General features: G+C 43.3%; 3 protein-coding genes across 10 annotated transcripts in view; 2 read left to right on the forward strand and 1 right to left on the reverse strand.

The window, feature by feature from the left end:
• The window catches only part of LOC124045500 (myelin transcription factor 1-like), a 167,327-nt gene extending 160,847 nt beyond the window's left edge, over positions 1-6,480 (forward strand). For all 4 annotated transcript variants that reach the window (XM_046364831.1, XM_046364832.1, XM_046364833.1 and 1 more), the window contains 5 exons: positions 1-58; positions 297-388; positions 841-944; positions 1,628-1,771; positions 2,133-6,480. The exon at positions 1-58 is cut by the window's left edge and continues 164 nt beyond it. In XM_046364831.1, the coding sequence (XP_046220787.1) occupies positions 1-58; positions 297-388; positions 841-944; positions 1,628-1,771; positions 2,133-2,276 (542 nt within the window). In that variant the 3' untranslated portion in view covers positions 2,277-6,480. The remainder of the gene's footprint in view (positions 59-296; positions 389-840; positions 945-1,627; positions 1,772-2,132) is intronic.
• Positions 6,481-12,685: 6,205 nt separating this feature from the next.
• Positions 12,686-17,876, forward strand: LOC124045510 (protein-L-isoaspartate O-methyltransferase domain-containing protein 2-like). 4 transcript variants are annotated; one of them, XM_046364847.1, is made up of 6 exons: positions 12,686-12,936; positions 13,858-14,205; positions 15,486-15,588; positions 15,752-15,887; positions 16,665-16,788; positions 16,948-17,875. In XM_046364847.1, exons 2-6 carry the CDS (start codon positions 13,899-13,901, stop codon positions 17,403-17,405), a joined length of 1,128 nt encoding a protein of 375 aa, XP_046220803.1. In that variant the 5' UTR covers positions 12,686-12,936; positions 13,858-13,898; the 3' UTR covers positions 17,406-17,875. The 4 variants fall into 4 exon arrangements, with proteins under 4 accessions (XP_046220803.1, XP_046220804.1, XP_046220805.1 ...); XM_046364848.1 differs by having other exon boundaries at positions 13,894-14,205; XM_046364849.1 differs by lacking the exon at positions 12,686-12,936 and adding an exon at positions 12,977-13,229 and having other exon boundaries at positions 15,752-15,926; positions 16,948-17,876.
• Positions 17,877-21,105: 3,229 nt separating this feature from the next.
• LOC124045502 (kinesin-like protein KIF3B) lies at positions 21,106-36,620 on the reverse strand. Of its 2 annotated transcripts, none has more exons than XM_046364836.1 (9): positions 36,519-36,620; positions 33,247-34,759; positions 32,603-32,704; positions 32,248-32,370; positions 31,923-32,041; positions 31,477-31,593; positions 31,200-31,305; positions 30,148-30,347; positions 21,106-23,066 (listed from the first exon to the last, which is right to left on the reverse strand). In XM_046364836.1, the coding sequence occupies exons 2-9, from the start codon at positions 34,660-34,662 to the stop codon at positions 22,946-22,948; spliced, it is 2,304 nt and encodes a 767-aa protein (XP_046220792.1). In that variant the 5' UTR covers positions 34,663-34,759; positions 36,519-36,620; the 3' UTR covers positions 21,106-22,945. The 2 variants fall into 2 exon arrangements, with proteins under 2 accessions (XP_046220792.1, XP_046220793.1); XM_046364837.1 differs by lacking the exon at positions 21,106-23,066 and adding an exon at positions 25,269-25,406.
• Positions 36,621-72,089: the final 35,469 nt, after the last annotated feature.

Below are 72,089 nucleotides of genomic sequence, written 5' to 3' on the forward strand. Positions count from 1 at the left end.
CCACCCCCGACTGCGATGGATCAGGACATGCCAACGGCAGCTTTCTCACACACCGCAGGTAAGGACCAATCACAACACAGAACACAGGCCAGCTTCCTCACATATCGCAGGTAAAGGCCAATCACAGGCCAGCTTCCTCACACACTGCAGGTAAAGACCAATGACAACACAGAACACAGGGCAGATTATTACCCCTGGTTGCATCATCAATCTAACTGTATCATTTTGTGTTTCATTCATGGTTTCAAATACTCAACTTGATGAAATGGCCCATTTTTATTCCTCCTGTTTTGTAGTCTCTCTGGCTGTCCCAGAGCCTCCTTTGCCAAGAAGAAAGCCAAGTTCCCTGGAGAGGAGTACCTGAGCACCAAGTTCAGGGCCAGTGGCGGTAAGAGAACAACGGAATAGGGAACACCTTTATGTGGCAGTCAATGTCTAGTCAATACAGTATTTCAAACTAGAATGTTTGTTCATTACCTCTGTGTCTTTTCTTTTTCTTTTCAAGCTTTTAATAGTTGGTTTAATAAAATAATTTGTTTTTTAATGGCGAGAGAGCATTGCATCGTTTTGTTTTTCAAACTATGATGTTGCCCCAGTTTTCCTGTTCTCTCTTATTTAATTTACTAGGCAAGTCAGTTAAGACACAATTTCTTATTTTCAATGACGGCCTAGCAACAATGGGTTAACTGCCTGTTCAGGGGCAGAACAACAGATTTGTACCTTGTCAGCTCGGGGGTTTGAACTTGCAACCTCCCAGTTACTAGTCCAACGCTCTAACCACTAGGCTACCCTGCCGCCCTAAATGATGACATCATGTGTCTCTCCCTTTCCATCCTGTAGTTCTGGATAATGACGAGGACATGAAGCAACTCAACAAGGAGATCAATGAGCTCAACGAGACCAACAACGAGATGGAGACAGACATGGTGAACCTGCAGACACAGGTGTGTGTGTGTGTGTGTGTGTGTGTGTGTGTGTGTGTGTGTGTGTGTGTGTGTGTGTGTGTGTGTGTGTGTGTGTGTGTGTGTGTGTGTGTGTGTGTGTGTGTGTGTGTGTGTGTGTGTGTGTGTGTGTGTGTGTGTGTGTGTGTGTGTGTTTAGAACCACCAAGACTTAGCTGGCCGCCTGGCCAAACTGAGCAATCGGGGGTGAAGGGCCTTGGTCAGGGAGGTGACCAAGGACCCGATGGTCACTCTGACAGAGCTCTAGAGTTCCTCTGTGGAGATGGGACAACCTTCCAGAAGGACAACCATCTCTTCAGCACTTCACCATTCAGGCCTTTACGTTAGAGTGGCCAGAGGGAAGCCACTCCTCAGTGAAAGACTCATGACAGTGTGTGTGTGTGTGTGTGTGTGTGTGTGTGTGTGTGTGTGTGTGTGTGTGTGTGTGTGTGTGTGTGTGTGTGTGTGTGTGTGTGTGTGTGTGTGTGTGTGTGTGTGTGTGTGTGTGTGTGCGTGTGCGTGTGCGTGTGTGCGTGCGTGCGTGCGTGTGTGTGTGTGTGTGTTTGCGTACGTGTCGCATTATTGAGCCAATATCTAACAGTTTAACATTGTGGTTTATTGCAAAATGACTGAGCTCAAGTAAATGCCTATACAGAATGTGTAAATAACTGTTGGGCTGTGGTGCAGATCTCATCCATGGAGAAGAACCTGAAGAACATTGAGGATGAGAACAAGCTGATTGAGGAGCAGAATGAGGCTCTCTTCGTGGAGCTATCTGGCCTCAGCCACGCCCTGATCCGCAGCCTGGCCAACATACGTCTCCCACACATGGTGAGTTAAATACATTTACATACAGTACAGAAACAGTTGTGGCCGAGGCTTGAACATGCAGACACAAACTAACACAAACTACTACACACACTAACACAAACTAATACACACACTAACACAAACTAATACACACACTAACACAAACTAATACACACACTAACACAAACTAATACACACACTAACACAAACTAATACACACACTAACACAAACTAATACACACACTAACACAAACTAATACACACACTAACACAAACTAATACACACACTAACACAAACTAATACACACATGGACAGAAACACACTAAACAGAAACTGTATAGTGTACAAACAAACGGAAATTCCTTGTTTTTCACATCACAGCAGGAGCCAATCACTGAGCAGAATTTCAACAGCTACTTGAGCACCCTGACTGACATGTACACCAACAAGGAGTGCTTCCAGAACCCGGAGAACAAGGCTCTGCTGGAGAGCATCAACAAGGCTGTGAAGAGCATCAAGGTGTGAAAACCTTGAAAAAAAAAGTGAAAACATGTAAAAGGAGAGATGGAGTCAAGAGACCACAGTATATTTACCGAGAATACAAATACAAAAAGGGCATTCAGGTTTTATAAACGACAACTTAAATTAAACCCAGGGAGCATTCTGAAAAGAAGAAAAACTTAACTAGGACCAAAATCCAAACCTGCTGCTTGCTGGGATCGGAAGGAGGAAGTGGAACGGAACCAAACCTTCAGTTTGAATTGATGAAAAAAAAATCTATATCTGGGGATTTTTTGTTTGTTATATGTTATCTTTGTCGTTTTCATGTCTGTCCTGTTTTGGAGGTGTCTCATTGACTGTCCCAATGTATACTGTAATTCAAGCTTTAGTTCAGCAACAATTTGGAGAAGAACGAAAGAAAGAAAGATGGGAAGTAGTGGGTCTGACCTGCCTACATGAGGTGAAGAAAACCGTTGAGGAAATATCAAAAACCAAGCCGATGAAACGCCAACGTTGTGTTCTAGGGAAGACACTAAGGCTTCATTCAGAAAGGTTGCTCTGGGGCAGGATAAGGAGGGTTGCTCTGGGGCAGGATAAGGAGGGTTGCTCTGGGGCAGGATAAGGAGGGTTGCTCTGGGGCAGGATAAGGAGGGTTGCTCTGGGGCAGGATAAGGAGGGTTGCTCTGGGGCAGGATAAGGAGGGTTGCTCTGGGGCAGGATAAGGAGGGTTGCTCTGGGGCAGGATAAGGAGGGTTGCTCTGGGGCAGGATAAGGAGAGCGTGCTTGTGAGCGGTGCAGCAACCCCTATTGAGGAGAAGCAAATGGAGAATCACTGAACTCTGAGGTCTTCTTGAGCAATGGTTCATGTACTTATTGTTGTTACTACTGCAGCAAGATGTCAACACGGCTCTATGTCTCAAATCAGCGGAACAACTCTTCAAATGAAGATTAAGTCACAAATCACGGGGGAGTTTTTCTCTTCTGAAAATCAACAGTACAGCCTGTACTATATTTTTAATGGAACAACTGGTGTGTGAGAGCAGCAAATTCAGCCTTTTTTCTTTGAACTGAATGATGATAGTAATGGTCAATTCCAGTTAGTTTTATGAACATAGAAATTGCACTTCATTTCAATTAATAGTTTGTGGTACAATAATTCTTGTTATATAAATTATAAAACATTTGTGAATGCACAAAATTGTAATTTATTGCCATTTTATGTTAAACTACTTGTATTTATTTAATGTTATCTATTTATTCACTTTATTTTTTTGTTTTGTGAAACGCAAAATGCAACCCTGCTGGTCTAATCATGGCCATAAAGATTTAAAACAGGGAGTCTTCGACATCAATATTTAAAAATCTATATAGATAACTGTTCACACTTAATTATTTTATATATCTTATTTTATTTTAAATCTTTTTTTTAAACATTTTTAAGTGCAGATATTTTATAACTGACAAAGTTTTGATAATTTTATAAAACTGTTTTCATTTCTGTTATTTCTGTTATGATAAAGTATCTTCAGAAAATCCACAGCTTAAAAAGAAAGTATGTATTTATTATTTATTTAATATTGAGGAAATTGACTGTCATATGGTTGTATATTTATTTAGTAATTTCTGTGTGTGCTGTGATGGCTGAGTCTTAGTAGTCTTAAAATCCATTGCTAATATTTAAATAAAGAAAAAAACATGGCCCGAAAGAAAATCATAGAATATTGTTTGATTTGCTTTCATAGATATACCAGCAGTTATTCCTAAGCAGAATAACCAACAAAGCAGTCACTGTTCTGTTGGTATCAGATTGTCTTTGTGTCAGCAAGGAGTTGTTTGCGTTTTGTCAGGAAAAATAAGACCAAGAAAATAGAAGGATAATATGTTTCTTCCCCGAGCGCTTTGTAGTGGCCAACACTGGCTAACCCAAAACATCTTTAATGTACCAGAGATGTTTTAATGCCTTTTGATCAAATATTTTTTCTCTGTTTATTCTTTTCTCTAAATGTCTTGGGCAGAAACTCCATAGAGCTCTGTTCCAGTGTGTTCTAGAGCTCTGTTCAAGTGTGTTCTAGAGCTCTGTTTCAGTGTGTTCTAGAGCTCTGTTCCAGTGTGTTCTAGAGCTCTGTTGAAGTGTGTTCTAGAGCTCTGTTCCAGTGTATTCTAGAGCTCTGTTCAAGTGTGTTCTAGAGCTCTGTTCCAGTGTGTTCTAGAGCTCTGTTCCAGTGTGTTATAGACTAGATGTCTGTGTCTAAAACACTTTAAGGAAAAACTAAACCATCAAGGAGAATGACAACTAATATCAGATCCACTACGCCCATGTAGCCTTATTTTAGATTTCATTTGTTGATGCATAAAGTGCCACAAACCCCTCACTTTCTTTCCTGATTCTTTGCATTCTGCAATGTACAATGTCTAGTCACGTGACATGACCAGGGCGTCAGACCGAGAGTTGGGATTGTTTCAGATGCCTTTGTTTCTTTGCCAAGATGGCCATAAGTACACTGTATATACATTCTGTATAAATAGACATTTAAAAGCTATATGAATAGAAACATGCATATATTTTTCCAGTGTAATTGTTGCCTCTTTTCCTCTTCTGTTAGCTTATCAGAGGAACTACACCTGTCTGAGATTTGTGACGAATAGAGGCGGATATGACTGTGGCTTTTTAGGTTTCCTTTTCTATGGATTTCTCTCTATCTTTGATCCAGACATGGTGAAAATGCTAACGCATGTTGTAGTGAATCTGAAATGCTAACGCATGTTGTAGTGAATCTGAAATGCTAATGTATGTTGTAGTGAATCTGAAATGTCTGTAATCTTAACTAAATGGTTGGCTCTTCGTTCAAGTGTCCTGTGAGTGAGTTCATGCATAGAGGCCTCTTTGGTCACATTGGCGTTATATTGTGCAGTACTGTGTCGTTGTGATAAGATTATGATAAGGTCAGTTCTCAAACACAGATCACAACGTTAAAAAGCCAATAGGGAAAGTGTAGTACTTGCTCTTAGTGATCTGTTGCAACTAGTAGGAGACCCTGTGAAAATATGATGAGGTAGCCTAGTGGGAGACCCTGTGATAATATAATGAGGTAGCCTAGTGGGAAACCCTGTGATAATATAATGAGGTAGCCTAGTGGGAGACCCTGTGGTAATATAATGAGGTAACCTAGTGGGAGACCCTGTGGTAATATAATGAGGTAACCTAGTGGGAGACCCTGTGAAAATATGATGAGGTAACCTAGTGGGAGACCCTGTGGTAATATAATGAGGTAGCCTAGTGGGAGACCCTGTGAAAATATGATGAGGTAACCTAGTGGGAGACCCTGTGGTAATATAATGAGGTAGCCTAGTGGGAAACCCTGTGATAATATAATGAGGTAGCCTAGTGGGAGACCCTGTGATAATATGATGAGGTAACCTAGTGGGAGACCCTGTGGTAATATAATGAGGTAGCCTAGTGGGAGACCCTGTGATAATATGATGAGGTAGCCTAGTGGGAGACCCTGTGGTAATATAATGAGGTAGCCTAGTGGGAGACCCTGTGGTAATATAATGAGGTAGCCTAGTGGGAAACCCTGTGATAATATAATGAGGTAGCCTAGTGGGAGACCCTGTGATAATATGATGAGGTAACCTAGTGGGAGACCCTGTGATAATATAATGAGGTAGCCTAATGGGAGACCCTGTGATAATATGATGAGGTAGCCTAGTGGGAGACCCTGTGATAATATAATGAGGTAGCTTAATGGGAGACCCTGTGATAATGGGTAGTGTAATTAGCTTTCAGAAAGTGTAATGAAACTCTCTTGTGTATTTTTTTTTAAACCATTGAAAGTGCCAGCATTTGAGTATGGACTTCTAATAGCACACTGGGTTATGGCCACTAGGAATGTACTGGTACTCACCCCAGCAGAGAGAGAAAAAGAGAAACAAAGACCTGCATATTCACCCTGTTTGTGTTTTAATGTACAGTACCAGTCAAAAGTTTAGACACACCTACTCATTCAAAGTTTTTCTTTATTTTGACTATTTTCTACATTGTAGAATAATAGTGAAGGCATCAACACTTTGATATAACTCATATGGAATCATGTAGTAACCAAAAAAAGTGTTAAACAAATCTAATTATATTTTAGATTGCAGAATCTTCTAAGTAGACACCCTTTGCCTTGATGACAACTTTGCCCACTCTTAGCATTCTCTCAACCAGCTTCACCTGGAATGCTTTACCAACAGTCTTGAAAGAGTTCCCAGATATGCTGAGCACTTGTTGGCTGCTTTTCCTTCACTATGCATTCCAACTCATCCCAAACCATCTCAATTGGTTTGAGGTCGGTGACTGTAGAGGCCAGGTCACCTGATGCAGCACTCCATCACTCTCCTTGGTCAAATAGCCCTTACACAGCCTGGAGGTGTGTTTTGAGTCATTGTCCTGTTGAAAAATAAATGATAGTCCCACTAAGCGCAAACCAGATGGGAGTATCGCTGCAGAATGCTGTGGTAGCCATGCCGATTAAGTGTGCCTTGAATTCTAAATAAATCACAGACAGTGTCACCAGCAAAGCACACCCACACCATCATACCATCACACCTCCTCCATGCTTCACGGTGGGAACCACACATGCAGAGGTCATCCGTTCACATACTCTGCATCTCACAAAGACACGGCAGTTGGAACCAAAAATCTCACATTTGGACTCATCAGACCAAAGGACAGATTTCCACCAGGTGTGTCCATTGCTCATATTTCTTGGTCCAAGCAATTCTCTTCTTATTGGTGTCCTTTAGTAGTGGTTTATTTGCACCAATTTGTCCATGAAGGCCTGATTCAAGCAGTCTCCTGATGTTGAGATGTGTCTTTTACTTGAACTCTGTGAAGCATTTATTTGGGCTGCAATCAGAGGTGAAGTTAACTCTAATGAACTTATTCTCTGCAGCAGAGGTAACTCTGGGTCTTCCTTTCAAATCAAATCAAAGTTTATTTGTTACGTGCACCGAATACATCAGGTATTACAGTTGAAATGCTTACTTACAGGCTCTAACCAATGGTGAGATGTTTTGGGATGAATTGGAATGCAGAGTGAAGGAAAAGAAGCTAACAATTGCTCAGCATATGTGGGAACTCTTTCAAGACTGTTGGAAATGCATTCCAGGTGAAGCAGGTTGAGAGAATGCTGGTTCCTGTGGTGGTCCTCATGAGAGCCAGTTTCATCATAGCACTTGATGGTTTTTGCAACTGCACTTGAAGAAACTTTCAAAGTTATTGAAATGTTCCGTATTGACTGACATTCATGTTTATAAGTAATGATGGACTATCATTTCTCTTTGCTTATTTGAGCTGTTCTTGCCATAATATGGACTTAGTCTTTTACCAAATAGGGCTATCTTCTGTATACCACCCCTACCTTGTCACAACAGAACTGATTGGCTTAAACGCATTAAGAAGGCAAGAAATTCCTTCCAAACTTTTTACAAGGCACATCTGTTAATTGAAATGCATTCCAGGTGACTACCTCATGAAGCTGGTTGAGAGAATGCCAAGAGTGTGCAAAGCTGTCATCAAGGCAAAGTGCCTACTTTGAAAAATCTCAAATATACAATATATTTTGAGTTGTTTTAACACTTTTTTTGGTTACTACATGATTCCATATGTGTTATATCAAAGTGTTGATGTCTTCACTATTATTCTACAATGTAGAAAATAGTAAAAAAACAAGAGAAAACCACTTGAATGAGTAGCTGCGTCCAAACTTCTGACTGATAATGTAAATCCAAACACCGTTTGAGATGTATAATTCCCTTTGCATCAGTGTCCGGGGTGTTTGATTCAATTAATGCTATCGCGTGTTTACACATGGCAGTAATACTTTTCAGAACAAAATCTTTTGACCATCCCCTCTGCCGGGGCGGCAGGGTAGCCTAGTGGTTAGAGCGTTGGACTAGCAAGTTCAAACCCCTGAGCTGACAAGGTACAAATCTGTCGTTCTGCCCCTGAACAGGCAGTTAACCCACTGTTCCTAGGCCATCATTGAAAATAAGAATTTGTTCTTAACTAAGTTGCCTAGTTAAATAAAGGTAAAATAAATAGAGGGGATGCAGGGTTTGTGCTCGCAGGTTACTGGAAAGAACTGACTAAATCTACAAAATAAATACGATACTAAGACACTAGCCAAAGCATGCAGCGATAGCAGGGATTGACTCAAAGCCCTCCAAGTGAAGAGAGAGGAACGTGTGGGAGTGGAGATTGATTTGCAGCGTGAGAGGTCTCCCTCTTGGTTTGAGAGAGAGAGAGAAGAACGTGTGGGAGTGGAGATTGATTTGCAGCACTAGAGGTCTCCCTCTTGGTTTGAGAGAGAGAGGAACGTGTGGGAGATTGATTTGCAGCTCTAGAGGTCTCCCTCTTGGTTTGAGAGAGAGAGAGAGAGAGAGAGAGAGAGGAACGTGTGGGAGTGGAGATTGATTTGCAGCGCTAGAGGTCTCCCTCTTGGTTTGAGAGAGAGAGAGAGAGACGAACGTGTGGGAGTGGAGATTGATTTGCAGCGCGAGAGGTCTCCCTCTTGGTTTGAGAGAGAGAGAGAGAGAGAGAGAGAGAGAGAGAGAGAGAGAGAGAGAGAGAGAGAGAGAGAGAGAGAGAGAGAGAGAGAGAGAGAGAGGCGTTTGTTTCATAAATATGTGTCCATCACTCAGAATGTCAAAACCTTTAAAGGCTTTTGTCTTGTGTGACTTTTCCTCAGGAAGGAGTTCTTGATACATTTGATTAAGAAAGTAGCTTATTCTTCCACCTCCCTTTAATGCACATACTACAATACAAGAGTATACAGATTACAATTATTCTCATATCTTATTCGATATGGCATGACCCCTTTTAAACTGCTTGAACTGCACTGAGATGTAAGATTAAATGGCTAAATGGCAGTCCAACACATTTATAAAGCTAGGTACAACACGTAATATAAACAAGTGTTAACAACAACAGCTTGTTCATTTGATAATGAGTGATGAACATATTCTTCCTATAAAGAGTTTCTGTCTTCTGTATTTGTAATGTTTTAGTATTTTCCTAAATGGCCAATTGTCATGGGATAGAAGCACTGAAAATTTGGACTGTGTCAAATTGGCACAGAGTAGAGTGTGTAAATACATGGTCATGTTACGCCAGCCAATGTAACTCTGTGTTGACAGTTTTTATTTATTTTTATAAACTGTCTCTGTTCACTCTGATCAAAAGTGATCACACTGAATAATGCAGAATATAAAACCAATGATCTAATATCTCAGTTTGTGGTAGGCCAGGGTATACAACATTTCTTAGTGTCCTCTCTTTAATGACCTTTGCCCTTCCTTCACCAGTTAAAGTGAGGACAGACAGAGTAGAGTACCCTGTAAACATGAGAAAAGATAGCCCAAAGCACCCTATTCTGAGATTGGTACTGTACACATCTGAAGGCCCCTCTGAGAATGGTCCCCTGATTCTGTTCTGTCCAGCAAAGGAGGTAGCCAATCATTAGGTGCCTATACTTCAAACATTATCATCCAATTTAAAAACACAAAACATAACAAATCAAAGTAGATCACATACATACCACACTAACATTCCCAGGAGAATCATATCTGGTAGAATGGTAAAAAGGTGTCATTTAGCTAATCAAACCAAAACCTCTGTAGGTACTGTAGCTTGAAGCTGTGTGCTTTTATCATGTGTGCCTTTCTCTCTCCACTCATTGCAGGCAAAGGTATGTTTACATTTGAAGAAGCTGGCTCAAATCCTGCTCAGGGGGGTTGGCAGGGGTGAAGACAAAATTTTCAGGGGGTCAGGGAGGATTGGGGGGGGGGGGCTATTTTAAAAAAAAGAAGAAAGAATATTAAATGTGTCTTTGACAGGCAGGAGAAGATACTATTGCTGTTGCCGTGGTGACACATTCATGTTGTTACAGAGACACAAAACATCAATACGATATAATGGTAAAGAAACTGTGATCTAATTACGATGATTCAGGTATCCAACTGCATGGGCGATTTCTGTGAAGGAAATATCCAAATGAGCATAACCTTTATTATAGATAATGAATTTGTGTTTAGGGCATTATTTTGAAGATTTTTTTTATTTTTTTTTAAGTCTCTGTACATATTTGTATTTAAGGAACAATGTTATTGTTGTTGTATTAACAAAAATTTGAGAGAAAAAAAAAAGTTTGTGACTAAATGCACAGCCAAGGGTTGTCCTGCTAGCCCATTTTTACAGAGATGAGCTATTTTTACTGGGGATTTTCTAGGCATTCATATTATTAATACCCTTTTGAAAATTACAAACTTCCAAAATTACAAGCACTTCCACAATGATAGATAGTAAGGATTTTTGTTACTTTTGTAGAGGTGATTGTTCTTTTGCTACTATTTTGTAAAGCAGGACAGGCCTTGGCTGCACGGCCTCTGGGTCTCCTGTTTTCTTTTGGAGGTTAACTCTGTAGTTGGGCTGAAATTGTGACTCTGTGTTTGTGTACTTGTGTACATGTTCCCATGTTCCTGTGTCAGTATTATAAACAAGATAAGAGATGTCAGTTATTGTGGGGGTATCAACCATGTTATCTATGAAAAACATTAATAAAGAATTATAGACAAGTGCATCGGTCGCTTGCGTTAATTGGTGTGTGTGTGTGTGTGTGTGTGTGTGTGTGTGTGTGTGTGTGTGTGTGTGTGTGTGTGTGTGTGTGTGTGTGTGTGTGTGTGTGTGTGTGTGTGTGTGTGTGTGTGTGTGTGTGTGTGTGTGTGTGTGTGTATGCCATACACTGTAGGCTATGGGTTGCCAGAGAAGAAAATAAAAGAAAAAACGTCTCTCTTGTGTTGTCGGTTTGTCAAAATGGAGGACAGTGTTTGATGACAGGCTGCACGTCACATGACATGGTTGACCATTGCCATCTGCTGGGCTATAGTGTGCCACAGTCACATGACATGGTTGACCATTGCCATCTGCTGGGCTATAGTGTGCCACAGTCACATGACATGGTTGACCACTGCCATCTGCTGGGCTATAGTGTGCCACAGTCACATGACATGTTTGAGCCAGGTCGTTATTGTAAATCATAATTTGTTCTTAATTAATTGACCTGTCTAGTGAAATAAAAGTAAAATACATTTTAGTCAGTGAAATCTCCTCAGACTCCAGTAGCCTATTTTCTATAACGTGAACAAGCATGAACTACTATAACCTTTTAAAAGGCATGTTGCTGTCTGTGTACACATATAAATATAAATTACAATATGCTATTTATTTTAGACTACTATAATAGAACAGACAGCATACATAATTCAGCTCTGATAAAATATGATTTGCGTCATTTAGCTTCATGTCCACATCCTAGTTCAATCCTAACCTTAACCCAAACCCTAGCTTTATGTCCACATCCCGGTTCAACCCTAACCCTAACCTCAACCGTAACCTTAACCCTAACCTCAACCATAACCCTAGCTTCATGTCCACGTCCCGGTTCAACCCTAACCCTAACCTTAACCCTAACCTCAACCCTAACCTCAACCATAATCCTAACCTCAACCATAACCCTAGCTTCATATCCACATCCCGGCTCAACCCTAACCCTAACCTCAACCATAACCCGAGCTTCATGTCCACATCCCGGTTCAACCCTAACCTCAACCATAACCCTAGCTTCATGTCCACATCCCAGTTCAACCCTAACCTCAACACTAACCCTAACCTCAACCATAACCCTAACCTTAACCCTAGCTTCATGTCAACATTCCAGCTCCAGCCTAATCCTAAAGATAAATATAAAGCTTGCATTCAACAGATTGATGTGCTATATTAATCAAGATTCTACTTTTTTTTTTTTATCATAAGTTTTTCTATTCTATTCTGTAAATATATTTTATCTAGCAGCCTGCACCACATTCACATTGGTGCACATTTACAGTTGGGCTTGTTCAAGTACTACATTGTATGTTTAGGCCCATGATTTATTTTATTGTATCAATCAATAGCCAATCAAAATGATAATCAGATCTACATGGCTTTTTCTTGCGTATGACGTAAGCGCGTCGACTGGTTGAACGTTTACATCTCAAATCAAAAGGTGTTTGTCATCTGCTCCGAATACAGCAGGCAACCCATTAATAAGCCAACAATGCAGTTAAGAAAATATAGTTAAGAAAAATATTTAATGAATTAACTTAAGTAAAAAAGTAACACAATAAAAATAACAAGACTATCGGTACAGGTTTAGTTGAGGTCATTTGTACGTCGGTAGGGGTAAAGTGACTGCATAGATAATAATCAGCGAGTAGCAGCAGTGTACAAAAATCAACAATGTTTTTTTTTTAACTGAAAGGGGGGGGTTCAATGCAAATAGTCTGGGTAGCCATTTGATTGTTCAGCAGTTTTATGGCTTGGGGGTAGAAGCTGTACCGTTTTGGGGGTAGAAGCTGTAACGTTTTGGGGGTAGAAGCTGTACCGTTTTGGGGGTAGAAGCTGTACCGTTTTGGGGGTAGAAGCTGTACCGTTTTGGGGGTAGAAGCTGTACCGTTTTGGGGGTAGAAGCTGTAACGTTAGTTCACAGTTAGTGCAAGCTAGGCGCTATCTGAGCGCTTCCGAACAAAATCCTTAAAACAAGCTGATTTGTAGCGGCCATCGATATTTTTAACACGGAACATTTTGAATATCAAGTTCTAGGTAATTATATTTTCCAATTCACGTTATGTTGGCGTGTGTCTGTCGACCTTAACGTTAGTCCCGAATCGTTGTTCTGCCTGCGTGGAAGACTCAGATTACGATTGGCTTTTTTCCTTCTTCAGATGTCCAATGTGTCAACCACTTAACCATTTAGATGCTAACTAAACTACTTAATTGACATGATCTGACACGTTTGCATATATGTTGTGGATATTTTGGACTCAAAATCGGATTAATTTGCGCACAAATAGTAACCGCAACGTGTCTCGCGAAGGTCATCGGATGCATGTGGGGTAACGTTATTGTAATTTTGACATTTCTTGCTAAATGATATGCTGTTTTTAGCATGGTGTGGTTGTTTTTCAAGGTTTGTGTTAGAAAACGCAGCGTTCTTTTACAGGAAATCGTGTACTTTTCTTTTAACACAAGGCAAAGGTCCAAGCCCCACAGCGCCATCTTTTGGTCGTGTATTTGTAATCGCTGTTGAAAAATAAATTCATAATGTTATTCAGAAATATTCACTACCATCGAGGATTTTCTCAAATCATTTATTGTGCATAAATTAGTCATTTGGCAATCAAACACAATGGATGTTTTAGCCATCAAAGGAACCAAGCATCAAAGTGGCCAGGCTCCTTTGTTTTCTATTGCTTTATGACACAGCAGGCCAACTCAACATTTGGCTTGTCATCTCCCCATTGGCATTGTTCACAGGGGCAGGCCACAGGAACAGCACTCACACCTAATGTGCTGAGGAAGTCTTTTCACGGAGCACTTTCATTATGTCATTCGAAGGCAAAAAATGGGGATTGTTTACTCTGAAATGTACAACATGTGAAGTGGAGGATGATGTTTTGTTAGTGGTGGCAATGCAACAAACTCTTTCAATTCAATTGCACACAACCTGTTTCTGTTCTTCAGATAAAGGCTCAGAAGTTTCCCCTTCTCTCTCGCCAGTCAAGATGGGAGGAGCTGTGAGCGCTGGCGAGGATAATGACGAGTTGATTGACAACCTGAAGGAGGCACACTACATCCATTCAGACCTGGTGGAGCGGGCCTTCAGGGCCATCGACCGGGCCGACTACTACCTGGAGGAGTACCGTGACAGCGCCTACAAGGACCTGGCCTGGAGGCACGGCAACATCCACCTATCAGCTCCCTGTATCTACTCTGAGGTGATGGAGGCCCTGGACCTGCACCCTGGCCTGTCCTTCCTCAACCTGGGCAGTGGGACAGGGTACCTCAGCACTATGGTGGGACTCATACTGGGTGAGTTGTTGTAACTGGTTTAGCCAGCAGCATACCACCCTGCATCCCACTGCCCGCTTGGTTCTGAAGCTAAGCAGGGTTGGTCCTGGTTGGTCCCTAGATGGGAGACAAGATGCTGCTGGAAGTGGTGTTGGAGGCACTCTTTCCTCGAGTCAAAAATATATATATATCCCAATACCCCAGGGCAGTGATTGGGGACATTGCCCTCTGTAGGGTGCTGTCTTTCTGATGGGACGTTAAACGTGTGTCCTGACTCTTCTGGTCACTAAAGATCCCATGGCACTCATCGTAAGCGTAGGGGTGTTAACTCCGGTGTCCTGGCTAAATTCCCAAGCTGTCCCTCATACCGTCACCTAATCACCTGGGGCGGCAGGGTAGCCTAGTGGTTAGAGCATTGGACTAGTAACCGAAAGGTTGCAAGTTCGAATCCCTGAGCTGACAAGGTACAAATCTGTCGTTCTGCCCTGAACAGGCAGTTGACCCAAGTCTTAACTGACTTTCCTCGTAAAAAAGGTTTTTAAAAATAAATTTAAAAAAATCTTTCCCAGCTTACAATTCATCTCATTCATCCCCCCTCCTCTCCCCTGTATTCCCCAGGTTGTTGCTGTAAATGAGAATGTGTTCTCAGTCAACTTACCTGGTCAAATAAACACTCTGGGCCTGGGTGAGTTACTGTAGCAGACAGCACAACCACTCTGGGCCTGGGTGAGTTACTGTAGCAGACAGTACAACCACTCTGGGCCTGGGTGAGTTACTGTAGCAGACAGTACAACCACTCTGGGCCTGGGTGAGTTACTGTAGCAGACAGTACAACCACTCTGGGCCTGGGTGAGTTACTGTAGCAGACAGTACAACCACTCTGGGCCTGGGTGAGTTACTGTAGCAGACAGTACAACCACTCTGGGCCTGGGTGAGTTACTGTAGCAGACAGTACAACCACTCTGGGCCTGGGTGAGTTACTGTAGCAGACAGCACAACCACTCTGGGCCTGGGTGAGTTACTGTAGCAGTACAACCACTCTGGGCCTGGGTGAGTTACTGTAGCAGACAGTACAACCACAGTAGTTACAGACAGTACAACCACTCTGGGCCTGGGTGAGTTACTGTAGCAGACAGTACAACCACTCTGGGCCTGGGTGAGTTACTGTAGCAGACAGTACAACCACTCTGGGCCTTGTTGGAGTTGGAAAGGGAGAAATCAGCAGGCCAACTGATTGGAAAAGTTGATTGAAATGCATTGTGGGTGTTTGTTATTTTTTTCTGTTGTAATCCTGGTTCCAGGTCCATTTGGTGTGAACCATGGGGTGGAGTTATATGCTGATGTGATTGAGTATGCCTACCAGAAGCTAGACTACTTCATCAAAACCAGCGAAAGCTTTGACAAGTGAGACTCTTTACCTCTGATTGCCTTTCCAGTCTACATCAGCCTTGAAGTTCTCTCTTGTCAGTAGACATCGTGGCTAGTTGAATATCAGGTGGGAGTGTGTAGCCTTTAAAATCAATTGTTTTTGTCTTTTTGTTTATACTGTATTTGTGTTTTTTTTTAGGTTTGAGTTCTGCGAACCTTCGTTTGTGGCGGGGAACTGCCTGGAGATCCCCCCTGAGAGCAGGCAGTATGACAGGGTGTACTGCGGGGCGGGAGTGCAGAGAGACCACAAGGAATACATGAAGAACCTGCTGAAGGTGGGGGGTATTCTGGTACTGCCCTGGAGGAGAAGGTGTGTATACTCACACTAACTAGGTTTCCATCCAACCTTTTTACGTGAGTAAAGTACTTGTCGGATAGAAAATGTCAATTTGTCGGTAAACTCAGCAAAATGTTGACAAAATAAAATACGCTTGAGGTAGTGTGATCTTTTCGTCTGTAAAATGTATTATGCGATAAATGGTGGTGAAAGTGCCTAATATTGATATGATAACCATCGAATTGAAGTACATTTGGAGTCACACAATGATATGCTGTGTGGTCTTCCCACTGCGACTCAGGCATGCGGTTTATTAGGCTACAGATGAAATAAGTGATGAGGAACTTAACAGCGTGGTCAAAGTGCACGGTGATGAGCTTAAAGATAATAATAATAATGTATGCCATTTAGCAGACGCTTTTATCCAAAGCGACTTACAGTCATGTGTGCATACATTCTACGTATGGGTGGTCCCGGGGATCGAACCCACTACCCTGGCGTTACAAGCGCCATGCTCTACCAACTGAGCTACAGAAGGACATTGAACGGCAAAAGTTTTTTTTGTGCTCTAATGCGGGGCTTCCCAAACTCGGTCCTGCCCCCCCCCTAACACTACACAGCTGACTCAAATAACCATCTCATCATCCAGCTTTGATCATTTGTATCAAATTTGTAGTGTTAGGGCAAAAACAAAACATGCACCTGGGGGGGGGGGGGTAGGACCGAGTTTGAGGAAACCCTGCCCTAATGTACCCTCTTCTTGTACTCTTCCTAGCTGACCAGGATCAGGCGTACAGGCCAGAGCAGCTGGGAGACCAAAAAGATCATTGCTGTGTCCTTCGCTCCACTGGCACTGCCCCAACATAACACCAATGGCGAACCCAAGACAGTCCCACTACGTGAGTACCTTGTCAGTTTGGGATTTTCTAACATAAAAGTCAGAAGAGATGAGTGAAAACGATAGAAAAAAAAAACCCAGACGTTTTGATCACCATCCAAAGCATACTAACGTTCTCTTCATTTTTCTCCTTTCTGATCTCTGGTGACCCACGGAGCAGCCACATTTGAGGTGCGGACGCTGCAAGAGCTGGCTCGTATAGCCATCCGCCACACCCTGAGAGTGACCACGGACAACGGGGGGGGTCAGCCAAGGGGTCAGGGCTCTTTTGGAGGAGGCAGGGGCCTGGGGGTCAGTAGGCTCCACAAGTTCGGCCCGCGTTTTAAACGCCGGCGAGTTCACCACCGTCGCCACTGCACCTCTGTAGTACTGGCACACAAGCATGTGGTGAGCAATGCTGACCCCACCCCTGCTCCCCTGGACAACAACAACAATAACCACGGGGGGCAGGAGGATGGGCAGCGAAGGGCAGCCCGGGAGGAGGAGGAGGAAGCAGAAAAGGAGACAGGGGAGCAACTCCCAGCAGAGCCACCTATAAACATCCTGAGAGAAAGGATTCTCGTTTTGCCCCTCCCGGAGCCTCTGAAGATGTACCTGCTGTACTGCCGGGAGAAATGACTTCTCCACAGATACAGCACCCAGCAGAAACCAACAACCCCTGACTGGGTCTCTGTTACTGACTGGGTCTCTGTTACTGACTGGGTCTCTGTTACTGACTGGGTCTCTGTTACTGACTGGGTCTCTGTTACTGACTGGGTCTCTGTTACTGACTGGGTCTCTGTTACTGACTGGGTCTCTGTTACTGACTGGGTCTCTGTTACTGACTGGGTCTCTGTTACTGACTGGGTCTCTGTTACTGACTGGGTCTCTGTTACTGACTGGGTCTCTGTTTCTGACCCCTGACTGGGTCTCTGTTTCTGACCCCTGACTGGGTCTCTGTTTCTGACCCCTGACTGGGTCTCTGTTTCTGACCCCTGACTGGGTCTCTGTTACTGACCCCTGACTGGGTCTCTGTTACTGACCCCTGACTGGGTCTCTGTTTCTGACCCCTGACTGGGTCTCTGTTACTGACCCCTGACTGGGTCTCTGTTACTGACCCCTGACTGGGTCTCTGTTACTGACCCCTGACTGGGTCTCTGTGACCCCTGACTGGGTCTCTGTTACTGACCCCTGACTGGGTCTCTGTTACTGTGACTGGGTCTCTGTTACTGACCCCTGACTGGGTCTCTGTTTCTGACCCCTGACTGGGTCTCTGTTACTGACCCCTGACTGGGTCTCTGTTACTGACCCCTGACTGGGTCTGTTTCTGACCCCTGACTGGGTCTCTGTTACTGACTGGGTCTCTGTTACTGTTTCTTACTCAATTCCTTTCCTGTCACTGTAAGGAGGAGACATATTTGACCAGTATGGGAAGGGTTTCACCTTGGATAGAAAGGTGTCTCTAGGCTGTCTGGTACTCAGTAACTTAGCTTTCTCAATGGTGTAGATGTTTAGACAGCCAAACAGATCAATTATGTGAATGGATCTGTTTTGTTTCAGTAGTTGGGAAGGGAGGATCTTTGTGATTGAACTTTTTCACTCAACCCAACAGAAGTTGTTTCCCTCTTAAGCTGTGTGTGAGAATGGGATCCATATATTCTGTGCTGAGTGAGCCCTTTACCTATGGAGGTGTCTGTTATCTGGTTGGAAGACCAAACTCTACTTATTGGACATCACCTGCAGCCACATGTCCCAGAGCACGTTGGTCCACATCTACTGTACTATGAGAGACTGGAAGAACCATCTGAGATTGCTATCGAGCCTTGTGCTTCATAAATGGAAGGAGAAGATGGGATAGTGTCAGAGTGGAGGAGAAAGTTTGTCATTTCAGTAGTGTCCAGAAGCCAGAGAGATGTTTGACCTCTGAAGAGAGGTGGTGTAGAGGTTGTCTGTTGATGAGGTGGTGTGGAGCTGGTAGAGGTTGTCTGTTGATGAGGTGGTGTGGAGCTGGTAGAGGTTGTCTTGATGAGATGTGTTGTGACATTGATGACCCATGATGCCTGTGGTTTAGAGACACTTATTATTGTTTGACTCTATTTTGTTAGCAGACTGGCAGTGGATATTAGGTGTTGTTTTGAGTTAACTTTCCTGAGAATAAATGCAGGAGACACTATGATGCCATGATCATGTCCAGCAGACGTTTCAGTTTGAACATGACAGACTCGGGTTGACCATGCTTCTTCCATTGTTATGATGGATTCTGCTCAAATTCTCTTATATTTGTAAATGTTTACTTTTCCCTCTAAAACATTTTTAATTCAGTCAATTCTGGAAAATAATTTACATTTGATTCATAAGTAGATTAAAAAAAAGCATTTTTTTTCACGAGTTTAATTTCATTACCTTCTGAATTAATTTAAGATCAAATTAATGCCAAACCTGACATGTACATTTATCCAAAGCTGGTCTTTTGGTTTACTCTGTAATCAATAGTGAAACAAAGTTAGTTTACAGAGGATCATGTTTTTTTTCTTCTACATAAACTATATATACAAAAGTATGTGGACAACCCTTCAAATTTGTGGATTCAGCTATTTCAGCCACACCTGTTGCTGACAGGTGTATAAAGTCAAGCACAAGGCCATGGAATCTCCATAGACAAACAGTCAGTAGAATGGCTTTACTGAAGTGCTGACGTTTGTGCCACCGTCATAGGATGCCACCTTTCCAACAAGTCAGTTCGTCAAATTTCTGCCCTGCTAGAGCTGCACCGGTCAACTGTAAGTGCTGTTATTGTGAAGTGGAAATGTCTGGAGCAACAACGGCTCAGCCGCGTAGTGGTAGGCCACACAAACTCACAGAACGGGACTGATGAGTGCTGAAGCGTGTAAAAGTTGTCTGTTCCCGGGTGTAACACTCACTAACAAGTTCCAAACTGCCTCTGGAAGGAACGTCAGCACAAGAACTGTTCATCGGGAGCTTCATGAAGTGGGTTTCCATGGCTATGCAGCCGCACACAAGCCTAAGATCACAATGCACAATGCCAAGCATTGGCTGGAGTGGTGTAAAGCTCGCCACCATTGGACTCTGGAGCAGTGGAAACGTGTTCTCTGGAGGGATGAATCACCCTTCACCATCTGGCAGTCCGGTGGACAAATCTGGGTTTGGAGCTAGGCCCCTTAGTTCTAGTGAAGGGAAATCTTAACGCTACAGCATACAATGATATTCTAGATGATTTTGTGGCAGCAGTTTGGGGAAGGCCCTTTCCTGTTACATGACAATGCCCCTGTGCACAAAGCCAGGTTCATACAGAAATGGTTTGTCGAGATCGGTGTGGAAGCACTTGACTGGCCAGCACAGAGCCCTGACCTCAACCCCATCGAAAACCTTTGGGTTGAATTGGAATGCTGACTGCGAGGCCAGGCCTAATCGCCCAACATCAGTGCTCCATCTCACTAATGCTTGTGGCTGAACGGAAACAAGTCCTCACAGTAATGTTCCAACATCTAGTGGAAAGCCTTCCCAGAAGATTGGAGGCTGTTATCGCAGCAAGGGGGGGGACCATCTCCATATTAATGACCATGATTTTGGAATGAGATGTTTGACGAGCGGGTGTCCGCATACTTTTGGCCATGTAGTGTCTCATGCCACTGCTGTAAACCTGTGAGAAGACAGGAAGACAGGACAGGAAATGCATGTAGCTACTGTGTGCTGTCAAAACAGCAGAGAGAAGAAACCTGTCATTTTGATGACGTGTGAACATTAAATCTTTTTTGCTTGTCTGGTTATACATTGTGTGGTGGTCATCTGCATATAAATAGAATTTTATAGATATATTATTTAGCTCATACTTGCTACCGATACCCTAGTTACAGACTGGATGTTAACCTCGATTCAACCTTCAGATAAGTTAACTTCGTCAGCCTCCAGTGTCACATCTACAGTATGTCGCATGAAATTGGCATTTTAGTCAAAACTATTCAGATGTCCATTTTAATATAACGCTTTCACATTGATTTCTAATGTTAAGTGATAAATCTTTACTCCCTTGGCAGATTGTTTTGTTCATCTGACTCACTTTTATTTTATTTCAATACGGTGGTAGAATGAGCAATAAAAGGTCTTTCCCAGTTTGCTTGTATACTGTAGAACCATTCCTTAAGTGCTGACAAATGTGTGTTGTACTTTCAGTGTTTTACGGATGTTATTTTGGAATTTGAGCTGTGCTTTTGACTGCAGTTAATAAAAGTCCATTTTATGCAAAAGTTTAATGTTTGGGATGTGATATCATACACTAACTCCACCACACATCAGTTTCACTCATTTAAATTCAAATAGATCCATGTGTAATTAGGTCATCTTTATTTAAACTTTTTTTTTTTTTTTTTACAAAAAGAATTTGACTTCTTGCGTTGCCAGTCACACCGATAGTAGTGCATCTGCATAATTTTAACATTTGGCGAAAACAATATCTGCGTGAATGTCAGAATCTTATACATACAGTTTAGATACAGTGACATGACAACGGGATAAATGTAGGGATTCATTTTAGATGCCAAATTCTATGTCTTGGTGACGTAAGAATTTTCTAAAATCATGCTGAATGAACCTTATGGTCAGAAGTAAAAAAAAAATATATTTAAAAAAAGGGCTAACCATTGTATAAAGATTACCATCTCATGCCAAATGCATACAAGTCTCAACACAGAATCTGAGTGAACATCACATTTTAGGAGAAAACGCATCCTTCCCATATAAAAACATTGCGCAACAGTTGATCCGACCTTAAAACAGACTTAAACACTAAAGCCATTTGAAATGCACATACCGTGTCAGAAAATTAAAGTGCACTTTAAATTATAAAAATCCAAAAATACTCTTTCAAAGAAAACATTTTTTAAAATTGTTATCTAAAAAGAAATAAAGTGAACCTTTTTCAGTATTACATTTTTTACAACTGCAAAAGGTGATATAGGACTTTCTATATCATAGTATACACATATACTGTCACAGGGTAGTATAACCCTGCAGAGGGACTGGGGGCAACGCTCAGATGCAAGGGTATAAACAGTGAATTAAGACTACATATTTATCCAAAACATACAAGGAAAGCAACCTTCATTTTTTCAGACCAAGTCCATTTTGATTGAGACCTCTTGAAAAACTTTCTACCTAAGGTACAACAAATCAGTTGATTCCAAGGAACACTCGGAGCCAGATCGGAGGTCGGTAAAGATGAGGTTGAGGCAACACACAGCTCCCTGCACCTCCTTTAGCCAGCTGCTGTAGGTCCGTAGAGTCTGGAGAATCTAAGGCACCTCAGAACCCTGATAGATGATTTGGCTTGTGTTGACCTCTAGTTCCCCTCTTCCATATCACCATATGTGCTCCAGGAAGAACAGCATGTTGTGATTCCAGCAGCGACCGGCCACATCGCGTGACAGACGTGTTGCAGCGTGCTTCACCCTCCGGCCTGTACAGTTAGTTCACCAAGTAGTACAAACAACACACTCCCCCACTTATTGAGAACAGAGACTTAAAGCTCAACTGTGTACAGACAGACCTGGACAACAGAGACTTAAAGCTCAACTGTGTATAGACAGACCTGGATAACAGCTTGTAAACCTAAAGTAGGGACATTGACAACCACTTCTGGACAGAGACAAACCCCCCCACAGCAAAGCATTTAGATCTGTCCTTTCCGATGCCAGCCCCCATGTCCACGTCTCCTCCCATCACACTGTAGACCTAGGAGGGGCCCAGGAGGACACATGCATAGTAGTGAACTAGAGCTCAAAAAAGAATTGGTCTAGAGGACACCGTCCTTATCTGTTAACATTAAGAACATGTGTGGGCCCCATAAGGAAAGGTAGTATTCAACCGCTTGTCGTCTCTGGAACATCACGCACAGATGGCATAGTATTGTACTGCAGTAACCATGTGGGTTGGAAAGGTAGATACAAATCTCTTTAAAAAATAAAAATGATAAGAGCTATGGTCTCAGGTAAAAGAAAAATATATTTTTAAAAATAATTTTTAAAAAAGTGCTTGAATCAGTCTGGAGTCTCCGTCACTTTCTCTTGCAGACTGCAAAATCAGTCTGCAAGACTCAGTAGAAAAACAAAACAAAAAGCATTCTTCTCAATTTTGGGTCCAAAAACAGGAAATGTGTGGAGTTATCACTTGGGCACTAGCCCGCGGGATTGTGGGTATAAAGGATGTCCTGGGCTGGAGGGGCTGTATGGAGAGTTGGGGGTGCGAGAGGTAGGGGTACCAGTCTTCTTACCCGTCTTAGGTCGGCTGGTTGGAAGAGAAGATAACATTTTTTTGTGTGTATGGTGGTGGTGGGGGGGGGGGGGACATCGATGTGGAAACATCATTGGATGGCTTCTAAATTTGCTTATGATTATTGCTTTATAAACCCTGTGGTATCGAGTAGACCTGTGATACTAAACAGGCAGAAACCTTCCCTACTGAAATAACTAAGGACAAAACCCAGAATGGCACTGGAGGGAAGTGACCATTTTATAGCTCTGACCAATTGTGTTTTTTTTTTGCGCTGATCGTAACTTTTCTTTGTACATAAAGAGAAAAGAGCTTCTGGACATCAGAACAGCGATCACTAACCTCGATTAAGAACAAAGATTTCTACCTCAATGAATCGGAGGTGAAAGACATTGATTATATTTAAACCACATAAAATATGCATCCGGCCCAAATTGAACTCTTTTTCAGAAACATTGAGTCGTTTTCACAGCTTTCTATTTCCATACAAACAGTCAAACTGATGTCGTTTGGACATTTCTATTTGTTTCCATTATTGTCTTTTATCCCCGGTCCCTAAAACGTCTTTGCTCCACAAATGGAGATGACAGAAACTTTATAGATGTCAACTAGATTGAAGCATTCATTCTATAAAATGTATGACATTCTGTTGAGTAATGGTTTATTTAGTCTTCTTGGTCAACATATGATGTCAGAAGAGAAGCTGCGTGGATCTAATGATAGTCAACTTGTCTAACAAATAGCCGACAGAAATGTTGGAAATTACAAGCAGAAACAGATCTAAAAAAAATGTAATTAAATAAAAAAATACATTTTAAAAATCTGGGAAATTAAAAAAAAATATTCGTTCCACAGAGTGCATTTTCTATATATATTTTCTATATTCTATATTTCTATATCTATATTAGGATAGGGTTTGGTGTGGGCCTTTTTCACATGTAGTCAGGCGGTTGCCAATGGGTTATTAGCAATTGTGGGTGGGTGCCGCTAAATAAACAGCTGACCCACGCACCACATTATTTACAGAGAGAGAGTTTCTTAATTTTTTTTGTAGCTGTCCATTTACCACCACTAAGACCACACTCAAAGAGCGGTATAGGGCCATAAGAAAATGCTCACCCAGAGGTGGCGCTCCTAGTGGCCAGTGACTAATGCAGGGAAAATGAAAACCATTGACCTAATTTCTACCAGCATGTCACCTGTGCAACTAGAGGTGGGGGACGGACGCCAGAAGCCATGGATTACCGGCAACATCCGCACTGAGCTAAAGGCTAGAGCTCCCCCTTTCAAAGAGCAGGACACTAATCCGGACGCTTATAAGAAATTATTCTACGCCCTCCAACGAACCATCAAACTGGCAAAACGTAAATATAGGACCAAGATCAAAACCTATTAAACCGGCTCGGACGCTCAGAGGTGGCAGGGCTTGCAAACTATCATGGATTACAAAGGGAAACCCAGCCGCGAGCTGTCCAGTGACGAGAGTCTACCAGACGAGCTAAATACCTTGCATTGAGGCAAACAACACTGTGGCAAGCAACACAGCACCAGCTGTTCCGGACAACTGCGTGATCACGATCTCCGTAGCCGATGTGAGGAAGACCTTTAAACACGTTAAACATTCACAAGGCTGCAGGGCCAGCTGGATTACCAGAACTCAAAATGCACTGACCAGCTGGCAAGTGTCTTCACTGACATTTTCAACATCTCCCTGACTCAGTCTGTAAAACTTACATCTTTCAAGCAGACCACCAAAGTCTCTGTGCCCAAGAACGCCAAGGTAACATGTCTAAATGACTATCGCCGTGTAGCACTCACATTTCTAGCCATGAAAAGCTTTGAAAGGCTGGTCATGGTTCACAGCCTGGACCCACTCCAAATCACATTCCGCCCCAACAGATCCATAGATGATACAATCTCGATTGCACTCCACACTTCCATTTCCCTTCTGGACAAAAAGGAACACGTTGGAATGCTTAGCACTAGCTAAGGACCCTGGGATTAAAACACCTAATTACTAAGGAATTATCATGGTCCACACACATGAACAGTTGTCAGGAGGCTGAAAAGATTTGGCATGGGCCCTCTGCAGCTGGGCCTTCCGAGTGGCGCAGCAGTGCTGGAGGCTTCACTACAGCCCCGGGTTCGATCCCAGGCTGTGTCACAGTCAGCCATCACCAGGAGACCCATGAGACGGCGCACAATTTGCCCAGCATCGTCCGGGTTATGGGAGGGTTTGGCCGGCCGGGATTTTCTTGTATCATCGCACTCTAGCGACTCCTTGTGGCGGGGCTGTGCGCCTGCAAGCTGACTTCGGTCGCCAGCTGTACACTGTTTCCTCTGACATTGGTGCGGCTGAAGAAATCAAAGCTGAAATAAATCAATCATTCTCTCTACTATTATTCTAACATTTCACATTCTTAAAATAAAGTGGTGAGCCTAACTGACCTAAAACAGGACATTTTTACTAGGATTAAATGTCAGGAATTGTGAAAAACTGAGTTTAAATGTAGTTGGCTAAGGTGTATGTAAACTTCCGACTTCAACTGTACATCAGAATGCTGTTCATTAACTATAGCTCAGCCTTCAACAACATAGTACCCTCAAAGCTCATCATTAAGGTCGAGGCCCTGGGTCTGAACCCCACCCTGTGCAACTTGGTCCTGGACTTCCTGACGGGCCGCCCCCAGGTGGTGAAAGTAGGAAACACCACTTTGCTGATCCTCAACACAGGGGCCCCATAAGGGTGCATGCTCCACCCCCTCCTGTACTCCCTGTTCACCCATGACTGCATGGCCACGCCTCCAACTCAATCATCAACTTTGAAGAAAACAGTAGTAGGCCTGATTACCAATAATGACGAGACAGCCTATAGGGAGGAGGTGAGGGCCCTGGCCCTGTGGTGCCAGGAAAATAACCTCTCCTTCAATGTCAACAAAATGAAGGAGCCGATCGTTGACTTCAGAAAAAAGTGGAGGGAGCACGCCCCGATCCACATCAACAGGACTTGGCCCCTAAGACCCTCAGAAACTTTTACAGATGCACACTTGAGAGCATCATGTCAGGCTGTATCAACGCCTGGTACGGCAACTGCTCCGCCCACAACCGTAAGGCTCTCCAGAGGATAGTGAGGTCAGCACAACGCATCACCGGGGTCAAACTACCTGCCCTCCAGGACACCTACACCACCTGATGTCACAGGAAAGCATAAAAGATCATCAAGGACAACAACCTCCCGAGCCGCTGCCGGTTCACCCCCGCTATCATCCAGACGGCGAGGTCAGTACAGGTGAATCAATGCTGGGACAGAGAGCCTGAAAAACAGCTTCTATCTCAAGGCCATCAGACTTAAATAGCCATCACTAGCCGGCTACCACTCAGTTACTCAACCCTGCACCTTAGAGGCTGCTGCCCTATATACATAGACATGGAATCAAAGGCCACTTCCCTAATGGAACACTAGTCACTTTAATAATGTTTACATACTGCTCTAATAATTGTGTTTGTATATACTGTATTTTAGTCAATGCCCTCTGACATTACTCATCCTAATATGTATATATTTCTTTATTCTATTTTACATTTGTGTATTGTTAAGATACTACTGCACTGTTGGAGCTAGGAACACAAGCATTTCACTACACCCACAATAACACTTGCTATGTTATGTTATGTTATGTTATGTTATGTTATGTTATGTTATGTTATGTTATGTTATGTTATGTTATGTTATGTTATGTTATGTTATGTTATGTTATGTTATGTTATGTTATGTTATGTTATGTTATGTTATGTTATGTTATGTTATGTTATGTTATGTTATGTTATGTTATGTTATGTTATGTTATGTTATGTTATGTTATGTTATGTTATGTTATGTTATGTTATGTTATGTTATGTTATGTTATGTTATGTTATGTTATGTTATGTTATGTATGCATGTATCCAATAAAGTTTGATTTGAATAGTTAGTCCGGGTAGTTATTTGGTTATCTGCATTAACCCTTTTTGCACCAAATCTTTTGACTCATCACATACGATGTCGTTACTGTTTATTATCTCTCCTGCTGCCTAGTCACTTTATTCACTACATTAGTAAAAGTATGTAGACACCTGCTCGTCAAACATCTCAGTCCAAAACCATTCATATGAAGTTGCTGCGGGGACTTCCTTCCATTCAGGCACAAGAGCATTACTGTGGTCGGGCGATGATGTTGGGCGATTAAGACTGGCTCGCAGTAAGCGTTCCTATTCATCCCAAAAGGTGTCCGATGGGGTGGAGGTCAGCGCTGTGCAGACCAATCAAGATCGACCATTGATTTCTGTATGGACCTCGCTTTGTGCACAGTCATGCTGAAACAGGAAAGGGCCTTCCCCAAACCGTTGCCACAATGTTGGAAGCACAGAATTAATTTTGAATGCCATTGTAGGCTGTAGCATGAAGATTTCCCTTCACTGGAACTAAGTGGCCCAGCCCAAACCATGAAAAACAGCCCCAGACCATTATTCCTCTTCCACCAAACTTTACAGTTGGAACTATGCATTGGGGCAGGTAGCGTTCTCCTGGCATTAGCCAAACCCACATTTGTCAGTGGGACTGCCATCACTCCAGAGAACGCGTTTCCACTGCTCCAGAGTCCAACGGGTGGTGAGCTTTACACCACTCCAGTCGACGCTTGGCTGCTCGGCCATTGAAAACAATTTCATAAAGCTCCCGATGAACAGTTCTTGTGCAGATGTTGCTTCCAGAGGCAGTTTGGAACTCAGTAGTGAGTGTTGCACTCGGCGGTCCCGTTCTTTGAGCTTGCGTTGCCTACCACTTTGCGGCAGAGCCGTTGTCGTTCCTAGACCTTTCTACTTCACAACACTTAGTTCACGTGGGCAGTCTAGCAGAAATTTGACAAACTGACTTGTTGGAAAGGTGGCATCCTATGACGGTGCCACGTTGAAAGTCACAGATCTTCAGTAAGGCCATTATAATGCCAGTGTTAGTCTGTGGAGATTGCATGGCTATGTGCTCGATTTTATGCACCTGTCAGCAACGGTTGTGGCTGAAATAGCCAAATACACTAATTTGAAGGGGTGTCCACATACTTTTGTGTATATATATATATACCCACAGTGCCTTGCGAAAGTATTCGGCCCCCTTGAGCTTTGCGACCTTTAGCCACATTTCAGGCTTCAAACATAAAGATATAAAACTGTATTTTTTTGTGAAGAATCAACAACAAGTGGGACACAATCATGAAGTGGAACGACATTTATTGGATATTTCAAACTTTAACAAATCAAAAACTGAAAAATTGGGCGTGCAAAATTATTCAGCCCCTTTACTTTCAGTACAGAAAACTCTCTCCAGAAGTTCAGTGAGGATCTCTGAATGATCCAATGTTGACATAAATGACTAATGATGATAAATACAATCCACCTGTGTGTAATCAAGTCTCTGTATAAATGCACCTGCACTGTGATAGTCTCAGAGGTCCGTTAAAAGCGCAGAGAGCATCATGAAGAACAAGGAACACACCAGGCAGGTCCGAGATACTGTTGTGAAGAAGTTTAAAGCCGGATTTGGATACAAAAATATTTCCCAAGCTTTAAACATCCCAAGGAGCACTGTGCAAGCGATAATATTGAAATGGAAGGAGTATCAGACCACTGCAAATCTACCAAGACCTGGTCGTCCCTCTAAACTTTCAGCTCATACAAGGAGAAGACTGATCAGAGATGCAGCCAAGAGGCCCATGATCACTCTGGATGAACTGCAGAGATCTACAGCTGAGGTGGGAGACTCTGTCCATAGGACAACAATCAGTCGTATATTGCACAAATCTGGCCTTTATGGAAGTGTGGCAAGAAGAAAGCCATTTCTTAAAGATATCCATAAAAAGTGTCGTTTAAAGTTTGCCACAAGCCACCTGGGAGACACACCAAACATGTGAAAGAAGGTGCTCTGGTCAGATGAAACCAAAATTGAACTTTTTGGCAACAATGCAAAACGTTATGTTTGGCGTAAAAGCAACACAGCCCATCACCCTGAACACACCATCCCCACTGTCAAACATGGTGGTGGCAGCATCATGGTTTGGGCCTGCTTTTCTTCAGCAGGGACAGGGAAGATGGTTAAAATTGATGGGAAGATGGATGGAGCCAAATACAGGACCATTCTGGAAGAAAACCTGATGGAGTCTGCAAAAGACCCGAGACTGGGACGGAGATTTGTCTTCCAACAAGACAATGATCCAAAACATAAAGCAAAATCTACAATGGAATGGTTCAAAAATAAACATATCCAGGTGTTAGAATGGCCAAGTCAAAGTCCAGACCTGAATCCAATCGAGAATCTGTGGAAAGAATTGAAAACTGCTGTTCACAAATGCTCTCCATCCAACCTCACTGAACTCGAGCTGTTTTGCAAGGAGGAATGGGAAAAAAAATTCAGTCTCTCGATGTGCAAAACTGATAGAGACATACTCCAAGCGACTTACAGCTGTGATTGCAGCAAAAGGTGGCGCTACAAAGTATTAAGGGGGCTGAATAATTTTGCACGCCCAATTTTTCCGTTTTTGATTTGTTAAAAAAGTTTGAAATATCCAATAAATGTCGTTCCACTTCATGATTGTGTCCCACTTGTTGTTGATTCTTCACAAAAAAATACAGTTTAATATCGTTTTGTTGGAAGCCTGAAATGTGGCAAAAGGTCGCAAAGTTCAAGGGGGCCGAATACTTTCGCAAGGCACTGTATGTATGTATGTATGTATGTATGTATGTATGTATGTATGTATGTATGTATGTATGTATGTATGTATGTATGTATGTATGTATGTATGTATGTATGTATGTATGTATGTATGTATGTATGTATGTATGTATGTATACCTCAATTATCTTTTACACCCATTCAGGACTAGTACCCTGTGTATATAGCCAAGTGATCATTACTCATTGTGTATTTATTCCTTGTGTTACTTTTTTCTACTATTTCTCTATTTACATTTTTATTCCCCCCCCTGTAAGCATTTCACTTTTAGTCTACAATTGTTGTTTACAAAGCCTGTGACAAATACAATTTGTACAGAATGGGACAGAGCCTTACCCAGACTTTGGTTTCTTGACTGCCCCAGTGCTGGTGGGTTCGAGGCTGCTGTGGAACCTGGAGGCGTCCACCTGGATCGCATCCTCTTCCCGCAGAGCATCCTCCAACGCTGCTGCTACCGTGGGCGCTATGACTGGCCCCTCGTACTCCTTAGTGGTCCGAGCGGGAAGGTCCATCTCCAGCATCAGGATATTCTCAGACTGGGGAAACAGACAGAGAGGAGGGGGGACTGCTACCACTCAGAGGACAAGGTGTGAGTCAGTCACCAGGGACAGAGGGGAGGGGGACTGCTACCACTCAGAGGACAAGGCGTGAGTCACAGTCACCAGGGACAGAGAGCAGAGAGGACTGCTACCACTCAGAGGACAAGGTGAGTCACAGTCACCAGGGACAGAGGGGAGGGGGACTGCTACCACTCAGAGGACAAGGCGTGAGTCACAGTCACCAGGGACAGAGAGCAGAGAGGACTGCTACCACTCAGAGGACAAGGTGAGTCACAGTCACCAGGGACAGAGAGCAGAGAGGAGGGGGGACTGCTACCACTCAGAGGACAAGGCGTGAGTCACAGTCACCAGGGACAGAGAGCAGAGAGGAGGGGGGACTGCTACCACTCAGAGGACAAGGCGTGAGTCACAGTCACCAGGGACAGAGAGCAGAGAGGAGGGGGGACTGCTACCACTCAGAGGACAAGGCGTGAGTCACAGTCACCAGGGACAGAGAGGAGGGGGGACTGCTACCACTCAGAGGACAAGACGTGAGTCACAGTCCCCAGGAACAGAGGGACAGAGAGGAGGGGGGACTGCTACCACTCAGAGGACAAGGCGTGAGTCACAGTCCCCAGGAACAGAGGGACAGAGAGGAGGAGGGACTGCTACCACTCAGAGGACAAGGCGTGAGTCACAGTCCCCAGGAACAGAGGGACAGAGAGGAGGGGGGGACTGCTACCACTCAGAGGACAAGGTGTGAGTCACAGTCACCAGGGACAGAGGGACGGGAGGGAGAGGAGAAGACAGAGGGGCGGGAGAAGACAGAGGGAATAAAGAAGATCATACCTTGTATCTGACGTCAGCCATCATCACCATGGACGTGCGGGCGTGCTGACTCAGGGGTCTTCTGTAGCCCACCGCTGACACTGGCCTGGTCATCATCTGCTGGTCACTGAGAGTTATCAAAAAGACAACCATACAATTTGTATGTGTTCATTCCTACACGAGGGATTTGCCAACCATTTGGGCCAAACCCTGTGCATGTATGCATTACTGCAGCGTGTTTTGTACACATATTTGACCATGTGTATGTCAAACTACTACATAATTCATGTGCACATACTCCTCTATGCGTGTGATGGGACGCATCTTCCAGTGGTCGTCCTCCTCGTCGAACAACGCCCTGTTCACAATCTTATTCTTCTCCTCCATGGGGATGAAATTCTCAATGATGAGATGCCTGGCAGACAGAATAACAAGGTCAGGGGGACCTCATAACAGCCTGAGGATGCTATTATTGATAATAGGAGGAAGCCTAGGCAGTCGTGGGGTGAGGGGGAACCAACCACAGTACAAAACCTAATCTAGAACAACTCTCCTTGTTACTTCCTGATATTCAAGGAAAAATCCAGGTCAAAGCTAATCACTCATGTTTATTCCAGGAATGTACTCATTGTCAGAGGGGAACAACTAAAATAGACTACATTGATTTTTTAATTTTTTTATTCTTTTTATAGTGTGTGTGAAATGAGAAACGTGTGCTGGTTGGTGGCCTGACAGGGTCCATACTTGAGTTTGAGATCCCTGGTCAACTCGTTCTGGGTCTGTTCCAGCTCCTGCCTCTCCTTGATGTGCAACTCCTGGACCTCATAGATCTCTGTTTTCACTGCCTGCAGCTTCGCAAACAGCTGGAGAAAAATCAGAGGGATAATGAGACCGAGCACAACAGGAGACGAAAACACCATTCGTTTCAGTGTAAACAAACAAACGTGCCAAGGAAAACTGAACACATTGTCCATGCCACAATTTCATTTGAACTCTAGTGAACTGACAACATAAAAGGACAGTTTTCTATGGAATCAAATGTACTATTTTGCTACAGTTCCTGATCGACCTTTTTCAGCTTCTTGGTCTTGATGTCTACTTCCTGTTGTAGAGAGCTGTACGTCTCCTTCAACTCCAGGGTCTCCTCGTCACGATTCTCCACCTGCTGTTTCATCTCCCTCTCTCTGCGTTTCTACACACACACACACACACACACACACACACACACACACACACACACACACACACACACACACACACACACACACACACAGTAAGGGCAAGGATGTGTAATCCCACAAAGAACACTACTCACATAAATCATTTAACTCTTACGATCAGATGGCAAATTAATACTATTAAGATCGTCTATTGAGTGTTCAATTGTCTCCATCAATAAAAGTCCATCCATACACACATATCACCTGTTCAGCAATTTCCTGTCTCTTCTGTTCCAGGATCCTTTGTTGTTCGTTGGTGTGGTCCACAATGTTCTTCCCTCCCATCAGAAGCTTACTCTCCATTGCCTGGGTGAGGACACAATCATGAGGTGGGAAACACACAAAATAACAGTGAAAAGTTTGGACACACCTACTCTTTCAAGGGTTTTTGTTATTTTAACCATTTTCTACATCATAGAATAATAGTGAAGACAAACTATGAATTAACACATGGTTTCAAGTAGTAAACAAAACAAACAAAAAAGTGTTACACATTCTTCAAAGTAGCCACCCTTTGCCTTGAAAATCAGCCAACAAGTGCTCAGCATATGTGGGGGGAAAGCATTCCAGGTGAAGCTGGTTGAGAGAACGCCAAGAGTGTGCAAAGCTGTAATAAAGGCAAAGGGTGGCTACTTTGAATATCATTTTTATTTAATTTGTTTAACACTTTGTTGGTTACTACATGATTCCATAGTTGTGAGGTCTCCACTATTATTCTACAACGTAGAAAATAGTACAAATAAAGAAAAACCCTTGAATGAGTAGATGTGTCCAAACGTTTGCCGGGTACTGTATAGAATAAAAAAGAGAATGTTGGGGTGAAAAGGACCAGAATGTAGTCTCCTCACCTTCACTTTGGCAGTAAGCATCTCGCCTGCTTCCTGCTCCTTTTTCAGGGCGTCCATCTTCCTCTCCTTCTCCTTTAGCAGCCTCTGTTTCTCCTCCGCCACCAGACTGTGATCCTCCATGATGGCCTTCCTCTCCCTCTCCAACTTCTCCTGCTGTACACGCCAATAATCTGCACCCACTTTATCAGATGGTTCTACACCATCATCATCATCATCCTCCTCCTCCGTCTCTCCATCCTCTATGTCCTCTTGTAGTTCATCGCCAGCTTCTCCAAACCCCCTTCTCTTCTTCTTTTTCCCTGAGCGTTTCCCCAACTGTTCTTTGAGTCGAGCAATCTCTTCCTGGAACTCTCGGAGCAGAGCATCTTTAGGGTCCTCGTTGACGCGGGGCTTGTTCTTAATGTTCTTGGCCCGGTTTGAGTAGCGTAACGTGGTCAGTGTCTCCTCCACGTTGTAAGATGCTGGTCCGATGTTAGCCACCATGACTGTGCGGGCATTGCCCCCCAGGGAGTCCTGTAGCAGACGGGTGAGCTTGGAGTCGCGGTAGGGGATGTGGGTGCTCCTGCCATCCACCAGGGCAGAGATGACATTCCCCAAGGCTGACAGGGACAGGTTAATCTTGGTGGCTTCCTTCAGGCGCTCTCCTTGGGCTCCTGTCTTGGTCTGCCTCTCACTGCCAGCCAGATCCACCAGGTTCAGTTTGCCCACTCGAATGTGGTTCTCTCCGTCGACGCCCAGCTCGCTGCACTCGATGGTAATGACGAAAATGGCATGTGACCGGGAACTGTGCTCATTCATATTGGTGGAGCCCACTGAGCGGTTCTGGTTCCCCACGTTCATGACATGCTCTATTTCTCGTACACTCTTAGTGACGAAGGAGGAGAGGTCCTTGACATATACACCTGTGTCTGGCCTCTCTTTCAGCTCCAGCCGGCCGGACTGGTCCTTGGACAGCAGGTCCCTGATCTCCTCCTGGTAGATCTCCAGGTACGAGGCCCTCACCAGGTACTGCTGGTTCTGGGAGCGGGAGATGTGTGTGAAGACGTGCTCAAAGGAATTGGGGATTACACCCCTTCTCTCTGGGTCATTGCGCACCCCCTCCATAGTGTAAGTCTTTCCTGTACCCGTCTGGCCGTACGCAAATATGGTCCCATTGAAACCAAGTAAGACAGAGTCCACCAGGGGCCTGAAGGTTTCATCATAGAGATCCACCTGTTTGGAGTTCCAGTCGTACACAGAGTCAAATGTAAAGACCTTGGGGTGTTCGTGGGCTGCAGCCCCCCGGGGGTTTCGTACAGCCACCTGGCCCAGCTTCACATCCACCTGCACCACCCTCTCAAAGTTAGCTGCTCGCTCCTTCTCATTCATGGGTCGACAGCGAACCACCACCTTCACCGACTCTCTGGTCTTAGACATTGTGACTGGTCCCCAGACAAACTGGCCTTGAGTTTCTTTCCGTCAAGTATTGTACAGAGTCAAGAGTTCACAATATCAGAGATGCCAACATCAGAATCTGTAAGAAAATATATATTTTTGAACACATGATTATTTTCAAATAGCTATTGCCAACACGATTAGTTCATGTTTTCTTTTGTGATTATGAAGAACTTTCTGCACTGTGCATCAAACTTGCTTCCTGGCTACAACGTTTTCAGACAGATAGCTAGCAGCTACAAAACATGGCTAAGAGTACGTGGACACCTGCTTGTCGAACTTCCCATTCCAAAATCATAGTAATTAATAGGGAGTTGGCCTCCACTCTTCTGGGAAGGCTTTCCCCAGATGTTGGAACATTGCCACGAGGATGTGCTTCCATTCAGCCACAAAACCATTTGTGAGGTCAGGTACTGATTGGTTGGGGGATTAGGCCTGGCTTGCAGTCAGCGTTCCAATTAATTCCAAAGGTGTTCGGTGGGGTTGAGGTCAGGTCTCTGCAGGCCAGTCAAGTTCTTCCACACCGATCTCGACAAACAAGGACCTTGCATTGTCTACAGAGGTATTGTTCTTGTGCAGATTTAGCTTCCAGAGGCATTTTAGAACTTGGTAGTGAGTGTTGCAACTGAGGACAGAATTGTTTTGCTTGTGTGAGCTTGTGTGGCCTACCACTTTGAGGCTGAGCCGTTGTTGCTCCTAAACATTTCCACTTCACAATAATAACACTGACAGTTGACAGAAATTTGACAGTGACTTGTTGGATAGGCATCCTATGAAGGTGACACATTGAAAGTCACTGAGCTCTTCAGTAAAGCCAGTCTACTGCCAACAATTGTCTGCTCGATTTTATACACTAGCCAGCAAAGTCAGTTAAGAAAAAGGTCATAATTTACAATGACGGCCTACCCCGGCTAAACCATAACGACACTGGGCAAATTGTGCACTGCCCTATGGGACTCCCAATCACAGCCGGTTGTGATACAGCCTGGAATCAAACCAGGGACGCCTCTAGCACTGAGATGCAGTGCCTTAGACCGCTGCGCCCCTCGGGAGCTGAAATATCCGAATCCACTTATTTGAAAGGGTGTCCACATACTTTTGTCAATGTAGTGTAGTTAGCAAGCTGACAAAACAACACAGCTTGGCCGGCGACGTTTAGTTAACTACCAGCTTGACCTTTCAGTGACACTGTTAGCTAGCTGGTTAATAAAACTAACTAGGCAAGAACACAACATAATTAGGTGAGCTAAACTAGCTACTGTAGTTGAGTAATTTCGCTAGCAAAACTTTTTTTTTTTAAAGCGTTAGTTATTGGCACACACAGTCACGTTAGCTTGGCAAGCTAACTTGATAGTTATCGGTCAGTGCTCCCTAGTGAAAGCGTCGGAATATAATCAACTCTTCCTATGCTAGCTAGCTAACGTTAGTTGATTGACGGTAACAAGCTAGCTAGCCAGTTCATCGCTGTGCACAGGCTAAAATAACAAAAATAGTCAATGCTTTACGGTTATGCTAATTATGGCAATTGTAGCAACAATAAGATATCTAGCTAACAAAATTGGAGAACATGTTCACATCATCCGGAAACAAATGAGAAAATGTGATTTTTGCTAGCCAACTCGTTTACAAAAGAATCGGGACAGCACCCCTAACAACCCTCGATCGGACGGCCTAGCAACGGAAAACGAACACATCCTTTCTCAGGAAAGGACAGTTTGATGATGGGAGGCATCTCCATGTACGAGAACAAGCACACAATTAAGGTGAAACTCAGTGACATTGTTCACTAGCTATAATGCAAAATTCACGACAACATTAAACATTGTCCGCTTAGTTACCAGTCAATCCAGTGCTTCCACCCAGTCAGCCATTAGAGCAGCGGTTCCTTTGCATCCCAGAAAACTGTCCCGGATGGAGAGGTGCGGGTTATGGCTTTTAACATCGCAGCCAATCGGAGTCTTTGTCTTGTTATGTAAAAGCTAAAGACCTCTCCTCATAATAAATTGGAACAAATGTATTTTTACAAAATCGTGTCAATATAACTTGGGATATATATATATATATATATATATATTTTTTTTTAAATGCATAGAGAAATTGAACATCTAAAAAGTGAGAACGTGCATTAATTAGTTTAGGCTGCAGACATGTATCACCCGTGAAGCCTGAATGTTTTCCATGTATCTGCACTGTGCACACGCAGGAAGCTCAGTCATCACCACATTTCAGAGTTACTTGCATAAATGCCATGTTCCCAGTTATTTTCATCAAAGAGCAATAATACAACTAGTTAGTAGGTACAAAACTTCAAAACATCAGAAACAGACACCGTAATCATGTTGTACACAAGTATAGTAAACCTTTACTTTTGGCCTTATTAGAGCACATTACAAAAATGTATGAGGAAGACGGTCAACCTCCCACTATAACTAGTATCTGCAGGATCCGTTACTGCACTCCTGAGAGGTTTATTTTACACCCTCATCCACCAGGTCCAATTTACACAGTATTAAAGAAGAAAAGTAAGACAGGGACATTACACTGGGAGTCTTCTCCACCCAGGGTTCAACAGGGTGAGCTGTTGGGGGTGGCAGGTAACCTAGTGGTTAGAGCGAGTGACCCGAAAGGTTGCGAGATTGAATCCCATTGAATCCCAGGTTGTTCTGAACCACCCACTGTTCCTAGGCTGTCATTATGAATTTGTTCTCCCAAAATAATAGAAACGCTTGAGTAAATGAGGGATACAAAGTATATTGAAAGCAGGTGCGGTGCCTGAGTAATTAACATATATAAATCATATATAAAAATGCTGGGTAGGCCATTGTTTTGGCTACGCCCCCATAGGATGACAATGGAGCATGAGTGGTTTGATGAAAATGTAAACCATATGCCAGGGCCATCCATCTCAGTCACCAGATCTCGACCCAATTGAACACTTATGGTCGATTCTGGATCGGTGCCTGAGACAGCGTTTTCCACCACCATCAACAAAACACCAAATTATGGGACAATGGTGTCACATACCTTCAATAAGGTTCCAGACACTTGTAGAATCTACGCCAAGGTGCATCGAAGCAGCTCTGACTCATGGCGTATTAAGATGTTGTTGGTGTTTCCTGTATTTTGGCAGTTACTTGTTTATAGCTGTGGCTATAAATAAAATAACATTTTATTGGTCACATACACATGGTTAGCAGATGTTAATGCGAGTGTGGCAAAATGCTTGTGCTTCTAGTTCCGACCATGCAGTAATAATAATCTAACAATTTCACAACAACTACTTTATACACGCAAGTGTAAATGAATGAATAAAACATGGTCCTGTGTAGCTCAGTTGGTAGAGCATGGCGCTTGTAACGCCAGGGTAGTGGGTTCGATCCCCGGGACCACCCATACGTAGAATGTATGCACACATGACTGTAAGTCGCTTTGGATAAAAGCGTCTGCTAAATGGCATATATTATTATATTATTATATTATGTACATATAAATATATGGGTGAGCGATGGCTGAATGGCATTGACAATAGATGGTATAGAGTACAGTATGAAATGAGTAATGTATGGTATGTAAACATTATATAGTGGCATTGTTTAAAGTGACTAGTGATACATTTATTACATCCCATTTTTAATTGTTAAAGTGGCTAGAGATTTGAGTCAGTATGTTGGCAGCAGTCACTCAATGTTAGTGGTGGCTATTTAACAGTCTGATGGCCTTGAGAGAGCCTGAAAAACAGCTTCTCTCTGTCCCAGCTTTGATGCACCTGTACTGACCTCGCCTTCTGGATGATAGCGGGGTGAACAGGCAGTGGCTCGGGCGGTTGTTGTCCTTGATGATCTTTATGGCCTTCCTGTGACATTGGGTGCTGTAGGTGTCCTGGAGGGCAGGTAGTTTGCCCCCGGTGATGCGTTGTGCAGCATAGAAGTTGATGATGCATCATAGAAGTTGATGATCTGGTGATGTGTAGGCTATGGTTGTATTTATTTAACTAGGAAAATCAGTTAAGAACAAATTCTTATTTACAATGACGTCCTACCCGGGCAAACCCCAGGCGACGCTGGGCCAATTGGGCGCCGCCCTATGGGACTCCCAATCATTGCCGGATGTAATGCAGCCTGGATTGTTGATGCTATGAAGAGTATGATAATGTCATGTATACAGCGTGTGTAATAATGCTACTGCTTGTTTAATAGCAGTAGTGTTGTGGAGGGTAAACACAAATTCATTATTTTGCGTAAGGGTTTAGCGGAAACAAAATGGGAGCTTTACTTTATTCACCGCGAACAGTGATCAGAGTTGACTAAAAACATTTTTATCACCACATCACTGTAATAGTGAGTATGGATCACATTCCTACACTGCAATGTCCTTCCTCCTCACCCAAGATTAAAAAGCCATTCTAAAAGCAATTTGTCATAGACTCTCCAGGAAGAGCAAATCTTCACAGCTCGTCTTGCTTGTTAAATTTTCCAGCTTAATCCATTCCCGAAGAAAGACGACGGCCGGGCATGGACATCACGGTCTCGTTTGACAAAAGCAGGAAGAGGACACACAATTCCCAACGAAGTGGTCAGACTGGCTTATGATGTACAAGTCCATCTGGGCCACGTCTGGCTTGAAGCTCACCACCTTCACCTGGGCATGGACAGAAACAATGATACACTGAATATAGCAGTATGCAAACAAAGCATGTTAACCAACATCGCAACACCTGTAAAAAAAAATGGATGTACTGGGTATTTGTATTTATTTTTACTGACAAAGAACATCATCTAATTGATCACTCCAAGCTCACCTTATTGGAAGAACTTTTGGATCTCAGCGAGGTGGGTTTTCTTGACCCAGAGCTTGAGGGCCCGGCGGATCTCAGCTAGATCCGGGAAGCACATGGTCATGGTGAGGGGGTTATAACACATGGTCATGCTTTACCGACTGAGCCACAACGGCCAAGTGTGTGTATTTGTGTGTTCCCAGCTCATCGACTGAGCCACACGGGCTGTGTGTGTTCCCAGCTCATCGACTGATCCACACGGACCTAGTGTGTGTATTTGTGTGTTCCCAGCTCATCGACTGAGTGTGTGTATTTGTGTTCCCAGCTCATCGATTGATCCACACGGACCTAGTGTGTGTATTTGTGTGTTCCCAGCTCATCGACTGAGCCACACGGGCTGTGTGTGTATTTGTGTGTTCCCAGCTCATCGACTGATCCACACGGACCTAGTGTGTGTATTTGTGTGTTCCCAGCTCATCGACTGAGTGTGTGTATTTGTGTGTTCCCAGCTCATCGACTGAGTGTGTGTATTTGTGTGTTCCCAGCTCATCGACTGAGTGTGTGTATTTGTGTGTTCCCAGCTCATCGACTGAGTGTGTGTATTTGTGTGTTCCCAGCTCATCGACTGAGTGTGTGTATTTGTGTGTTCCCAGCTCATCGACTGAGTGTGTGTATTTGTGTGTTCCCAGCTCATCGACTGAGTGTGTGTATTTGTGTGTATTCCCAGCTGAGTGTGTGTAGCTTTGTGTGTATTCCCAGCTCATCGACTGAGTGTGTGTATTTGTGTGTTCCCAGCTCATCGACTGAGTGTGTGTATTTGTGTGTATTCCCAGCTCATCGACTGAGTGTGTGTATTTGTGTGTATTCCCAGCTCATCGACTGAGTGTGTGTATTTGTGTGTTCCCAGCTCATCGACTGAGCCACACGGGCAGTGTGTGTATTTGTGTTCCCAGCTCATCGACTGTGTGTGTATTTGTGTATTCCCAGCTCATCGACTGAGTGTGTGTATTTGTGTGTATTCCCAGCTCATCCAACCAGAACCAATCTTCAGCTGTACGTCCACACATGGCCTGGGCAGCCGAGCAGCGATCTGGTTCCTGTTCCTCCCTCCTACACTACATACTGCCTCAGACCCATATACTCCTGTATCACAGGGAACTGAGCTGGGGCACCAGGACCGTGCACCAGGACATCTCTCTGTATTCTGTGTGTTTCAAGGCCTGCATGCTTTTACAGCTGTTGCTCATTTACAGAAGAACATTTCTCCCTGCGTGTGAACGGCGATCTGATGTCTCCTCAGCCGGACCATGGTGATGAATCCTTTCTGCCAGCATCCCAGAGTCGCCTCTTCACTGTTGACGTTGAGACTGGTGTTTTGCGGGTGCTATTTAATGAAGCTGCCAGTTGAGGACTTGAGATGTCTGTTTCTCAAACTAGACACTAATGTATTTGTCCTCTTGCTCAGTTGTGCACCGGGGCCTCCCACTCCTTTTTCTATTCTGGTTAGTGCCAGTTTGCGCTGTTCTGTGAAGGGAGTCGTACACAGCCTTCATTTCCCAGAACAAGAATAGACTAACAGGTTTCAGAAGGCATTTGTTTCTGGTAATTTTGAGACTATAATAGAACCCACAAATGCTGACGCTCCAGATACTGAACTAGTCTAAAGGCCAGTTTTATTGCTTCTTTAAATCAGAACAGTTTTCAGCTGTGCTAACATAATTGCAAAAGGGTTTTTCTAATTATCTATTATCCTTTTCAAATTATAAACTTGGATGAGCTAATACAACGTGTCATTGGAACACAGGAGTGGTGGTTGCTGATAATGGGCCTCTGTACGCCTATGTAGATATTACATTTTTTTGTAATCTGATGTTTCCAGCTACAATAGTCATTTACAACATTAATGTCTAAAGGAAATTTCCCCAAACTTGGAAACTAATTTGTGAACAAAATTTGAGAGAAATGTTTTTTTTTTTTTGCTCATGAAACATGGGACCAACACTTTCCATGTTGCAATTCTATTTTTGTTTAGTGTAGATTGTGTGTGAGAGATGTGTGGGATAAATAGTTATAGTAACAGTCCAGCAGGGGGCAGTGTTTTACTGTGCCATGGCATTCTTTTCATAGGCATGAACACCACCAAATCAATGAATTAGTTAGTTACAAGAAAGGAATTTAAATTGATATAAAAAGACAGACTGTCAGAATGCTAGGTCATGGAACAATCTCTCTGACCAGTTTCAAAGTGTATTTTTTTGGTAACTAGGCTCAATACCTAAACAACAGTCCTCAGTAATCATCTCTGACTCTACACCTCAATCACAACACTCACCTTCATGGGGCAGGACTTCTGGTCTTACACTCCTCTGGGCAGCTGACTAAGTAGGCTGCCCTTAGGCCAGAGTGTTGGGGCCAGCTGCTTCATCAAGTCCTCTAGGCTTACCACGCAGTGGTAGTGGGTCAGGGCCTCTAGCTGGAAGAACTCACTGTAGGGGACATGTACCTGTTAAAAGGGGGACACAGCTGTGAGCGTGAGATTGAATCCTTCCTGTGTCTCATTTCTCCCAAAGTGTGCACTTGTTCACATCACTTCATGGGTTTAAAAGGACCGGACTGGTGAGCTCAACACCAGGAAACGTGATTTTGAAAAGGTACATTTGATTCTGGAGGAGCGTGGTGGCGGCACACTGCCATTGTGCCAAAGACCCCAGAAGGTAGTCTTGGTTTCCAAATCGACCTGAGGAACCAAATTGGCATTAGCAATTCATTATTTTAATTGGCTAGGCTATAGTTACACCAACTTCAACTATGAAGTTAGCTGGTTTAATCACAATTTATATGTGAAAAAAAAAATCATCTAGATAGCAATAAATACATTAATCTGCATGAATAAATCAAAGTTAAATAAACTTGACGTTGTAGGCCGTCACTGTAAATGAGAATTTGTTCTCAACTGACTTGACTCGTTAAATAAATACAACCATAGCCTACACATCACCAGATCATTATTCAAAAGACACCGGAGTAGCAAACGTTAATGTTTACAAGGACAGTTAAAACAGTCATTACCCATGCAAGGACAAAATAAAATGTAGCCATTGTCGTCACACGTTAACTCTTTAGCAAACGTTAGACTAATTTGTAGCAATATTGCTGTAAAGAAATAACAGACCACAAAAAAGTTGCAAGTGATTCAGTTTCGCCGCCATTGTGCTTCATTCTACATCCCAGAATGCATTGGATACTGAAAAAAAGTTTAACCCCCGAGGTGCTGATCTCATTGTTCAGCTGCATCACTAAAACTTAAATTGATGTGGAATTGGAAATTCATATGATCTTCGATGGTATTTGGAATCTTTAGACACATGTGTGAAAAGAGAGAGGAGGGAGGGGGGCTACTTTGGTAAAAAACGTTTGAAGAGATTATCACAGGATTTGTATGTGTAAGGTAAAACCAACCCATATCCATAGACTAGTGACACTTTGTTTGGGTGTGGCCTCAAACCACATTACATAAACTCTTAGAAAAAAACGGTTCCAAAATTATTCTTCAGCTGAACCCTTTTCCTGTTCCACGTAGAATCTTTTTGGGTTCCGTGTAGAATCCTTTGTGGAAAGGGTTCTGCATGAACCCAAAAAGGGTTCTTCAAAGGGTTCTCCTATGGGGACAGCTGAATAACCCTTTCAGGTTCTAGATAGCACTTGTTCTAAGAGTGTAGTGCTGTGTGTGTGTTTAAGAGTTTAAGAGAGAAAGAATCTGCCTGAATATTTGTGCATTGTATGGGGCATTAAAAACCCTCCCTGTCAACACTGCTGTCAATGAAGACATATGGTCTAATTGGGTGATAATCTAATCTTGTTTTATAATTATTGTAATTTAGAAGACAGCAGAAGTTAATGAGGTGTCTTTCGCTTTAAATGTTATACTGAACAAAAATATAAATGCAACATGCAACAATTTCCACTATTTCACTGAGTTACAGTTCATAAAAGGAGATCAGTCAATTGAAATGAATCAATTAGGCCCTAATTTATGGATTTCATGTGATTGGGCAGGGGTGCAGCCATGGGTGGGCCTGAGAGGGCATAGGCCCACCCACAGCCAATCAGAATGAGTTTTTCCCCACAAAAGGGCTTTATTACAGACTGAAATAGTCCTGTTTCATCAGCTGTCTGGGTGGCTGGTCTCAGAGGATCCCGCAGGTGAAGAAGCTGGATGTGGAGGCCCTGGGCTGGTGTGGTTACCTGTGATCTGTGGTTGTGAGGCCGGCTGGATGTACTGGCAGATTCTCTAAAATGATGTTGGACACTGCTTATGGTAGAAAAATGAACATTCAATGCTCTGGCAACAGCTCTGGTAGACATTCCTGCAGTCAGAATGCCAATTGCATGCTCCCTCAACTTGAGACATCTATGGCATTGTGTTGTGACACAACTGCTCATTTTAGAGTGGCATTTTATTGTTCCCAGCACAAGGTGCACCTGTGTACTGATCATGATGTTTAATCAGCTTCTTGATATGCCACACCTGTCAAGTGGATGGATTATCTTGGCAAAGGAGAAATTCTCACTAACAGGTACTGTATGTAAACAAATTTCTGCACAAAATTGGAGAGAAATGCGCTTTTTGTGCATAATGGAACATTTCTGAGATCTTTTTTTTTCAGCTCATGAAACATGGGACTGAAGCTTTACATGTTGCGTTTACATTTTTTGTTCAGTATAATAGACAGACTAATCGTGAGCAGTTGATATGTTCAGTGGTGAAATCTCCCAACCCCCTTCTTCCGCAACCATGTGCAGATATGCCTACTCATGCAGACCACATACACACACACAGATATGCGTACTCATGCAGACCACATACACACACACACACACACACACACACACACACACACACACACACACACACAGATATGCGTACTCATGCAGACCAGATACACAGATATGCGTACTCATGCAGACCAGATACACAGATATGCGTACTCATGCAGACCAGATACACACACACAGATATGCATACTCATGCAGACCAGATACACACACACAGATATGCGTACTCATGCAGACCAGATACACAGATATGCGTACTCATGCAGACCAGACACACACACACAGAGATATTCGTACTCATGCAGACCAGATACACACACACACACAGATATGCGTACTCATGCAGACCAGACACACACACACAGATATGCGTACTCATGCAGACCAGATACACAGATATGCGTACTCATGCAGACCAGACACACACACAGAGATATTCGTACTCATGCAGACCAGATACACACACACACACAGATATGCGTACTCATGCAGACCAGACACACACACACAGATATGCGTACTCATGCAGACCAGATACACAGATATGCGTACTCATGCAGACCAGACACACACACACACAGATATGTAGGTACAGACTTTCCTCAAAATCCTTCTGCTGTTCTATATGTATGTGAACCTTTTCTTACTCTGAATGTAGTTCACTCATTGAGGTCCATGACATGTATGTGACCGTGCAGAATACCAAATGAAATATGTGCTGTAATGAGCTCTGGTCAATTGCTACCAGGTTGTGGAACTTGATGGATTGGCTGTTCGTCCCATTACTTGAGAGGAAACTGCTCAAAGCCCACTCTTACAGGTTCAAATTCAGTCATCGCAATTCAAGGTATTTTCTCAGTCTCTCTTTCATGTGTTTTCTTCTGTCTCTTCGCGGCCTCTTTCTCTGTCTTTCTCCGCTCCACCCCCATCTCTTGAACACACACTGTTTTTCATTGTTAGAGATGACAGTGATGATAAGAATGCAGAGAGACACAACTCCCCACCCTGAGACCTCCTTCAGATAGATGACTGAAATAGATTAACAGACGACGGGCGGCGTATGACTGTTATTTATATTTATGTATCTGTCTCTTTTAGCCTCAATATTTCTCTATTTTAGCTTCATAAATGAGAGATTTACAAAACTTTAAGCCACAGGTAAGGTTGCAGAGCACCGATAAGACAGAAACATTTCCATAATCTGCAAACCTCTATGTATCTATTTGCATGAAAAAAATCAATTTTATGTGGATGTCTTTCCATCTGTTTCTATGCTTACTATTGTCTTATCTACCCATCCCCCTCTCTCTACCTTGTCTCTATGTAGCCCCCTCTCTCTACCTTGTGTCTATGTAGCCCCCTCTCTCTACCTTGTGTCTATGTAGCCCCCTCTCTCTACCTTGTCTCTATGTAGCCCCCTCTCTCTACCTTGTCTCTATGTAGCCCCCTCTCTCTACATTGTCTCTATGTAGCCCCTTCTCTCTACCTTGTCTCTATGTAGTCCCCTCTCTACCTTGTCTCTATGTAGCCCCCTCTCTCTACCTTGTCTCCATGAAGCTCCCCTCTCCACCTTGTCTCTATGAAGCCACCTCTCTCTACCTTGTCTCTATGTAGCCACCTCTCTCTACCTTGTCTCCATGAAGCTCCCCTCTCTCTACCTTGTCTCTATAAAGCCCCCTCTCTCTACCTTGTCTCTATGTAGCCCCCTCTCTCTACCTTGTCTCTATGTAGCCCCCTCTCTCTACCTTGTCTCTATGAAGCTCCCCTCTCTCTACCTTGTCTCTATGTAGTCCCCTCTCTCTACCTTGTCTCTATGTAGCTCCCCTCTCTCTACCTTGTCTCTATGTAGTCCCCTCTCTCTACCTTGTCTCTATGTATCCCCCTCTCTCTACCTTGTCTCTATGTATCCCCCTCTCTCTACCTTGTCTCTATGAAGCTCCCCTCTCTCTACCTTGTCTCTATGAAGCTCCCCTCTCTCTACCTTGTCTCTATGAAGCTCCCCTCTCTCTACCTTGTCTCCATGAAGCTCCCCTCTCCACCTTGTCTCTATGAAGCCACCTCTCTCTACCTTGTCTCTATGTAGCCACCTCTCTCTCTACCTTGTCTCCATGAAGCTCCCCTCTCTCTACCTTGTCTCTATAAAGCCCCCTCTCTCTACCTTGTCTCTATGTAGCCCCCTCTCTCTACCTTGTCTCTATGTAGCCCCCTCTCTCTACCTTGTCTCTATGAAGCTCCCCTCTCTCTACCTTGTCTCTATGTAGTCCCCTCTCTCTACCTTGTCTCTATGTAGTCCCCTCTCTCTACCTTGTCTCTATGTATCCCCCTCTCTCTACCTTGTCTCTATGTAGCTCCCCTCTCTCTACCTTGTCTCTATGTAGTCCCCTCTCTCTACCTTGTCTCTATGTATCCCCCTCTCTCTACCTTGTCTCTATGTATCCCCCTCTCTCTACCTTGTCTCTATGAAGCTCCCTCTCTCTACCTTGTCTCTATGAAGCTCCCCTCTCTCTACCTTGTCTCTATGAAGCTCCCCTCTCTCTACCTTGTCTCTATGAAGCTCCCCTCTCTCTACCTTGTCTCTATGAAGCTCCCCTCTCTCTACCTTGTCTCTATGAAGCTCCCCTTTCTCTACCCTGTCTCTATGTAGCCCCCTCTCTCTACCTTGTCTCTATGAAGCTCCCCTCTCTCTACCTTGTCTCTATGAAGCTCCCCTCTCTCTACCTTGTCTCTATAAAGCTCCCCTTTCTCTACCCTGTCTCTATGTAGCCCCCTCTCTCTACCTTGTCTCTATGAAGCTCCCCTCTCTCTACCTTGTCTCTGTGAAGCTCTCCTCTCTCTCCAACAGAGTCTTATGTCCTCCTGCGTATATGGAAGAGGTGGTTGACCTTTGACCTTTCCCCCCGTCCGACTAGCAGTGATGTCACACCGTCCTTGCATTAACACTCCCCAGAGGACCAAAGAGGACAGCATGTAGACTGAATACTTTTTTTAAAGCTATACTTGTGCTCAACACACAACACACTACGTTGCTAGCATGGAAAGAGACTGAGCGATAAGGAAACCAGGTAGATCAAAGGTATTTAAGGGAATCTTATTTCAGTGGTGTACTTTACTGACATCAGGATTGGTTTCCCCTCTTGCGGCATGACAAGGTTATGATGTATTTCTGGTTTGACAGGCAATACTGGGTCCACCCTTCTGCCTTATCAACCTACTGCAGACTGCTGGTGTCGACTGTCTCTTGATGATACCACACCTCATCAAAAGTACTCAGTCACTACTAACCTCTCCTACGATACCTCCCTACCTAGGTCATTACCAAGCCAACTCAACAAATGTAGGGGTATGTTGTCATTGTGAGTAACTATTACTTGTTACCATACTACCACTACGTTATTACATATTTATTCTGCCTTGTAATATAAAGTGTGCACTTCCATATGAAGTAACATTCATTCAATCTAACATCAAAACCAGGTCTCAAACTCTGTTTAACAGTCACTCCTAAAACAAGGTCTCAAACCCTGTTTAACAGTCACTCCTAAAACAAGGTCTCAAACTCTGTTTAACAGTCACTCCGAAAACAAGGTCTCAAACTCTGTTTAACAGTCACTCCTAAAACAAGGTCTCAAACCCTGTTTAACAGTCACTCCTAAAACAAGGTCTCAAACTCTGTTTAACAGTCACTCCTAAAACAAGGTCTCAAACTCTGTTTAACAGTCACTCCGAAAACAAGGTCTCAAACCCTGTTTAACAGTCACTCCGAAAACAAGGTCTCAAACCCTGTTTAACAGTCACTCCGAAAACAAGGTCTCAAACTCTGTTTAACAGTCACTCCTAAAACAAGGTCTCAAACCCTGTTTAACAGTCACTCCTAAAACAAGGTCTCAAACTCTGTTTAACAGTCACTCCTAAAACAAGGTCTCAAACTCTGTTTAACAGTCACTCCTAAAACAAGGTCTCAAACTCTGTTTAACAGTCAACTTCTACAGGGATTTAGTAAGTTATTTTGCCACCTCTCCTGAGTGTAACCAAATATGTTTTGTGAAGAGACCTACAGCTGAACTGCTGTAATTTCATTTGTGTCTCCCTTAGTGGCTTACAAAGTGTATGTGGCTCTATTGTATTGGTTGGTGTTACTCAAAAGGGCTTGTCTGGTGTGTGTGTGTGTGTGTGTGTGTTTGAAGTCTGAATCCATACAAAAGTACAGTTGCTAGTGTTCCACTGTTGCTAATTACAGCTTTAGCCTAACTTGTGTGTCTGTTGAATATTGTTAACACTGAATTAAAGTGATTTTTTTTGGGGGGGGGGGGGGGAGTGACGCGTTCCCTATAGAATCACAGCCAAATGAGCCAACATGCTACTGTCCTGTCACTGGAAAACCATTGTCTAAACACAATTCTGAGAACCAGTGTCCAAGGCTCAGCGGATGTTGTGTTCCACATGATTTATTATAGTGAAACTTAGCACAAAACAAAAAATAAAGAAACAACGAAACATGACGAAGTGATGCACAAACCCAAAACAATATCCCACAAACACAGGTGGGAAAAACAGCTACTTAAATATGATCCCCAATTAGAGACAACGATTACCATCTGCCTCTAATTGGGAATCATATAGAATCACCAACATAGAAAATAAACTAGTACACCACATAGAAATAAATTAACTAGATCACCCCCATTCACGTCCTGACCTACTTCACCATAGAGAAACAATGGCTCTCTATGGTCAGGGCGTGACAACCAGATACAGGTGATTGAGGGAGGGTTGGGAGAAAAGGGTGAGGGGAAAGGAATTCATCAAAATCTGTTTATTTTGCTCTCTCTGAAAGTGTAACACAATGTCTTCATTCTTACTGTACATGATGTAGTGTACGTGATCTTACTGTACATTATGTAGTGTACATGATCTTACTGTACATGATGTAGTGTACATGATCTTACTGTACATGATGTAGTGTACATGATCTTACTGTACATGATGTAGTGTACATGATCTTACTGTACATGATGTAGTGTACATGATCTTACTGTACATGATGTAGTGTACATGATCTTACTGTACATGATGTAGTGTACATGATCTTACTGTACATGATGTAGTGTACATGATCTTACTGTACATGATGTAGTGTACATGATCTTACTGTACATGATGTAGTGTACATGATCTTACTGTACATGATGTAGTGTACATGATCTTACTGTACATGATGTAGTGTACATGATGTAGTGTACGTGATCTTACTGTACATGATGTAGTGTACATGATCTTACTGTACATGATGTAGTGTACATGATCTTACTGTACATGATGTAGTGTACATGATCTTACTGTACATGATGTAGTGTACATGATCTTACTGTACATGATGTAGTGTACATGATCTTACTGTACATGATGTAGTGTACATGATGTAGTGTACATGATGTAGTGTACATGACCACAACCATGATTACCGAGCATTAGAATTCTTTACGAAAACATAGCAATCAAACACATATGAATATGAGCTGGGGAAATACATTGCTCACATCCATTGAAGCATAAGCAGGGCTGGGAACACATTTACTCAATATGTGGGATAGAACAACCAGGGCAAATGGCAGATCCTTCTTGCATTGTACAAGGACAGCGAGCCAAACACTTTCCCTCTCACCGTATCCTAACATCTCTGGCGCTGGCAGGCGGTGATGGCTCTTTTCGTGGTTATGCTATGCGTCTAAGCTGTTTATCGCCAGTCTCTGGTAACATAAACCACCCGTCTGTTTTAATACCAAACACATAAAAAAAATATTTAAAAAACGCTATACTAATTTCCCAACAATCGAGTACTCTGGGCCGAGACGAAGGGATGGCTGAGTATTTCACTGGTGAGGAAATACACTCCAGATGGGAACAAATCGTCCCCTACTAATTGCCATTGTATTCATTGATGCCTGTTTTTCTGGCTTTTTATTCTGAGATGGCAAGGGGGCCTGGGAAGGGAACACCACCAGTTTGGGATGTGGCTGATGTTTAGAAAGAAGCTCAAAGTAGAATGTGAGGAAGAGGTCAATTGGGATAACACTAGAAACCGTTTGGGATTAGACTGTATGGCTATTGATCCTTACAGTTTGGGATAACACTAGAAACCGTTTGGGATTAGACTGTATGGCTATTGATCCTTACCGTTTGGGATTAGACTACTGCATGGCTACTGATCCTTACAGTTTGGGATAACACTAGAAACCGTTTGGGATTAGACTGTATGGCTACTGATCCTTACAGTTTGGGATTAGACTACTGTATGGCTACTGATCCTTACAGTTTGGGATAACACTAGAAACCGTTTGGGATTAGACTACTGCATGGCTACTGATCCTTACAGTTTGGGATAACACTGGAAACCGTTTGGGATTAGACTACTGTATGGCTACGGATCCTTACAATTTGGGATAACACTATAAACCGTTTGGGATTAGACTACTGCATGGCTACTGATCCTTACAGTTTGGGATTAGACTACTGCATGGCTACTGATCCTTACAGTTTGTGATTAGACTACTGCATGGCTACTGATCCTTACAGTTTGGGATTAGACTACTGCATGGCTACTGATCCTTACAGTTTGGGATTAGACTACTGCATGGCTACTGATCCTTACAGTTTGGGATTAGACTACTGCATGGCTACTGATCCTTACAGTTTGGGATTAGACTACTGCATGGCTACTGATCCTTACAGTTTGGGATTAGACTACTGCATGGCTACTGATCCTTACAGTTTGGGATTAGACTACTGCATGGCTACTGATCCTTACAGTTTGGGATAACACTAGAAACCGTTTGGGATTAGACTACTGCATGGCTACTGATCCTTACAGTTTGGGATTAGACTACTGCATGGCTACTGATCCTTACAGTTTGGGATTAGACTACTGCATGGCTACTGATCCTTACAATTTGGGATTAGACTACTGCATGTCTACTGATCCTAATAGTTTGGGATTAGACTACTGCATGGCTACTGATCCTTATAGTTTGGGATTAGACTACTGCATTGCTACTGATCCTAATAGTTTGGGATTAGACTACTGCATGGTTACTGATCCTTACAGTTTGGGATTAGACTACTGCATGGCTACTGATCCTAATAGTTTGGGATAACACTAGAAACCGTTTGGGATTAGACTACTGTATGGCTACTGATCCTTACAGTTTGGGATAACACTAGAAACCGTTTGGGATTAGACTACTGTATGGCTACTGATCCTTACAGTTTGGGATAACACAAGAAACCGTTTGGGATTAGACTACTGTATGGCTACTGATCCTTACAGTTTGGGATAACACTAGAAACCGTTTGGGATTAGACTACTGTATGGCTACTGATCCTTACAGTTTGGGATAACACTAGAAACCGTTTGGGATTAGACTACTGTATGGCTACTGATCCTTTCAGTTTGGGATAACACTGGAAACCGTTTGGGATTAGACTACTGTATGGCTACTGCTCCTTACAGTTTGGAATAACACTAGAAACAGTTTGGGATTAGACTACTGCATGGCTACTGATCCTTACAGTTTGGGATTAGACTACTGCATGGCTACTGATCCTTACAGTTTGGGATTAGACTACTGCATGGCTACTGATCCTTACAGTTTGGGATTAGACTACTGCATGGCTACTGATCCTTACAGTTTGGGATTAGACTACTGCATGGCTACTAATCCTCACAGTTTGGGATTAGACTACTGCATGGCTACTGATCCTTACAGTTTGGGATTACACTACTGCATGGCTACTGATCCTTACAGTTTGGGATAACACTGGAAACCATTTGGGATTAGACTACTGCATGGCTACTGATCCTTACATTTTGGGACAACACTAGAAACCGTTTGGGATTAGACTACTGCATGGCTACTGATCCTTACAGTTTGGGATTAGACTACTGTATGGCTACTGATCCTTACAGTTTGGGATTAGACTACTGCATGGCTAGTGATCCTTACAGTTTGTGATTAGACTACTGCATGGCTAGTGATCCTTACAGTTTGTGATTAGACTACTGCATGGCTAGTGATCCTTACAGTTTGTGATTAGACTACTGCATGGCTACTGATCCTTACAATTTGGGATTAGACTACTGCATGGTTACTGATCCTTATAGTTTGGGATTAGACTACTGCATGGCTACTGATCCTTATAGTTTGGGATTAGACTACTGCATGACTACTGATCCTCACAGTTTGGGATTAGACTACTGTATAACTACTGATCCTCACAGTTCGGGATTAGACTACTGCATGACTACTGATCCTCACAGTTTGGGATTAGACTACTGCATGACTACTGCATGACTACTGATCCTCACAGTTCGGGATTAGACTACTGCATGACTACTGATCCTCACAGTTCGGGATTAGACTACTGCATGACTACTGCATGACTACTGCATGACTACTGCATGACTACTGATCCTCACAGTTCGGGATTAGATTACTGCATGACTACTGCATGACTACTGATCCTCACAGTTCGGGATTAGACTACTGCTAGACTACTGCATGACTACTGCATGACTACTGCATGACTACTGATCCTCACATTTCCTGATTAGACTACTGCATGGCTACTGATCCTCACAGTTCAGGATTAGACTACTGCATGACTACTGATCCTCACAGTTTGGGATTAGACTACTGCATGGCTACTGATCCTCACAGTTCAGGATTAGACTACTGCATGGCTACTGATCCTCACAGTTCAGGATTAGACTACTGCATGGCTATTTATCCATAAACACATCCATATGTTCCCAATGCCCCACAACTCTATTGGGTTTATTTAGGCAGGTCCCTTTCTTGTCTCTTGTCATCATTGCATCTGAATGCCCAAAATGGCGTCCCAGACCCAACATTTAATCAGAGTTAATTAGGTGTGTGGTATAGGCTGGGCTGAGACTGGGGAGTGCCTGCCCTGCTTTGAAACTCACTCTACTCTTGTTGTTCATGGTGGTTTGTATGAGCAGTTTTGGGATGGAGAGAGTAGGGAGGAAGAGGAGCTAGCTACCATGGCAGGGACTATGTGGCGTTCCATAGGGTAATTTAAAATCGATCTACAACTCTAAATGACAGACCACCACTCAACAGCAATCAACCTGAATGTGGCCCAACCACACAGTAAGAAATAACCAGTCACATAATGAAAGCAGACAAGTTCTGCTGGGAAATCGTTTCTCTCTTCCTCCTCTCCCCACACTCTCTCTCTCTCTCTCTCTCTCTCTCTCTCTCTCTCTCTCTCTCTCTCTCTCTCTCTCTCTCATGTATTCTTATAGGCTACACTTTCTATTCGGTATTTAGAGTCTTGAAGGGGAAAGTAGCACAAACATTTTCACTAAGTAATGTGGGAACCGTTATGTAAAACAGCAGCAGCGGATCAATTAGTTTGATACACAAACAGACTTGTTTCTGTCTACACACTTAGAAATCAAAGAGTGCTATGTGGCACCACTTGTCCATGTAGGAAAACCCCTGAAGTCTTTTCGGGTCAGATAGAACCCGAGGTTCCAAATAGAAACTTTTCAGAGGATTTCCCTACATGGACAAACGGTGTCAGTCAGCACTCTGTTTTTAAATGTGTTATTTTCTGAGAGTGTAATGTGTGTGTGGTGTGTGTGTGTGTGTGTGTGTGTGTGTGTGTGTGTGTGTGTGTGTGTGTGTGTGTGTGTGTGTGTGTGTGTGTGTGTGTGTGTGTGTGTGTGTGTGTGTGTGAGTGTGATACTCACCCGTCACCCACGTCAGTCTCTCAAAATCTTCCTGTCAAAAGTTGTGCTGCGGGACAGATTTTCTATTGTCCTCTTCTTTAACTACAAGTATCAGAACATATTAACTGTTGAATCACTTTACTGGGATATTCACATGTTTATGTTACTGTAACATATGTTTAGCATAAAGCGATTTGTCACTATGGAATTTCTTTTAATTTATTTGAGAAGTTTAATTGTTTCAATTAGAAGGGTTTTGGAATCTAAAACCTCTCTTGGTGTGATTTTGTTTGTTTGTTATATACTATTCCATTACTTTTTAAGGTTTAAAAGGCTAAAAGTAGGTTGTGAATTTCTTGATCCACACTGTAATCTCACTATAAACTCCTCCATAATATAATCTCATGTTGAAGTTGTTAAACTCCATTTTAAACATTGTAAAAGAATAATGAATTGCCTATAGGTGTTTGATTACTAAATAATATACAAATGGATCATAAAGGGACCTCTTCAAATGAATAAAATATCAATACTTTACTGAAATGAAACAGATGGTATTATAGTTATTATCAAAGTTATTATGTCATTGTGACTTTTCAGTTGAATCAATTCAGTGAAGGACAGGGAATCATAAATAGTTCCTGTATGGTACATCCCATGATTCCACGTTCCAAATTCTATCCAAACAGTTTAACCTAGATCCAACTATTCTAGGGGTTAAGAATCCCAATATTTACTGGGAAACATGAACATCAGAGATATACATCACATTAGTACTGCAACGACTTTAATCACAAAGAGTACAAAGAAATAGATTCCCTACCACAGTACTTCTTTCTTAATCTTACCTTTAAAAAAAAATACTCAGCTCATTTAAAAACTAATGTTTTTCTAACAGGTAACTTTGTACAAGACATACAGGAACAAATGACTGTAAAACGTAATTTCTATAAAGCCATGAGAAGGTATGAAGATCGTGTTGAACAATTCACATTCTACTTGTTGAAAGATGATTTAGAATAGGCTATTAGTTGGTTTGAGTTGGAAATAAGTATGGGCTATTTGTTACAAAAATATATTTATATCGATACTTTCAAAACTTAATCCAAATACATGTATATTTGCTTAAATGATGAATTCGTTTAGGCTACAGTAGACTATTCATGATGCTGTGTATTTATCCAGATCTGCCACTCGTGTGGTTCATGCCTACAAACTATACATTTTAGTTTTCAAAAGCTCATAAATACGCAAAAGTTAGTTAAAGTGATTTAAAGTTGTTTGACATAGTTCTTCCGAACATTTTTTCCAATTACATCACATATCAACACCACCCTTTCAACGTAAGCCTATTTCTCACAACAACCCCCCGAATATTTGGTGTCCAACTATCAGATGTTTTTATCAGTCCAAATTATGAATCGTTGTCTTGATACTTTTAATTTGCCTTTGACATTGCAATTTATTATCTTATTATCCATATTAGTGAACACTGTTGGAACAGGTAGGCTAATATGGTTAGGAGGTATTTCCTTGGCTACCAACAAAAATGTGTTTTCCCCCACTCCATTGAACCAAAGGCTTATTGAAGACTTGCTCCCCCACCCCCTACTCTCTCTCTCTTATACACAAACACATCCATCCGCGGTTTGGAAGCGTATGGGGAGGGGGTTGGGGTGATGAGGAAACGGGTTGATACGCCCTGGAAGTAATTCTTTCGCCCCAAAACACAAGGTGAAATGGGACCACCAGAGCATCGCACGTGGGACCCGCACTACACATTCCAGAGCTGATGGCATTTGAGCGAAGAGCTGAATTTCTCGCACTTCTGTGTGTGTGACCTTCTGTGTGTGTGACCTTCTGTGTGTGGTGTTATTTTTGTAGCAGTGAATTTAAGTCCCCTAAAATATGAAAAGTTGCTGGAGAATAATAGATGTTTTGATGTGTTCATTATGTTAAAAAAATATACATCACAATTTAGCTACTCAATTTAGTATAATGTCTGATGGTGTGCATGCACAGTTAATTAATGAGTTACTTGTGAAATTACATGAGACGAGATTTCATACCCTTAAACATTTTCATAAGCTTTTTTAAATATATTTTTTTACAATTTTAAAACATCTATAGGCCACTTCAAATTATATTTCGAAGAGTTACTTATGAAATTACATGAATTATGAATAATTCCACAAACGTTAAACTCTATCTATATTTTGAAATGATTCGTTCAGTATTATAAAACATAAACATAAACGAATAAACAGACCAATATGAATAATGCAATGAGTGGGATTACTTGCAAAGCACAGAAGTAGGCTATTAGTTAGTCAAACATAGGCTACCTACAGGCCTATACACTTTCCTCTGGATATAATCTGTGTGTAATGGTTGATTAAGCAATATTGTCCAAATATTTGAGATAGGTGTTTTGACATAAAACACGTCTTTATTCAATACATATGCCTCACGTATCATATTCACCACAAACAATGCCAAATCAATAGGCTATAATAAAATTTACATCGAAAATAACATTAATATTCTTTAAACATATAGGCCTAGTGATCAGAATAATATATAGACTATAATTATGATACATGTGAAATTGTAATATAAATGCTTATTTATCTTGCTTTGTTTACCCATTTATTTATTATCATATTAAGTCTGTCTAAAGTTTAAATATCTCTGTTAGTTATGTAGGGTAGACTGCAGTTGATTCAATTATATATTGCCACAACAGTTATTGACTGGAAAAACCAGTCAATCTAGCGACAAAAACAGTAATCTGCATGTCCCTAGTAAAAAAGTTTGCGAAAGTGGCCTGACGTCACACTCCCACAATGCTCGCGCCCCTTAACTCTGCTGCAGCCTCAGAGCGAGACAGACAAACTCAGGCCCAGAATATAGAAAAATTATTGAAAAAATTTGAAAAAATAATAAAACAACAGATCGAGGGGAGAAAGACCGTGAAAGGTGGCGTGGGGTCTCCCACCGTAGTTTTGCGAAAAGTCGGTGATGGAATGTTACCGGGGTTCCATGAGAAATTGACTAATGCGGCGCTGGAAACTTTTTGGTGGGTAACTGCTCGTTTTTTTGTAAAATCTCATAATGTGGCTGCACGTTCTGATGTGTGCATGTTTTGTTTAATAAGATTTCAGATTGTTAAAGCAACTTTCTTCAATGATAATCGATAGATTGATGTTCACGACATTTTAATTAACACGGATCTGTTGTAGATGTTCTGCAATCGGACATGTTTTAATTTAGCTTATTTTGTGGAAGTATGTAAGCGTCGGGGTATTTAATTTTTAATTACCCGATCGTCTCTTCGCTCGAAGCTGTGTCGATAAATGTGTTACAAATGTAAATCATTGAAGTTGTAAACATTATGCATTGTGTCAATGATGGCTTTGGCAATGATGATTGATATTCGGTGCAAGTTTTCTGCGTATGGCAGAATTTTAAACAATTTCCGAATATTTATGATGGTGAGCATGCTACTGCAGAAGAGCGAGTGAGATAGAAGAGGGGACGTCCCTGTTGTATTTGAAAGAGTAAACAACTCTGAAAAAAAAGTACCTACACATGTCACTTTCGATGTATCCTTATTCGTGGAAGTTGTTGCTTGATTTCTAGGCGCTCAAAAGGCGTCACATTATAGAAGTGAAGAACCATTTCAGTGTTTTCCTTCGACTGTTCGTCCACGCTGTAATGGCTTGTGTCATTTGTTTTTGTCGCTGATCGGATGTTTCTGGCGGATTGAGGGGCTATGTGACTTTTGTGTCTCTTGCCTTGTATGTTCCTTGTAAGAGCTAAATAATAGCCCTTTGGAAGGGGGCAAGGTTACGTTATGGATGTGTATGTTCCTTGTAAGAGCTAAATAATAGCCCTATGGAAGGGGGCAGGGTTATGTTATGGATGTGGGGGCTCAGCTCATTTCATTTCATATGCACATTAATACATGTGTGATTGTTTTTGCTGTTTTGTTGTTCTGTTGTGGAACTTTGCTATTTCGTTTCTAACTGTTTTGTCAAACAACATTAGGCTCTAAGAAAAAAACACATTCGGAGAAGCAGAATGTCAGCAGTGGATGATCTAATTAAATATTTTGAATATTTTAGAAAATTAGGCCTACTTTTGTATTTGGATGTGTTTTAGATCACTTTCGTGTTTTGATGAAGCCTAGATTATACACGCAAACATAAGACCTCCTGTAATTATTTTGTCAAGGATCAAAATATTAGTCTAATATTACGTGCATTACATTGTAACAACAGAGAACGTTGTGTGCTGATAGATACGCTGTTTGATTAGTTGTCATCAATTGGACCAACCCACGTTGCAACAGAATGGAGCCTGAAACATTGAGCAACATGTCAAAACTCCTGTGACTTAGTGCCTGTTTGGAAACTCCAGTTTACTTTGAGTATTTCCAGTCATTTTGACGTTACTAAACTAGTCTACTTTATTATTAGGCTGCTAACTGCTTATTGAATGTTCGACGACCTATACAGGCTATGCGTTCCGCGTGAAATTAAGGCTAACTTACTTGCTATAAAGTAAGCCTTTAGTTACAATGTTACTTCATTTGGCAACAGTGTTGCTTCATTTGGCAACATTGTATGCTGAATAAACAACATGCGTCCTTTAAAAAATGAAACAGCCGACTGTAGGCTACATTTATGGTTAGTTAGCCCAATGTCTAGCCCAGCTTTTCTACTAATCACCACCAAGTCTTGGAGGCAACAACAAAAAATCCTCCTCGCCGCCATGGCAGGTCTGACACGAGCATGCTCCCTCCGTCAAGGCCTCACTTCCACTGCCTCGAGACACATAATAAGGAAATGGAAGTGAGAACGTCACGAGACAATGCTTTTGTTATTGACAATAACAGTACAAGTACAAGTTGAGACGCATATGTAGTTTGTTGTTTTTCCACATTATTTCTGTGTGAGTATACCCTCAAAAAAAGACCAGAATTCTTGACAGCAAGACTTAGATCAAACTAACGTTTTTTTTAACTACAAAAAAACGTGGTAACATGATGCACGTGTATGCTACAAAGTCATATGGAATAGATACATTTATTGTGGCTATAGTCTACTTCTGCAAAAGTATATTTGTAACTCCACAACAGATTAACTACGCCCCCCCCCCTCTCCAATAGTCAAAACTAACCATTGTGACTAGGACAATTTGAACATAATTGTTTATTTACACATTTCAAAGTTAACAGCTTTTAGAACCACATGTTCTTTGTGGAAAATACAGTTTATGACTTACAAATAACTTGGTAATATCATATTACACATTACTTAATATATTGTTTTTTTTCTCACCCTTGTTTATGTAGATGAGGATAACTACGTTTTCTTTAGCAGTAGGGACGTTTTTATGGCTAAACATTTGGAAACACTATAGTCAAACATCTTCTTCTGATTACCTTACACATGAATTTAGCCCGTGTGGTTGGAAGGCAACAATCTGCATGTTTGCCTTGGTGATCGAGAAATGTGTTTGCGTGTATGTGTGTGGTGGAGGGAGGGAGGTCTCCTCTCTTCCTCTGGAAATGTCCCACAATCCCCTTCACCTCTGTGGGTATGAGGCTGATTTCCATGAGAAAAGAGCATCATTTGGGTTAATGGGAAGGACAGCCCTCGGAAAGGACACATGGCAGTTAACCACAGGAGAACAGGAACATCTCTGATACTATTCTTTGTATTTCTTCACCTTCTGGGGAGGTGAAGGGGATTGTGGGACATATCCAGAGGAGTGGCGACAGTGGGTTCATGTGAGAATGGATGTTAGCATCAGGGCAGCAACAAGATTGTTAATATAATAATATATGCCATTTAGCAGACGCTTTTATCCAAAGCGACTTACATTTACATTTAAGTCATTTAGCAGACACTCTTATCCAGAGCGACTTACAGTCATGTGTGCATACATTCTACGTATGGGTGGTCCCGGGAATCGAACCCACTACCCTGGCGTTACAAGCGCCATGCTCTACCAACTGAGCTACAGAAGGACCATTGTTCTATTTGTTATTTTCTCAGCATGAGAAAAACAGTCAGATTGGGAGCCTGAGAACTGCTGTGGATCATGGGCATCAGTGGTAGTCTGTCTCTCAAAATGTGTGCACGTGCGCATGCGTGTCAACCGAGAAGGGAAAGATGATTTATTTGTGTTACGCAACGTTTCACACACAGTAGCCGAGTTGACTGTTGAACCCTGTGGTTGTTTAGGTCACTCCAACTCAGCCCATAAAACTGGAAAAGGATGAGGAGGGTGAGGGAGACGGAGATAACATCAGAGCCATGTTCACAGGGCTAATATCACTCCCCAACAGATCCCCAGTGAGAGCTGCTGAACAGTCCACCAACATAGAGATAGATACCCACCTGTCTGGGTCAAAACATAGCGATGGGCAACATGATTCATCACACAAACAATTCTGTTGTGTTTATTTCATCAATGTAGTTATGGAATCATCTTATTCTAAGATTCAGTTAAGATGTGACGTTTTTAATGTTTGGATATCACAGTTTTATGTTCCTAAAGCGTTTGTCACTCCCCAGATTTTTCTGTCAGCTTTGTTTCTGATTCCAAGCTGTTCAATACCTGTTATTGTAACCTTTCAGTTATGGGTAAGCTACTGCCTGTTATTGTAACCTTTCAGTTATGGGTAAGCTACTGCCTGTTATTGTAACCTTTCAGTTATGGGTAAGCTACTGCCTGTTATTGTAACCTTTCAGTTATGTGTAAGCTACTGCTTGTTATTGTAACCTTTCAGTTATGGGTAAGCTACTGCCTGTTATTGTAACCTTTCAGTTATGGGTAAGCTACTGCCTGTTATTGTAACCTTTCAGTTATGGGTAAGCTACTGCCTGTTATTGTAACCTTTCAGTTATGGGTAAGCTACTGCCTGTTATTGTAACCTTTCAGTTATGGGTAAGCTACTGCCTGTTATTGACACCTTTCAGTTATGGGTAAGCTACTGCCTGTTATTGTAACCTTTCAGTTATGGGTAAGCTACTGCCTGTTATTGTAACCTTTCAGTTATGGGTAAGCTACTGCCTGTTATTTCATTTTGGCGAAGACAAGAGTTGGTGAAACATGAGAACGTTCTCAGAATGAATGCTGTTGCTGCCCTCAGGACATGATCCAGCCAGTTTTTCTTCAATTCTCAAAGAGGTTTTAGAACATTCTTTCATGGCATTGCCATGGCAGAGAGAAGAGTGATGCTGTCTGTCTGGATTACAGACTGACAGGAAGCAGAACTCCTGTATGCATATGAGAACACACGTGTATACAGGCACGACACTCACATGCAAGCACACACACACACAGACACGCGCCACGCAAGGACACACACATCACGCAAGGACACACACACTCATATGTAAGCATGTGTTCTTACATACAAGTGTCGGATCTTAATTTGAGCCAGTTTGCTACAGCAGGAAAATAATCCTGCAGCAACATGATATAATAATTATTATGTGAATTATAATTAATGGACATTCTTGTAGGGGTTGATATATTTTTCTTCAGAAGTCTTTTTTTAACCTGGAATACACCAGAAGTTTGCATTTCCTGCTGTGCAGTAAAATTCTCAGCAACAAAAGAGTGATCAAATTAGAATCCTACATCTGTACACTCATAAACACATGACACACTCGGCCACATACACATTTACTCACATACAATACATGCAGAGTGGTAGACGTTTCTTTGGGCCCTTGCAGAGTGCATGTCTGAAACGGTAAGAGGACGCTACATGCTTGAACCACATACTGCCACTTTTCCTTGTGGAACTTTTTCTGGGAAGAACGGGGCAGCTGTGGCTTTTCAGGACCTAGTTCCATCCATCATAAAGCACCCATGGTTTACACACACTTACACCCCTCCTTTCCCTCTGTCTCTCTCCATCCTCCTCCATCCATAGTCTGGGGCTTACACCCCTCCTTTCCCTCTGTCTCTCTCCATCCTCCTCCATCCATAGTCTGGGGCTTACACCCCTCCTTTCCCTCTGTCTCTCTCCATCCTCCTCCATCCATAGTCTGGGGCTTACACCCCTCCTTTCCCTCTGTCTCTCTCCATCCTCCTCCATCCATAGTCTGGGGCTTACACCCCTCCTTTCCCTCTGTCTCTCTCCGTCCTCCTCCATCCATAGTCTGGGGCTTACACCCCTCCTTTCCCTCTGTCTCTCTCCATCCTCCTCCATCCATAGTCTGGGGCTTACACCCCTCCTTTCCCTCTGTCTCTCTCCATCCTCCTCCATCCATAGTCTGGGGCTTACACCCCTCCTTTCCCTCTGTCTCTCTCCATCCTCCTCCATCCATAGTCTGGGGCTTACACCCCTCCTTTCCCTCTGTCTCTCTCCATCCTCCTCCATCCATAGTCTGGGGCTTACACCCCTCCTTTCCCTCTGTCTCTCTCCATCCTCCTCCATCCATAGTCTGGGGCTTACACCCCTCCTTTCCCTCTGTCTCTCTCCATCCTCCTCCATCCATAGTCTGGGGCTTACACCCCTCCTTTCCCTCTGTCTCTCTCCATCCTCCTCCATCCATAGTCTGGGGCTTACACCCCTCCTTTCCCTCTGTCTCTCTCCATCCTCCTCCATCCATAGTCTGGGGCTTACACCCCTCCTTTCCCTCTGTCTCTCTCCGTCCTCCTCCATCCATAGTCTGGGGCTTACACCCCTCCTTTCCCTCTGTCTCTCTCCATCCTCCTCCATCCATAGTCTGGGGCTTACACCCCTCCTTTCCCTCTGTCTCTCTCCATCCTCCTCCATCCATAGTCTGGGGCTTACACCCCTCCTTTCCCTCTGTCTCTCTCCATCCTCCTCCATCCATAGTCTGGGGCTTACACCCTCCTTTCCCTCTGTCTCTCTCCATCCTCCTCCATCCATAGTCTGGGGCTTACACCCCTCCTTTCCCTCTGTCTCTCTCCATCCTCCTCCATCCATAGTCTGGGGCTTACACCCCTCCTTTCCCTCTGTCTCTCTCCATCCTCCTCCATCCATAGTCTGGGGCTTACACCCCTCCTTTCCCTCTGTCTCTCTCCATCCTCCTCCATCCATAGTCTGGGGCTTACACCCCTCCTTTCCCTCTGTCTCTCTCCATCCTCCTCCATCCATAGTCTGGGGCTTACACCCCTCCTTTCCCTCTGTCTCTCTCCGTCCTCCTCCATCCATAGTCTGGGGCTTACACCCTCCTTTCCCTCTGTCTCTCTCCATCCTCCTCCATCCATAGTCTGGGGCTTACACCCCTCCTTTCCCTCTGTCTCTCTCCATCCTCCTCCATCCATAGTCTGGGGCTTACACCCCTCCTTTCCCTCTGTCTCTCTCCGTCCTCCTCCATCCATAGTCTGGGGCTTACACCCCTCCTTTCCCTCTGTCTCTCTCCATCCTCCTCCATCCATAGTCTGGGGCTTACACCCCTCCTTTCCCTCTGTCTCTCTCCATCCTCCTCCATCCATAGTCTGGGGCTTACACCCCTCCTTTCCCTCTGTCTCTCTCCATCCTCCTCCATCCATAGTCTGGGGCTTACACCCCTCCTTTCCCTCTGTCTCTCTCCATCCTCCTCCATCCATAGTCTGGGGCTTACACCCCTCCTTTCCCTCTGTCTCTCTCCATCCTCCTCCATCCATAGTCTGGCTTACACCCCTCCTTTCCCTCTGTCTCTCTCCGTCCTCCTCCATCCATAGTCTGGGGCTTACACCCCTCCTTTCCCTCTGTCTCTCTCCATCCTCCTCCATCCATAGTCTGGGGCTTACACCCCTCCTTTCCCTCTGTCTCTCTCCATCCTCCTCCATCCATCTCATCCATAGTCTGGGGCTTTACACCCCTCAGGGCCACTTCCTCCATGGTGTCTTATCTAGATTTATTGCCTGTCTTTTCTCTCTGCAGTAAACACATTGTTGGTTTTAGGGGGCTTCGCTGTAAGTCCATTGTTTGTATAAGAGTTTAAACCTCAAAACACACTGGAGCGTCTCAAGGTTCTTTCCAACCATAATGATAATGAGAGCAGTTCATTTACAACTGGTATCTGTGGTTCCAAGTTGGTAATTGATTAAGCTGATGTACAGTTCTAGTCAAACGTTTGGACACCTACTCATTCAAGGGTTTTTCTTTATTTGGACTATTTTCTACATTGTAGAATAATAGTGAAGACACCAAAACTATGAAATAACACATATGGAATCATGTAGTAACCAAAAAAAAGTGTTAAACAAATCAAAATATATGTTATATTCTTCAAAGTAGCCACCCTTTGCCTTGATGACGGCTTTGCACACTATTGACATTCTCTCAACCAGCTTCATCTGGAATGCTTTTCCAACCTACCTTGTCACAACACAACTGATTGGCTCAAACACATTAAGATGGAAAGAAATTCTACAAATTTACTTTTAACAAGGCACACCTGTTAAATGAAATGCATTCCAGCATTCAAGCTGGTTGAGAGAATGTCAAGAGTGTGCAAAGCTGTCATCAAGGCAAAGGGTGGCTACTTTGAAGAATCTCAAACATAAAATATATTTTGATTTGTTTAACACTTTTTTGGTTACTACATGATTCCATAGTTTTGATGTCTTCACTATTATTCTACAATGTATAAAATAATAAAATAAATAAAAACCCTTGAATGAGTAGGTGTGTCCAAACTTTTGACTGGTACTGTATATATAGATAGATAGACATTAGGACTCAGCTCATTTAGTCGACTGGGTCCATTGTTTGGCCGATAGGCTGTTGGTCGACCAATATTTGTTTTAGTCGAGCAGTTTCAAAAAAATAAATACAATTATGACAGACTTGATGCCTGTCTCAGTGGACTATTCCATTGTGGAGGCCTGTCTCAGTGGACTAATCTATTACGGAGGCCTGTCTCAGTGGACTATTCCATTGTAGAGGCCTGTCTCTGAGGACTAATCTATTACGGAGGCCTGTCTCAGTGGACTAATCCATTGTAGAGGCCTGTCTCAGTGGACTAATCCATTGTAGAGGCCTGTCTCAGTGGACTAATCCATTGCGGAGGCCTGTTTCAGTGGACTAATCCATTGTAGAGGACTGGCTCAGTGGACTTATCCATTGTAGAGGACTGGCTCAGTGGACTAATCCATTGTAGAGGACTGGCTCAGTGGACTAATCCATTGTAGAGGACTGGCTCAGTGGACTAATCCATTGTAGAGGACTGGCTCAGTGGACTATTCCATTGTAGAGGACTGGCTCAGTGGACTAATCCATTGTAGAGGACTGGCTCAGTGGACTAATCCATTGTAGAGGACTGGCTCAGTGGACTAATCCATTGTAGAGGACTGGCTCAGTGGACTAATCCATTGTAGAGGACTGGCTCAGTGGACTAATCCATTGTAGAGGACTGGCTCAGTGGACTAATCCATTGTAGAGGACTGGCTCAGTGGACTAATCCATTGTAGAGGACTGGCTCAGTGGACTATTCCATTGTAGAGGACTGGCTCAGTGGACTAATCCATTGTAGAGGACTGGCTCAGTGAACTAATCCATTGTAGAGGACTGGCTCAGTGGACTAATCCATTGTAGAGGACTGTCTCTGAGGACTAATCTATTACGGAGGCCTGTTTCAGTGGACTAATCTATTACGGAGGCCTGTCTCAGTGGACTCATCCATTGCAGAGGCCTGTCTCAGTGGACTAATCTATTACGGAGGCCTGTCTCAGTGGACTCATCCGTTGCGGAGGCCTGTCTCAGTGGACTAATCCATTGTAGAGGCCTGTCTCTGAGGACTAATCTATTACGGAGGCCTGTTTCAGTGGACTAATCTATTACGGAGGCCTGTCTCAGTGGACTCATCCATTGCGGAGGCCTGTCTCAGTGGACTAATCCATTGTAGAGGCCTGTCTCAGTGGACTAATCCATTGTAGAGGCCTGTTTCAGTGGACTAATCCATTGTAGAGGACTGGCTCAGTGGACTTATCCATTGTAGAGGACTGGCTCAGTGGACTAATCCATTGTAGAGGACTGGCTCAGTGGACTAATCCATTGTAGAGGACTGGCTCAGTGGACTAATCCATTGTAGAGGACTGGCTCAGTGGACTAATCCATTGTAGAGGACTGGCTCAGTGGACTAATCCATTGTAGAGGACTGGCTCAGTGGACTAATCCATTGTAGAGGACTGGCTCAGTGGACTAATCCATTGTAGAGGACTGGCTCAGTGGACTATTCCATTGTAGAGGACTGGCTCAGTGGACTAATCAAATCAAATCAAATCAAATCAAATTTATTTATATAGCCCTTCGTACATCAGCTGATATCTCAAAGTGCTGTACAGAAACCCAGCCTAAAACCCCAAACAGCAAACAATGCAGGTGTAAAAGCACGGTGGCTAGGAAAAACTCCCTAGAAAGGCCAAAACCTAGGAAGAAACCTAGAGAGGAACCGGGCTATGTGGGGTGGCCAGTCCTCTTCTGGCTGTGCCGGGTAGAGATTATAACAGAAAATGACCAAGATGTTCAAATGTTCATAAATGACCAGCATGGTCAAATAATAATAAGGCAGAACAGTTGAAACTGGAGCAGCAGCACAGTCAGGTGGACTGGGGACAGCAAGGAGCCATCATGTCAGGTAGTCCTGGGGCACGGTCCTAGGGCTCAGGTCAGTTGAAACTGGAGCAGGAGCATGGCCAGGTGGACTGGGGACAGCAAGGAGTCCTCATGTCAGGTAGTCCTGGGACATGGTCCTAGGGCCCAGGCCAGTTGAAACTGGAGCAGCAGCATGGCCAGGTGGACTGGGGACAGCAAGGAGTCATCATGTCAGGTAGTCCTGGGGCATGGTTCTAGGGCTCAGGTCCTCCGAGAGAGAGAAAGAAGGAGAGAAGGAGAGAATTAGAGAACGCACACTTAGATTTACACAGGACACCGAATAGGACAGGAGAAGTACTCCAGATAAACAAACTGACCCTAGCCCCCGACACATAAACTACTGCAGCATAAATACTGGAGGCTGAGACAGGAGGGGTCAGGAGACACTGTGGCCCCATCCGAGGACACCCCGGACAGGGCCAAACAGGAAGGATATAACCCCACCCACTTTGCCAAAGCACAGCCCCCACACCACTAGAGGGAAATCTACAACCACCAACTTACCATCCTGAGACAAGGCCGAGTATAGCCCACAAAGATCTCCGACACGGTACAACCCAAAGGGGGGAAACCCAGACAGGCCGACCACAACAGTGAATCAACCCACCCAGGTGACGCACCCCCCAGGGACGGCACGAGAGAGCCCCAGCAAGCCAGTGACTCAGCCCCGTAACAGGGTTAGAGGCAGAGAATCCCAGTGGAAAAAGGGGAACCGGCCAGGCAGAGACAGCAAGGGCGGTTCGTTGCTCCAGAGCCTTTCCGTTCACCTTCCCACTCCTGGGCCAGACTACACTCAATCATATGACCCACTGAAGAGATGAGTCTTCAGTAAAGACTTAAAGGTTGAGACCGAGTTTGCGTCTCTGACATGGGTAGGCAGACCGTTCCATAAAAATGGAGCTCTATAGGAGAAAGCCCTGCCTCCAGCTGTTTGCTTAGAAATTCTAGGGACAATTAGGAGGCCTGCGTCTTGTGACCGTAGCGTACGTATAGGTATGTACGGCAGGACCAAATCAGAGAGGTAGGTAGGAGCAAGCCCATGTAATGCTTTGTAGGTTAGCAGTAAAACCTTGAAATCAGCCCTTGCTTTGACAGGAAGCCAGTGTAGAGAGGCTAGCACTGGAGTAATATGATCAAATTTTTGGTTCTAGTCAGGATTCTAGCAGCCGTATTTAGCACTAACTGAAGTTTATTTAGTGCTTTATCCGGGTAGCCGGAAAATAGAGCATTGCAGTAGTCTAACCTAGAAGTGACAAAAGCATGGATTAATTTTTCTGCATCATTTTTGGACAGAAAGTTTCTGATTTTTGCAATGTTACGTAGATGGAAAAAGCTGTCCTCGAAATGGTCTTGATATGTTCTTCAAAAGAGAGATCAGGGTCCAGAGTAACGCCGAGGTCCTTCACAGTTTTATTTGAGACGACTGTACAACCATTAAGATTAATTGTCAGATTCAACAGAAGATCTCTTTGTTTCTTGGGACCTAGAACAAGCATCTCTGTTTTGTCCGAGTTTAATAGTAGAAAGTTTGCAGCCATCCACTTCCTTATGTCTGAAACACATGCTTCTAGCGAGGGCAATTTTGGTGCTTCACCGTGTTTCATTGAAATGTACAGCTGTGTGTCATCCGCATAGCAGTGAAAGTTTACATTATGTTTTCGAATAACATCCCCAAGAGGTAAAATATATAGTGAAAACAATAGTGGTCCTAAAACAGAACCTTGAGGAACACCGAAATGTACAGTTGATTTGTCAGAGGACAAACCATTCACAGAGACAAACTGATATCTTTCCGACAGATAAGACCTAAACCAGGCCAGAACATGTCCGTGTAGACCAATTTGGGTTTCCAATCTCTCCAAAAGAATGTGGTGATCGATGATCCATTGTAGAGGACTGGCTCAGTGGACTAATCCATTGTAGAGGACTGGCTCAGTGGACTAATCCATTGTAGAGGACTGGCTCAGTGGACTAATCCATTGTAGAGGACTGGCTCAGTGGACTAATCCATTGTAGAGGACTGGCTCAGTGGACTAATCCATTGTAGAGGACTGGCTCAGTGGACTAATCCATTGTAGAGGACTGGCTCAGTGGACTATTCCATTGTAGAGGACTGGCTCAGTGGACTAATCCATTGTAGAGGACTGGCTCAGTGGACTAATCCATTGTAGAGGACTGGCTCAGTGGACTAATCCATTGTAGAGGACTGGCTCAGTGGACTAATCCATTGTAGAGGACTGGCTCAGTGGACTAATCCATTGCGGAGGTCGCGGGGATGGCACACCAGTATCACTAGTTGTACATTTAGCGTTAATTCCCATAATTCCTTATCTACAATGTTTGTATTCAATGCACTCAATATGTTACTATTCCAGTCTTTTACAGTTCATATCGTAGGAGTGGACACGTTGTTTGCAGAGCGTACAACCTATTCTACACTTGTGAGAAACAAGTTTTGGTTTATTTAATTTATTTTACGGAGTTGTCAATTTATTCATTGGGCTTTGTTTGGAGGGCTCCTGCACACAAATGTAGGCTTATAAATGTGCCCATGGCCCTGATAGTATTTTCCGTTGGAAAAGTCATAATAATAGGCCGACCTGAATACTCCTTATCCTTTGCGCAAATGGACTATAGCTGTGTCTGTCTGAAGCTCACTGGGGCAGGAAACTGAGGGTCCAAAATATTTTATACAATGTTGCAAGGGTAACCTTTATTTAACTAGGAAAGTCAGTTAAGAATAAATTCTTATTTACAATGAGGGCCTACACCGGCTAAACCCGGACGATGCTGGGCCAATTGTACACCACCCTATGGGACTCCCAATCACGTCTGGTTGTGATACAGCCTGGATTCAAACCAGAGTGTCTGTAGTGACGCCTCTAATGCTGAGATGCAGTGCCTTAGACCGCTGTGCCACTCGGGAGCACAAACATGTGCTGGACCAAGTTGTTGGTTGATACAATGTTTCAAGTTCCTTGCAGACAGGCCATAGCCAAAGTTATTTCTTTTTATCAGGATATTTTCTACCTGCAGGCTGCAATGTAGGCTATTCTTACAATGTCAATAGAAGTTTACATTTACATTTACATTTAAGTCATTTAACAGACGCTCTTATCCAGAGCGACTTACAAATTGGTGCATTCACCTTATGACATCCAGTGGAACAACCACTTTACAATAGTGCATCTAAATATTTTAAGGGGGGGGGTGAGAAGGATTACTTTATCCTATCCTAGGTATTCCTTAAAGAGGTGGGGTTTCAGGTGTCTCCTAAAGGTGGTGATTGGCTCCGCTGTTCTGGCGTGTCGTGAGGGAGTTTGTTCCACCATTGGGGAGCCAGAGCAGCGAACAGTTTTGACTGGGCTGAGCGGGAACTGTACTTCCTCAGTGGTAGGGAGGCGAGCAGGCCAGAGGTGGATGAACGCAGTGCCCTTATTTGGGTGTAGGGCCTGATCAGAGCCTGGAGGTACTGAGGTGCCGTTCCCCTCACAGCTCCGTAGGCAAGCACCATGGTCTTGTAGCGGATGCGAGCTTCAACTGGAAGCCAGTGGAGAGAGCGGAGGAGCGGGGTGACGTGAGAGAACTTAGGAAGGTTGAACACTAGACGGGCTGCGGCGTTCTGGATGAGTTGTAGGGGTTAAATGGCACAGGCAGGGAGCCCAGCCAACAGCGAGTTGCAGTAATCCAGACGGGAGATGACAAGTGCCTGGATTAGGACCTGCGCCGCTTCCTGTGTGAGGCAGGGTCGTACTCTGCGGATGTTGTAGAGCATGAACCTACAGGAACGGGCCACCGCCTTGATGTTAGTTGAGAACGACAGGGTGTTGTCCAGGATCACGCCAAGGTTCTTAGCGCTCTGGGAGGAGGACACAATGGAGTTGTCAACCGTGATGGTGAGATCATGGAACGGGCAGTCCTTCCCCGGGAGGAAGAGCAGCTCCGTCTTGCCGAAGTTCAGCTTGAGGTGGTGATCCGTCATCCACACTGATATGTCTGCCAGACATGCAGAGATGCGATTCGCCACCTGGTCATCAGAAGGGGGAAAGTTACTTTTAGATTTGTATAATTTTCATTTAGATAGACTTTTGAATCACATGACAATGATTTTGAGATAGGAAGAATTTATTATAAATCTGTTCCACAAAAAGGTGCAAATGAAAATCATATCCGGCACGCAGATCAGTAGAAATGGTAAGATAAATTGGCACTCCGAATGGAAAAGGTTGCCAAGCCCTGGTGTAGCCTATTACCAGTAACTTCGCAGATTCTGCCATTATGCGATCTTTAGCTCCCGCTTTAGTCATTTGTGTGTCTTAATTATTTAATCATAGTGTATTTAAAGTATCAGATAAGCTCCGTACATATAGATGATTTGATTAAAACACATAGGGTGTGTCTATATATGGACAAATAAACGTCTAAAAATGTCGAAACAACAGACGACTCTTGGTCGACCAAGATTTTTTTAGTCGGGGACAGCCCTAATAGACACATGTCAGAGGATCTATCAGAAAAGTTTTTGCCCTGAAGTCAAATGTATTGATTCTGTTGTTTAGTACTGCTGTGATTTCCATGGCAACCACTCAGACAATAACCAAGTCAGAGGTAAGAGCCAGGTTCAATTGCACACGCCAATGTTTACGCAATATCTTTGTTTACGAACTACCGCCTGCAGACACGTTCACACTCTGAAAACGGATACCTGTGAGGTGAACCTACCTGGCAGTTGTATAATGTTTTACAGCACACAAAGGGATTCAGCGATTTAATATGACCCCGGGGAATAGATTTAGTGTGTAAGAACTACAAAGCAGGTGCAATTGTATTGTGCCCTAACCAGGACCCTCGCTCTGGACGGTAGTTCAGACAGACTGGATCCTGAGCTTCACTATGCAAAACCTAGTATTCCCTAATTCTCATTTCTACAGATGCTACGTTTAGCTAAGTGGCAGGAGAACATGTAGGTTTGGATTAAAGGGGTTATGAAATAATAAAACGTTAGTCAAATGCCCGACTAAGGAGGGAGTTATTTGTCTTAGCCTTGTAATACGTTAAATATGCCGCAGTTCAGTTACGCAGTGAATCGGAGGAAACCTGAAGGGAGGAGCCAACGAGTGGAGCGGCAGTAGTGAGAGTAACTCCTGCTTCTCACTCCGAGCAGAGTACTTACTGTCAGACATCGGGTCTGGTGACACATTCACCCCCTCCCCTTCCTCTCAAGTGATTTTTAATAACCCCTCTACAACCCCGCCCTGCTAAACAATCCCAAAATGCAAAAAATAAATAAAAAATGATGCCAATGAAAACGTTCAACTCCCTAATGAGACAAAAGACCAGAAAACGTCTCTCCCTAATTAGAAAGGTTTAGAAAAACATCGAGTTTTGGAGATGACGTTTAGACCGTG

This window comes from Oncorhynchus gorbuscha, linkage group LG10 (genome assembly GCF_021184085.1).
Source record: "Oncorhynchus gorbuscha isolate QuinsamMale2020 ecotype Even-year linkage group LG10, OgorEven_v1.0, whole genome shotgun sequence".
NCBI classification, from domain to species: domain Eukaryota; kingdom Metazoa; phylum Chordata; class Actinopteri; order Salmoniformes; family Salmonidae; genus Oncorhynchus; species Oncorhynchus gorbuscha.

Bases quoted from the DNA above. Each gene is read 5' to 3' on its own strand.
- LOC124045502 (XM_046364836.1), bottom strand. From the start codon at position 34,662: ATGTCTAAGACCAGAGAGTCGGTGAAGGTGGTGGTTCGCTGTCGACCC. The intron at 32,371-32,602 runs GTGATATGTGTG...GTGTGTGTGTAG, and splicing joins GACAGGAAATTGCTGAACAG to AAACGCAGAGAGAGGGAGAT. The intron at 30,348-31,199 runs GTATGATCTTCT...CTGTTTCCCCAG, and splicing joins TGGCTGACGTCAGATACAAG to TCTGAGAATATCCTGATGCT.
- LOC124045510 (XM_046364849.1), top strand. The intron at 14,206-15,485 runs GTGAGTTGTTGT...TCCTGGTTCCAG, and splicing joins TATGGTGGGACTCATACTGG to GTCCATTTGGTGTGAACCAT. The intron at 15,927-16,664 runs GTATACTCACAC...TACTCTTCCTAG, and splicing joins TGCCCTGGAGGAGAAGGTGT to CTGACCAGGATCAGGCGTAC.